This window comes from Hypomesus nipponensis, chromosome 9 (assembly GCF_054491055.1).
Source record: "Hypomesus nipponensis isolate SF chromosome 9, ASM5449105v1, whole genome shotgun sequence".
Classification (NCBI taxonomy): Eukaryota; Metazoa; Chordata; class Actinopteri; order Osmeriformes; family Osmeridae; genus Hypomesus; species Hypomesus nipponensis.
In genome coordinates this window covers 26676512-26748600 of record NC_140369.1, presented here as the reverse complement: position 1 = coordinate 26748600, position 72089 = coordinate 26676512, and the positions used below count along the sequence as shown (strand labels likewise).

The window sequence follows — 72089 nt, the reverse complement described above, 5'->3', positions numbered from 1 at the left end:
TCGAGGCTAGCCAAGCTGCCAGCCCAACTTATCCCCCCCCTGCCCACAAAATAAATTGCTAGGAAGTTGGGTCTGGAGTAGCTCGTTCGCCGAAAAACTATATCCGAACAGGAACTCTTCAGACCAATCAATCAAATATTTAAAACCACGGAAATCTGGGCACTTGAGCCACTCTCCCTGGTATTATTAGGAAACACAACACAACTATTACTGTAAAACTAAATATTAAGGATTTATAAATTAAATTAACACAATCAATTATTTTTGATAGAACACGCTTGTTCTTATCCACTAAGTTGTTTCTCCTCAGTTCAATCTGGTGACCTTCGTCCAATTGCATAGCGATTGTCTCTGCTTAGCATGGCTAGCTTGATTGTATTCTCCATGTTTGCCTTTGTGCACTTGTTTTGTTTTCTCAGATAAATGTTTAATGTCCTTAACTCCTGTAACAGTCCATGTTGTATCTGTTCCAAATGTTATAAAAAGCAAGCATGGGAAGCAAAATAAGGCATTTACCTGACTGCATCCAGCTATCCAGGCCTTTCTGTAGTAGCTTACCGATCGTGGGAGAAACCTCTGTGTATGATTTATCTCTACCCTTTTCTCGCCTGTTGTGTAATTTTGATGTCAGGTTGGGCCAAACTGACATCAAACTCTCAAAGGATTTTGGAGAGGATATCTGACAGAATTTGAGTAATTAGCACGTCTGAAGTCCGGTCCGGAGTCATTGGCTGTTTATCAATCCGAAGAACGCTGAGAACGCAAGTACATTCTTTTGAAGAATGTTCTTGCAAGCATCCTTGTGAGAACGGTCTTGCAAGGACGCAAGGATGGAGAATGAATTGAGATGGTTAGGGTTTTCCTGGACTCGCAGCATTATGATAATGCTGACTAACTACAAAAACTAGATAACAAAGCTAAAAAATAGTCCCTCTACCTGTAATTTTACATTTTCTGTCCCATGCTAACTTACAGTACCTAATGTTAACTAGTGTCTGCACTGAGATGCTAGCTAGGTTATCGAAAAGTCGGAGCAAATTTACAAATTAGCCGTTTGATCAATAAAATAAGAACATTTTCAGGGACTACACTGCCTATTTGTCGTCACATTTTAATTCAGATGCTGATTTACACGTACTGTTTAGCTGAAATATGAAAAGTAAAAAATTTAAGGTTTGTCCGCCTCGCTTGACATCTTGCAATGACTTTTGGGGAATCAGAAGCGTTCTCACTGGTCAAGTCACCATCCGATGCATCCTCGATAAAAGGGGCGGATCAAGAACATTTCCGGGTATTTTTGGCGTTCTTGGTGACTTGTGTTCTTTGGATTGGAACTGTACTTGGGCAATGAAAGATGACGTCAAACGAGTTCGCAAGAACATAAGAACGGAAAAAAACGTGGATTGATAAACAGCCATTCATTTTCAATAACGTTAAGTAGGCCCTACAGTCGCGAAATCACTTCTATACTCTAACTCTGCTTGGGGCGCTAATTCCAGCGCCCTTCAGGCATCATTTTTGAGGACTGCTGATTGGCTAAATATGTGTTTTCTTGTTAGCAACGGTCAGCAATTCACCTATCGCCAGCAGGTTGGTAGGCGTTTCGGCCGTCACAAAAGAGCGCTTAAGTTGAATTCGTTTTGAACAAACAACATATTACGTTGCTCTGATTGGTTGTAGGTCTATCCAATTGAGCGAAGAGGCATCAGCGAATAAAACCAAGTCTGATTCAGAGACATAGCGAACCAGGCGCAAGCTTTTACTTTGAAAAGTAGAAGGTCGGGGAGGGCATGAGACGGGAGGGCATGAGACGCATGACACGGGAGGCTCCAGGCTGCAGCCATACACTCTTGAGTTGGCTAGCCTTGGCCAAAAATGACAAGTTTTACTGCCCATCATACCATCGTCCATAAACGCTACCAAAACAAACGGGTATCTCTACATTCTGCTAAATATTTAATATCCTCATTTTGACACAACACCTGGGGCTGGGTGTGACCGTGCTACATAAAATAAGACATAGCTCTAATTAATATATAACATACAGAAAATCATAATCCACAGTAGATATTATAATCAAACCTGTTCGATGAAGCTTGATATCAGGTTGAGTAACATTGTCCAATAACCGTTGCAGTCGTGCGCTCTCCTCTTTCGAACGAGAAATCTCCCCTTCAAACTCGGCAAACGACTTTTCAGCTGCCCTAAATATCTCCAAAGTGGCCGTTGTTAATCGCTGAGTGATAAAATCCCTGAACAAATCTAGTTTAGACATGTTTGTGGTTAAAAACTCGGATACCTTACAAAAAGTTAGCACGAACAACGTATCTGTCCCCTTTAAGCTTCTACTCTCTAGCTGGATGTAAACAACAGAAGTTGTTCCGGTGATCAGTTCACTGGCTTCTTCGAACCTTAAAATCCTAGCGCCATCTGCTGTGGTGGAGTTACATCCTTCGTTGCTTGACTGCATAGATCTCCCAGCTAACACGCAACGTTGCCAGTAAGTGCTCATTTGGTCACTGCAACGTTATCCTACCTTCTGGCAACGTTGTGGCGACGCTATAGCAACGTTATAAAGCGAATGTTGCCAGTTGGTACGTTGGACAACGTTACCGCGCGATGTCGAAAAACGTAATTTCGTTTTTCATTCTTAAGCAAGCTGAAGCACTGAAGCAGCACAGTTGTCAGTAGGGGCTTCAGCCTCTCCAGCCTCTTGGCCCATGAACTTCTCCTGCTAGCCTTCATCTTTCAGCAGTTTTACAGTCTGGACCAGTGGGTTCTTTCCTGTCCATGCCATCTCTTTCAAGGAGCTTGGAGCTCTCCCCTTGATGTTTAGAGAGAAGACCAAGTAAAAGTATGAGAGACACAATGATAATTTGAAGCCAATTCTAGATATGATGTTCATTCTTTGTATTTTAATAAAATATCATTTTCCATAGCCTTACTTTCTACAACAATTACATATGGTCCCTGTTTCTACAACTTGACTGAAGGACAGAGTATATGATCAAGTGAGTGCGTTTGAAACTCAAGGTTAATTTAAATGGCTTCAGTTGGGAAATTGCTGCCCCCTCTTCATGCCGCCCCCTCTTGTTGCCTATAGGAAGGACCGGCACTGAATACGTATGTAATTGCACATAGTAGACTACAAGTACAAAGACAAATTGAGTAGCATTTGACCAAAATAGTATAGATGTTACACAGGTATGTGTAGCATTACACATATGGTGTGCATACCGATATACATAGGCTTTAAGTAAATACATAATTAAGTGTAGTGCATAATATTAAAATACTTTACATGTAAATATAAAGTGAGTAGGTATGTGGTGTGGGTGTTGAGGTGTTTTGCAGTTTCTGTGCCTGTTGGTGAAGGAGTGATGACAGGAGTCCTGTACCGTAAGGGTCTGGTTGGGGTCCCTGGTAATGCAGTCTCTCCTCAGGAAGTGGATGTGTTGAGGGACCAGGAGAGGTCCTCAGATATGTGGACACTGAGTAACTTGAAACTGGAGACATAAAGAAACATTTTATTAGGCTAATATTAATTACAATAGTATTTGATTTGATTTTGATTATTGAGTGGAAAGTTAGTAACAAATTCCTTGTGCAATTTATAAACAAAAAAGGTACAAGAGTACAGTTTTACAATGTAGATGCCTCATGTTAAATACACTGCAGTGCTATTATGTAAATAAAATCATCTTAACAGCAATGGGTACATTATAAGCAAATTTAAGTAATTCAACACACCACAAAAGACTGAGTGCACGGGACGGGCCGTCTCGTGAATGGTTAAGCAACACATTAAATTATGCAAACAAACGTATTCTGCGCAGTTGTTGGTGGTTTTCAGCGACACAAGTACAGAGACAGATTAGAGAGAGATTAGGGTTTACCATAGTTAGAATAGTTTTATTGTAGGTGTTTAATATTTTTTATATAGCTAGTAGTTTTTGATAGTTATTTTTTGTGCTATAATATAGTTTTTTAATTTATTTTAGCGTAGCTTTAGTGTGTCTGCGAAGACTCAGTAATCAAATCAAATGTATTTGTACAGCCCTTTTTACACGCAAGCATGTCACAGAGGGCTTCACATACGCCCATAGAATGCCCCTCAACCAACCTAAGCCCTCAAGGTAATTAATCACGCTGTGTAGCTTTGTTTCATTTCTTTATTCAAACTGCTGCACATCACAGTTTACGACACCTGCTGTACTCTGAAACTATTTAAGTAACAGTAACTAACACATTGTAACATCACCCGGCCCAACATGTTGTTTTATGGAGATAACATTTCCCCCCCTCCCTTCCCTGAAAACAGAAACATGACATTCAGCGAACACAGCTCAGTGTCACTATCACTGTGTCACAAAGTCCCCAAGCCAGGCAGGTGGCACCCTCACTCTCTGAGGGCACACTGACAACGCTATCTCGTTGTTATGATCAGTGACCTATGCACTTTTGTAAAACTTTCTCTTGGAAGTCGCTTTAGATAAAAGCTGAAGATGTGTTTCGCTCGTCGTTGTCTAGGGGGAATATTAAGGCTAAACCAGATGCTACATTAAACAGCGGCAGGCCACGACAGGTGGAAAGTGAAAAGGAGAAGACTGGAACACTCACCCCATTCAAGTAGACTCCCACCCCGGTCTCCAGGACAGCCCAAGCCGCCGTCCGGTTCGGCGGACAGCTCGCTCGCGGTTGGTCGGGTTGATCAGATTATGTAGATGTTCTGTACATTAAGCACGGCATGTGCCACAACAAGACGGATCAGCAGGAGTGGGGGACAGAAAACCCAGGGAGACAACTGGTCAGCATCGATAGTGACGTCCTCTCACAACATCTCTGAGGTTCCCCCCTTCGTTCCATCATCCGGGAGTTCAAAAACAATAAACTCCTCCCCTTAATTACCCGGGCCCCAATCAGGACACCGTTCCACTCCCCTTTCCAATTACCACCATGTTCAAGGCCGGCGCGCCACTAAAGTGTTATATTTAAAAGTTACCTTCTGAAAGGACAATAAACCTCCCTCTCACCCTGCCACTAGGCGTGCACGTAACAGTCTGCTAAATGCATAAATGTAAATGTATGAATACCATTCTCCAACCTGTAGGTGGCTGGTCTGGCCAGCATGACTGCAGCTTATTCTGGCGGTGAAGGTGTTTGATCCTAACCCAGCGCCCTGCCAAAAGTGAGGGGGTCCGGACTCTCTGTGTGGCATCGAACCTCCCTTTCATCCTAGCCTGTGAATCTGCAACCAGTGCTTTGGCTTTCTGGAGCTCTCGTGTAGAGGGGCCGGCTTCGCTCTCAAGCAATCCAGTGGTTACTTTAGTTAACGTCCAATCATGAGCAGCGCAGTCGATACCCCGGTAGCAGAGTGCCTGGATGCCTAGATGGTCAGAAGGGTTTGGTTTAGTGCATCATTGAAGGTTTTCCCTTCCTCCAGACAGGCTCGGAGTCCATTCTTGAGAATTGTATTAAATCTTTCCACCCCTCCATTACTCTCCGGGTGATACACTGCCGTCCTGATGTGCTTGATGGACCGCAATGTCATAAACTCTGTGAAGTCAGCCAATGTGAATTGGGCCCCAATAGGAGGCAGCACGCGCAGTTGCGTACCATCTCCTCTACATCAGAGTCTATGTGGGTCCACCACACTTTATCCCGGAAGCGTTGATTCACCTTGACCACACATGTGCCATGTGAAGAACTCGACCCTTAAAGTCTCAGGAAAAACAACTCAATGTCCACGAGCGAAGCACACTGCCCTCCAGCAGGAGAGCTTGTCCTGGAAGCGGTAGTAGGGAAGCAGGTTGTTATCCACCTTGGCTGGCCAGCCATCCTGGACGTAGGTATGGAGAATTGTGAGAGTGTCACCATCAGCTGAGCCTGCTGATGCTCAGCCAGGATGACTACTGTACTGAGGGGCCCGTGCAGGATGTGGTCCCAGTCTACTGTACTGAGAGGCCTCTGCAGGATGTGGTCCCAGTCTACTGTACTGAGAGGCCTCTGCAGGATGTGGTCCCAGTCTACTGTACTGAGAGGCCTCTGCAGGATGTGGACCCAGTCTACTGTACTGAGAGGCCTCTGCAGGATGTGGTCCCAGTCTACTGTACTGAGAGGCCTCTGCAGGATGTGGTCCCAGTCTACTGTACTGAGAGGCCTCTGCAGGATGTGGTCCCAGTCTACTGTACTGAGAGGCCTCTGCAGGATGTGGTCCCAGTCTACTGTACTGAGAGGCCTCTGCAGGATGTGGTCCCAGTCTACTGTACTGAGAGGCCTCTGCAGGATGTGGTCCCAGTCTACTGTACTGAGAGGCCTCTGCAGGATGTGGACCCAGTCTACTGTACTGAGAGGCCTCTGCAGGATGTGGTCCCAGTCTACTGTACTGAGAGGCCTCTGCAGGATGTGGTCCCAGTCTACTGTACTGAGAGGCCTCTGCAGGATGTGGTCCCAGTCTACTGTACTGAGAGGCCTCTGCAGGATGTGGTCCCAGTCTACTGTACTGAGAGGCCTCTGCAGGATGTGGTCCCAGTCTACTGTACTGAGAGGCCTCTGCAGGATGTGGTCCCAGTCTACTGTACTGAGAGGCCTCTGCAGGATGTGGTCCCAGTCTACTGTACTGAGAGGCCTCTGCAGGATGTGGACCCAGTCTACTGTACTGAGAGGCCTCTGCAGGATGTGGTCCCAGTCTACTGTACTGAGAGGCCTCTGCAGGATGTGGTCCCAGTCTACTGTACTGAGGGGCCTCTGCAGGATGTGGTCCCAGTCTACTGTACTGAGAGGCCTCTGCAGGATGTGGTCCCAGTCTACTGTACTGAGAGGCCTCTGCAGGATGTGGACCCAGTCTACTGTACTGAGAGGCCTCTGCAGGATGTGGACCCAGTCTACTGTACTGAGAGGCCTCTGCAGGATGTGGTCCCAGTCTACTGTACTGAGAGGCCTCTGCAGGATGTGGACCCAGTCTACTGTACTGAGAGGCCTCTGCAGGATGTGGACCCAGTCTTCATCACCCTCCATATCTGATCTCGACCCACCTGTCTCTTTTGTCACCGAGACAGCTCTTGACAGAAGGTCGGCCACCGTATTTGCACGCACAGGTAGACATGCCAGTGCTCACATGCCCACAGGCAGGCCAGGGCCTCCCTCTCCCCCACTGAGTACTTCTGCTCTGCTGGAGTAAGCGCCCGTGAGCCGAAAGCCACTGAGCGTTCCACCCCCTCATGAATCTGGGAGAGCACCGCACCAAGCGCCAGGATTGACACTTTTGCCCCAAAAGGAGCGGGACGTGAGCCAGACCCACACGACATGGGCAGAGCTTAAACAACGGCTGCGAGCCCAGAATTGAGTTGATGGGGACAGCAGCAGTGTCAGAGCCGGCCAAGGCAATGGCGAAGGAACGCGCACTTCCGTGGCTCTGCAAAGTCCACGTCCCCAAAAGCCAGCAAATAATCCTCCAACGACGACAGCCATCGGTCCCAAGGAACAGCCGGGTCACCGGGAACAGGTAAGAAAGGTGGCGGGGGTGGCAGGGTGAAAACAGACGTCCTCATTCGGCAACTATTGTGTCTGTAAAGACTCAGAAATCACACCGTGTAGTTTTGTTTAATTTCTTTATTCAAACTGCCACATATCACAGTTTACAACACCTGCTGTACTCTCATGCTGAAACTCTTAAAGGAACAGTAACTAACACAACATCACCCGGCCCAACCGGGCGCCTTATTGTGTTTTATGGACATAACAAGCTTATAATTGAGTAATATTACAGTAGTTTTGTTATTTAGTTAAATCAAAGAATGTCACTTTGTATGAAGTCACTCAAATGATTGAAACTGCAAAAATAAGAAGTTTGTATTTTCTATATTGGAGTTTGACGCTAGTGTTTGTACTCTCAGGGCCTCCTACTAACATTGCGACCGCAGCTTAATCTGCGCCTTTGCCCAACCTCAAATAGCGGACGGTGTATTTACGCATTTTGTGTGGTTTTTATCAAACCAGATCCTCGTCCGGCAATAAGCGCCCATTAGTGTTATTTAGCACGCCGTTAAAAGACAGGAAAAATCGCCTGCATGGTACTGCCACCATGGGTGATTTGAGGAAAATAAAAAAATGTATTCAGCAAACAGGAGCTAGAAATATACACACCCTTTTTCCCATACACCCTCCCAGCAGCGGTAATCTGTGTTTTTACTCAAGTGCGCTGCCTTTGTAAATACGGTGTTATGTCTTTACCCGCTATTTCACATCTGAAATGGGCGCAATCCTGTTAGTAAATGAGGCCCTCAGTGTGTTCTGAGTGACAGTGTGTATTATCTCAGTGAGGATTGTTCACAATGTATGACTGCACTGAGCCTCTTTTGAGACATCTTTCCCCAGTCTCCAACACAACAAAGTTGAGGACATAGTAGGGGATACACTGAAACATTTATACATTTTTTCATTAGTCATGTCAGGTCGCGTCTGGGCCAGAGCATGGCTGGTGTTATTGAGACATCCTCAAAGCTGGAGGTGTTAAGGTTCAACTGGTTTTCTCTGTTAACTGGTGACGATTGCTAATGTTTTGCCTGATATAAGAATGGCCTGCAAATTTGTCAGTCCCCTGTTATAATACTGGAGAAATTCATAGAACATGTCATCCTTAAAATAGCCGATGCGAACGCATAATGATAGCTTGTCAGACTTATTTCGCTGTTGGAACATTCAATTCATTAATTAATTCATTCTTCCACAAATGAAGACAACACTGATCAACCATAAAAACAATCTTAATGAAAAATATGAATTCTTATATATAAAACTGTACACAACAGAATAAGGAATAACAGAATAAGGACACTCGGTCCTCACTGTCAAGTGTCAGTTACCTTCTAGTTCCTGAGTTTCTTTTGTGTTAGCACAATTACAACAACAACATAAGTCTGTGCAACACGGTCCTGCAGAAAAACAGGAACATCTGCCTGTCTCACAGGCACACTGTCAGGGGCCGAATTTCTGGTCATCCAGGTGACGTGCAAGGTCCCATCATCTATTTGCCAACCATATCAAATCCATGTTGACAAAAAGGACCCACCTTATTGGTGTAGAATAATCACGTGTCGAACCGTGCCACCAAAATCCTATTACGCTCTGAAGAACCTAGTTTTGCATAAAACATAGACGCATCAACAATCGACTGGAATTTCAGCAACAAACTTTTTTTTCGGTTGCATAGCACAACTCGTTCTTTTTTATGAGCTAAAGATTGTGTAGATGCCAGACTCTGGAGCAGGAATCATTTTCTAAAATACTTTTTGTGGTTCACCTTGCGGCCTACTAGGCCAATCGCACTCGAACACATGCTAGTTAGCTAGCTAACATACAGATCATATCTATTTAAATCAACCGTCACATCAAAGTTCACATTCTACCACACATGACATGTTATTTTAACTTCGTACACACTTCTTATTACAACTGACACCAGCTCACCTGTAAAACATACAAAACACATTCGTTGTCCAACAGCACAAACAAATGTTTTTCCTGCTGCTGAGAACTGAATTAGTCTACATCCTGCATGAGCTAGCTTAAATACAGCGCGCTGCTGCCACTAGTGGTAGAACTGGTGTACTTATTCATACATTAAACCCTGAACACTCCTTAAAACTTGGTGCATTTCTCCCTTCAGGCAATAATATTGCGCTGAGGGCGCAACAGCTTCCCCCTCAAATTAAAATGTTCACAACATTTTGATACTTTCTAAATAATCCCTAATAACACATTTTCCCTTTTAAGTGGAGGTGAACTGATCACCTCCACTTGATCACCGAGGCTCTTATTCCACACTCAAGGGCAGTAAGCCCCAAATAATCATCATACACCTATCATCTATCATCTATCGTTCTCCAGTTTCTGATTCTTCAAAATGCTCGGCCTGTAGGCTGAGCATTTTTTTGTGTGTGTGTGCATGGGTGCATCTTCATTCGCCCTTGTACTTCTACGTCCACCACAGTCCAGGGGCGCCAAACGTTGTGAACTGACAAAAGACCATAGTTCATCTGCAAATTGTTTAAGCCTTGCTCCCACCACAGATGGATTACCCAGTTGCTCATATGTCAGCATCCTTGGCAGACGCCGCTCTCTCTGTGGGCGGGTATTCACAGGTTGCATGTCAGGTTCATCATCCGAGGCTTGGGCCGAGTGTGATTGGTCATCCCCCTCCGGAGTGGGGGCATCAGGGATGCATCATTAGTCTCCTGTGCGAGTAGATACGGCTCTGCCCATGTGACAGGAATGGGAGCCCTTCTTCCTGCACGTCCAGGTGTGCTGTTTCAGGGTCCCGTCTGGAACGTCTGGTAAATGTCCAGACATAGTCACATTCGTTCTCACTTTCACTGTCCGTTCGTTCAATGAATTTTGTGTGACTTCTGCGTTCTTTTCTCACAGGTGTCTTGCGGGTGTTGCTGGAGCCAGTCTGCTGCGGCCCCTGTTCGGCCTACCAGGCTCCAGTTCATCCAACGGCAAGCTGTCGCATGGAAGTAGCAGATTTCGGTGGAGAACTCTTATCTTCCCACCGCCTTCGGGCATGACTTCATAAACAGGGCTGTCATCACTTCTCCTTTGCACCACCACATGAAAATGTTCCCCGCAGTAGGACCTCAGCTTACCCGGGCCTCCTCTTTGAGCCAGGTTCCGCACTAAAACCCTTCCCCCTGGCTGCAGATCAGTTCCATGAACTTTTCTGTCAAAGAATAGCTTTCCTCTTGAAGATCCCTTAGCAGCTGTTCTTGAAGCGATCTCATATGCTTGATGCATTCTGGCCCGCCAGTTCTGCACATACTCTAAGTAACTCTCTTGTTTCTCAGGCGGTGTTAAATTGAACATTATGTCGATGGGCAGGCATGGAGAATGACCAAATAGCAGATAGTAGGGAGAAAACCCTGTTGCCTCAATTGTATGCATGCACCATTTTCTCCAAAGTATTCTTCCAGTCAGCTTTCTTTGTCCGTCAAGGTACGCAACATGAACAGGATGGTTTTATTAAAATGTTCCGTCTTCCCATATTCCAGCAGGATGGTAACATGTTGTATGAGAGCCTCGCACCCCAGCGCACTTCTTGAGCTGAGCCATTAAATGATTCTCAAATTCTCCCCCCAAGTCGTGGTGAATCTTCTCTGGGAACCCAAAGTGGAGGGCAAAGTCAATAAAGACCTTTTAGGCCACAGTCTTTGCAGACTTATCTTTAGTGGCATAAGCCTGTGCAAACCGCGTGAAATGGTCTATCAATATTAGGATGTTTTCCTAGCCCCCTTTGCATGTTTTCAGAGGCAGAAAGTCCATTGACACTAGTTCAAATGGATGTGTTGTAACAATGGAAACAAGCAGTGCTCTTGTTTGCTTTTGTGACATGCGTCTCTCCAGGCACTCACAGACATGTGCAATGACGTGGTCTACCTCCTCTTACATCCAAGGCCAATAAAACCTCTCCCGAATTAGGTCTAATGTCCTGTCCACACCTGGATGTCCCATTTCTGTGTGCAGCTCTTTAAAAACAGTCTCACAAAACTCTCGAGGGAGGACCTGCTGATGCCGATTTCCTGATGGTCTGCAAAGCACACCCTCTGGATTGAGATACAACTGAGTCCACTGACAGAGGAGCACCTTGACATCCGGATGCTCTGAGGTAAGCAGTCTGGATGACGGGGGCTCATTTGTTCTCTTCAGTCTCAAGGCTGGCCCTATGACAGGGTATTTTTCCTGAATTTGTTGTGATGTTAAAAAAGTACAATCGTTGAAAATTATTCTAAGTCCCAACAGATGAAAAATAAACTAAGTCCAAAACAGACGCACTGGAACTCAGAGTCTGATGCAAAGGTTTATTCTAACACAGGGTAAAACAGTGAGTGAGCTCCGAAGAGCAGACTGTCCGTTTCTCTCCGGACAGTCCCTTTTATACTGTTTTTCTGCCTATTAATTGTGTCAATTTTTGCTATTGGTACAATACTGTTGGTCACAGATACATTATGCATCCTCACATTATTGGTCCCTTGTCGTGGGGTTTCAGATTACAGGTGTTTTCCTAATACAACGACAATTCTCCCAATTTACAACTAGTGGCACTGGCCCTATGACAATTCTCCCAATTTACGGCCAATGGTACTGTCCCTGAACTCTGCAGTTACAGACATGAGTGTGTGGGCGCACTTTCTCAAGTGGAGGTCCTAGATGATCAGGATACTGTGTGTGCCTGCTCAGAGAGCATTTTGGGGGTACACTTTTGAGTTTTATTTACCACTTGCAACACAGATGGCGAGAGTGTCTGAACGTGTGACTGTGATTGAAGTGTCTGTAATGACTTACTAATGGTGGTGGTCTCAACATAAGACACAAGTCCTTAAAGTGCTCATTTCAAATATGACTCAATTGATTAAATTGCTATGGTGTCAAATTCAGCAGGAAGAGAAACTTCTTCCTCTCCCTGAGCCTAGCACCTCCACTCCAAGGCCAAGACAAAGACACAAGGTATAAGCAATGAACCTTAAAACACAGTAGTCAAATGGACACAGTAGTTACCTGATTCCTGCATACAGGCAGAAGCTTAAGCGCTGCAAGCCTACTGTGAGGACATCAAAACAGTGGACCAGTGAGGCTATGGAGGAACTGCGGGCGTGAGAACTCGGTGAGAGAGGCTAACTGACTGTACTCTGACCAGTGAGCGCTGTTTTCCAACTAACTGCAACATTCTGAGAGTATATTCCTTTGACAACTAGCCAATATTTGCGTGGGCATGTCAGCGTGCATAATTTTCTTTGATGTCAAAAACTGAAGAGCCAACTGTCCATACTGATAGGCCGACTGTTCGTTTGGTCAAATATTTTATATTTAAAATGGCTGGGTTTTGGACACAGGAACGAGAAGAACGTATTGAGTTGTGGGAAGACAAAACCCCAACTGTATAATATTAACTCACGAGCATTTTCCAACCGCGACAGCAAGATGAACGCTGTGAAATACATCGCAGAGAAACTGGGGACCTCTGGTGAGTAGCTAAAGTAATAACCTGTAACCTCTTGTCTTAGCTAGCGAGGGCTAACAACATTGTATTGTAAAAACAGTTATTGTAAAACAGTTACATTAACAGTTAGTTAATTAGCGTTACGAATGTCTCAATTAAAATGTCATTAGGGTTCCTCCGTCAGGAGGACCCTATTGTGTTTGTTGGTATTATTATTATTATTATTATAATTCTAGTAATTTATCTCATGAACACATTGGTAAAAAGTTTTGAAATTTGGTATATTGATACAACATGCCACAACTACGGCCCAAACACAGACTGGCCCACATCAGATCATAGGGGGCGCCACAGGCGCCCGATTTTCGTCCGATGATAGCATTTCCACCCCATTGCTCAAATTCTTCTTAAACTTGGTGTGCATGCCTTATTTCTCATGGCGAACAAAAAAGCCTCAAGGAGCCGTAAGGTCCGCCCGATCGATTTTCCTGTACAGTGATAATTTGGGAAAACCTTCAAAATTCCTCTTCTCTTGAACCAAAGGTCTAATTAACTTGAGATTTTGTACAGATATGTATCATTGACATATTTAAAAACGTTACTTATAGCAATTGAATAAAATACTAAATAGCTGAAAGGGGTGTATTTATGTAAATTTCCACATTGCCTCAATATGTTTGTGTCACTAAATCAAAGTTCATTTTGAATGATGGTTTTTCAAACCTAATAGGCTTTAAGGTGACACGCCCATGAAGTACCATAAACAATTTCACCTTGATATGTCAAAATATGACTGAATTACAGCTGTTTGAACTTGGACCAAATCTGACAATGCTTGCCATTGGAGAAACAGCTTTTTTTTGTTCAGTATCTGAACATGCCAATACTCAACACTGAGAATAGCTCAACGAGCTGGAACGGGGACCTGCAAAGTACCATGCGCAATTTCACCTTGATATGTCAAAAAATCATTGAATTACAGCTGTTTAAGCTTTGGACGAATCGAACAAGCCATGCTACAGGATATACATCTTTTTTTGGGGGGGGACAGAAACTGATCGGAAAATTCTCAGCCTTGCGGGTAGCTCAATGGGTTGAAGCGTTGTACTGCGAAGCGTAATGCCACAGGTTTGAATCCAGGCACAGTCTTTTGGCCTGTCATAATTTTGATTACTTGTTTAGTTAAACAGGCAGACATCATTCTGAAATACCATGCACAATTTCATGCAATTTAACCTTGAAATGTCAAACTTTTCTTAACCTTTGTCCCAAAGCTGACAAAAAACTAATACTCAAATCACACAGTCGGAGCACAGCCAGATAATCAGCGTCACCACCCTTGGGTACCCAGCATGCAGTGCGGCATGTCCAAAAATGCAAAGACTTGTGGAAAATAGTTTGGTTACAACAGCCTTGCGAGGGATTTCACTTGTTGTGTTTGTTCATTTAGATGTTTGTAATGTTTTTGTTGGTTAGTTAATGTAATCTTTTTGGTCACCCTGATTGTGTATGTTGTATAGTATAATAGGACTAGAGAGTCGGATACTGAACCATTACAGGCATTTTTTTTTGCAAGAAGCTGAACATGGACACTGTCTTGCCCAGTCGACCACCTGATTTCAGCTAGTTGTACATTGACTGAGAATCTGGAATCAATGGTGGCCAAACATGAAGTCATTTTGCTCTCTTGTTGTCAAAAGTCTCGATCTTCTGCAGTGTATATGTTCATAATATTTTACGATTTTGCAGAAGAACCCTGCTTGTTTTACAGAGACAATGGCAAAAGCAAAGATGGAGACCATGAAGACTCAATATATTTTCTGAACATTCTAAAGAATGCAACCAACTACTGCCAACTTAGAATGATGGGGCTAGTTGGGGATTGTCTGAGCAGTGTGCAAGTGGCTTAAGGCGTTAAGTTACTTTTGCGTTACATTAAGAAAAGTATTTTATTTCTAAGACAATTCACCTTGGTCACCCTTATGCCCAGAAGGTACATTTAATGGGTTGACCTCAGCAATAGCACATGTTGTACTGAATATTCAGTGTCACCCACATATAACATGATTAATCCTCATTGTACAGCAAGACGGATCAAAGGTAATAATCCACTATAATGAAAAGCAATATAAGCATTAAGTTCTTCAATCAAGAAACTATTTAATCAATAAATAATTTTGTAAAATGTCAGGCAGAAGTCTAGTAGTTAGCTAGCCCTACAAGTGCTAGGTTTGAATCTAGGAGCAAAACGAACCTACGCTATAGCTAGGTATATGGTTGCAAAATGGTGTTCACTTATGTACTGAACCAGACTATTTTACTTACTGGAATATAATCCTAAACCGAAACCACTGCACGATACATTAACACATCACACAAGCTTGAGTTCAATACATTATTTAATGTGACATTAAGGAGGCCTGTACATGCAAGTCTTAAATAACTATTTAGCTGGTCGGCTCCATGACGCCGGGTAAATTGGGCATCGTGAGACTGCGCACCAAAAGAACGAAGGGGAACCCACCTGTCTAGCAGATTAAGACGTTTTCGTGGGTACATAGCGAAAAGTAGCCTCAACTTTCCTAGACTTTTAGCTCTCGACCAAAAGACTAAATTAAGTAACGTGTTACTTGTTTGAACAAGGAACTAGTAACAGATTAATTCAATTAAATAAGTAACGCGTTAAGTTACTCGTTAACTAACAAAAGTAGTCTGACTACTGTAACGAGTGACGCCCAACACTGTTTAGCAGACGCTCTTATCCAGAACGAGACTTACAGTAAGTACAGGGACATTTTCCCCGAGGCAAGTAGGGTGAAGTGCCTTGCCCAAGGACACAACATCATTTGAGATGTGTTTGATTAGCAGTGTGATGATGCTCACCTTATATCCATCCTTGCCATGGAGTTGAGCACATCAGCATCATGGACAAAGACATCCATCAACCTCAAACTCACTCCCCATCTCCTTTCCAATGTAATAAAATACTTTTTAAACTAGTTTTATTAATGGGGTTTTGTTTATTCAAGAAAGTACACATTTTTGTTAATAATATGGTCAGAAAAAAAATGCATAGATTTTAATGTTGTAAGGTGACCTTTACTGTTCGCAGATGGATCATACTTACTGTCAGGCGCAGTCACTCTAAGGCCCATTCTGAGAAATGAAAAACCTTGTTTAGGCTTAGTGAAGCCAGGTAACTAAAAGATATCCCAGGTATATTTGTACTTGCTTCTTATAGGACTCTGCCTCCAAGAAAAATATGTTACATTGTAGACATAGATATAGTTTCTCTCCTGTGTGTCCTCATGTGTTTATACAGAGACCCACTTTGAGGAAAGGGTTTGCTACATTCCTGACATTGATAAGGTTTCTCTCCTGTGTGTGTCCTCATGTGCACAACCAGATTACCCTTCTTACTAAACCGTTTGTTACATTGTTGACACTGAAATGGTTTCTCTCCTGTGTGTGTCTTCATGTGTCCAACGAGAGTATCACTTCGAGCAAATAGTTTGTTACATTCCTGACATTGATAAGGTTTCTCTCCTGTGTGTGTCCTTATGTGTTTTAACAGAGAACCACTTTGAGAAAAACGTTTGTTACATTGTTGACATTGATAAGATTTCTTTACTGTGTGTGTCCGTATATGAAAAACTAAAGCACCTTTTCTACTGAAAGTTTTGTTACATTGTTGACACTGATGTATTGTTTTTCCTGTGTGACATCTCTGTGGCTTATTGTCCCTTGGCAAAGCTTCATTATTTTGTGTTCTGTTCAGAAAAAGCAGAACTCCTTCATGTTCTTCCTCCTCCACACTCTGAGCTGTAGGACAGTCTGGAACTACAAAAGAGAGGGTCTGAGAGTCACTGTCCAGTTCTGGTGCTGCATAGTCTTGTACATGAGGCTCTGCTTTGATTTGCTCCTCAGTTGTGTTGCTGGGTAGAGAGTCTCTTTCTCTGTTCTCTACTTTAACAGTTTGGTCAAGATGTGAACGTTCAGAAAAGCGCTCCTGATCCCAGTCATGTTTCACACTGGTAGAAGTGAACATGGAGTGTGTAGTTTCAGACTGCAGTCCCTGGAGCTGCTCTTCCTCCTGACTGGTCAACAGCTTGTGTTCCTTCATTATCTGTGGGGGCTTCGGGAGAGAAAACTGATGCACATCTGGGGGGTAGAAGAGGCAAGACAACAGTTAAATGTGGCCTGCTTCATTATTCGGCGCCCTATATTGACAGCTTAAGAGACCAACTAAAGTATGTAGAGACAGATCTCAGCATGGGGTCTTTGGGATGGTCACCCAAATAGGGAACACTCCAACACACCCTGATACAAAGACGTAAAGACTTCATAATCAATTATACAACTGGTAGTTCTGATCTTGTGACTTTATTAAGGTTGGAGATAACACATATCTGGACATTTTATGTAGCCTTTGGAGCAGTGCCGGTCCTAGTAATTAAATGCTCGTGCGCCCCCCATGTGACATGAAAAAATGCCGCCGGGCTGCCCGTGCCTAAAACCACCCCTGCTTTTGAGAAGCTCATGAGGGACATTTGTCATTATCCATAGATTCAACTAAGTACATCAATTCAATTTCAGATCCACTTCACGAGCCAGGACTGATGGCAGACCTCCTTTGGTTTCACCCCTGTATACAGTGAAACCACTGCATTCAATTAGTGTCTGAAGGCCACAAGCATCATGTACACTCATTTGCACTGTAATTGGAACCTTTGTATGCTTAGGAGAAGTCTCTTGTTTATCCTTTTAACTGAACTTAGGGGTGTTACTAAGTACGAACATGCAGGGTACACAAACTTAAACTGCATGCCCTTTTCCTTTTTTGTTATCTTAAACCTGTAAAATATTAAATAAATGTAATATTAAATCATGATCTTCAACTTTACGCCTTTTGGAAATCAGGTAATCTTTTACTCTCTTATTCACAGTAACAGAAATTCTGACCATCGGTCTACAAACTTTAGCATACCACTGCACTGTTATCATGGTTCACCATGCCTGAGTGCTGAGATGTAGTTACTTGGCCTTGTGACTAGTAAATAGGCTACAGACAATTCCTTGACTCAGACAACTGAAATACTGTTTCTACATTTATGATCCTCACATTGTGTGTGCACACTTCACATGTTGCTTGCATAAATGAATGTATTTAGGTTTAGTAGTATGTTGTGCTTGACTGCAGCCTATGCATGTGTTCTTATGAGGCCTACTAGTTTCATTATAACCTTAAAACACTTTTTATTACTAGGTTTTTAATATATCCCTGGTGTAATTATATCAAAGCCAATTCACCATTCAAGTCTTGCTTAAAACGGGGATTGAACCAGGGTAACCAGTTGTTTTAGATCAACCCAAAACAAAATGTTGCCTGAATGCCGAGGTAGTAAATAAATACGTGACTGAAAATAATTCTGACTTATGAACTTGATTAGCTTGCCTTGCAGTGCAGAATATTTAGGATATAACTTATGTTTTCTGCTCTAGTGGGATCGAAATTCCACTTTATGCGAGATTGCACATGTTTTATTTTATTAGTCTACATTTTGTGAATGGCTGTAATGTAGTGCTCACTTATACTTTCATGTTTGTCGCAGCAGATGGATGTGACTTGAAAATCTCCAGTAATACCGATTGGTGACAAATCTGGTGATAGAAGCAGACCGCAGCTAATGATGTAAGGTGAATGCACAGAATAATCAGAATCAGCTGGCGTGCTTACGGAACCCAGTCTGGAAAACAGTTAGGGGACAACACTGTATACTAGCACAGCAATTCCCAACATGGGGGTCACGACCCCTACTAGGGCTTGCTAAAGATTTCTGAGGGGTCGCCAAGCTCACTCTAGTTCAAGAGTGTAAAGAGGAAGAAATAATACACTTAACTGTTAAACTGCCTAATTTTTCATGAGGAACAAAAAAGCCTCAAGGACCCATAAGGTTCCCCATGATGGATTTGTGATAATTTGGGACAACCTTCAAAATAGATCTCCTCCCACAAAAAAGGTCAAATTGACTTGAAATTTTGTACAGATATAAATCATTGACATATTGAAAATTTTTACTTAAGACAGTTGAATCAAATACAAAATGTCTGAAAGGGGTGTATTTATGTAAATGTCCACATTGCCTCAATAAATTTGTGTCACTAAATCGAATGTAATTTTGAATGATGGTTTTTCAAACCCAATAAGCTTTAAGATGACACCACCCTGAAGAGTTTCACCTTGATATGTTAAAATATGACTGAATTGCAGCTGTTTGAGCTTGGACCAAATCTGACAATGCTTGCCATTGGAGAAACATCGTATTAGTGTGTTTGCTGCAAGCAAAAACACTATTGTTATTCTGCATACTTATTATTAATTTTCCTCCCACTTGTTTCCGTCGCCTACTCCTTTCACACCGTTTAAGCTAGAAACAGCGTTCAAACTTCACTTGATAAAGTCTGAACTGCTCTAGTGTGCTATTACTTTTCTCACAGATAAATTTTTTTAATACAAGTTTTTAAGTCATTAAAGTTTAAAGTGCTTAAAAAATGAATGGGTTTCAATGGTTCAGAATTTTAAAGTCAAATTCAATTGTGACGTCATGCACTGACAGAACTGTTTCTCACCGAGTCAATCTTTTACACAGTAAACACTTTCTTGCCTGAATATGCAGACTTTTTCAAATAATATACCTGAACTGTTTATACCATTTTGAAGACAAAATATAGGGCTTTCTAATTATGTAAATATTTATATGATTATGTTAGGCAAATCATCCTTTATCAAGACAATTTCACTGAGCCATTCTGACAAATCTTCTCTGTTGTCAATACTTTTTTAGAAAACGTCATTTTTAACCACTTTCAATACAAGATAGAGGTTAGAGTGTATGAAATGTGCGTAATATTGTCATGAATTCAGAACAGAAGACAGATTTAAGATAGACTATTTTTGTTTAAATGTTATGACCACTAAAAGTGATAAGTGGGATAACGCAATTCCAAGCAAGCGCGATGGCTCTCCACAACTAAAAACGGTTCAGTTTTTTTCCACAATAGAACCAATTTGGCCAAACAAGATATGTACATTGAGCTTAAATTGATCATTTTTCTTTAAACAAGTTTCACAGAATTCTGAAAAAAATCGAGGCTCAACACTGTTATAGCTGACCGTCACAAACAGCCAAACAGGGGTTCACGAAAGGCTTACTGCAGTAGGGATGGAGATTTGAACTGATTTCACTATTCGAATAGTATCCAAAATTATTTTCGAATATCCTGATAATCTATTTTATTAATGTGGTTCCGTTATGTAATTAGCCTGACGTGACGCAAAGCATACAGTAAACACATGAACCACCACACATTCTGGCAATAATTGGGACTGTTAAACTATTAGATTAAATAAGGGTTGAATAAAGAAAACAAATGAAAGATCAATTTATTAACATGACGAAAAGACAATGAACTTGAAAAAACGCTGCGTCTTCAGACGTAGGCTCTTAATTTGGCGGAAAAGCGATTAGCCTATTATTATGTGAAATAAAAAGTAGGCTACATTGGACTAAATTAAACACATTGGGTAGGCTATCCTCCATAAAAACGAAAGACACACAGAGAAATATTGCATATTAACTTGGATATTAACTTGGAACCGGAATCCTATAGGACACGGTGGGCCACCACACATTGCGAACATAAACAGCCGATTACGCTAGCTCTACATGGCTACTGGTAAGAAAATAAATAAGCCACAACTGCATTATCCATACGCATTTTTATTCAGGAGAATTAGCATATAAACATGCTCAGGGGAGAGGCTAGTACTGAGTCGATTTACGAGCAGGCCGGCGTAGAAAAGACTGCAGGAACTGAGGTTGTTGCGTGTTACTGCTTAGCCAGGACACTATGCTTCTTGTAGCGCCAAATTAAATCTAAGTAGACTCGCAGCAGAACGCAGGTGTAGCCTACCTTTTTTAATGGTTTTCACCATTTTTTAACGTCACAACTATTAGAATTCACAACATGACGCAACGGTTTTTCAATAAAACCTTCTTTTTTTTAAATCAAACTACGCTCTGCCTGGGACTAAATTCTGAACATTCCATATGCTGTTGAAATATGATGTTCATATTAATTTTCATATTTTATGAATTTTCATATTAAATCATACACCTTAACTGTTCATACCATATTGAAGAGGAGAACTAGGGGATTTTTATGATGTAAATAATTATATGATTACTTATGGCAAATCATATTTTATCAAGGTGGTTTTAGGCAGCCATTTTTTACAAAAAACGTTTCCATCCACCATACCTCATCAGACAACTTAATTTTTAACCACTTTAATTACGAGATAGAGAAAAACTTTGAGCAGGTGGAATATCCACAAATCTGTGGGCAATGTAGAACAGAAAACAGATTAGAAATATCATATTTTGATTAAAAGTTATGACCATTCTAGCGACTAGTGGAGACATAGGGGAAACCGGAATTATCCTCCCCCAAAAGTAGCTAGCGCTATGGCTGGATACTCCTCTCGATAACTAAAAAACGTCGTAGATTCTTCCACAGTAGACCGAATTGGCCAAGCAAGGCATGTACATTTAGCTTACAATGTACATAATCTAGCTAGTTAATGTTGTTTTTCCAAGTTTTTTAGAAATCTGCTCAAATCGAAGCTAAACAATGCTACTACCGTCATAGCTGCCTGTCACAAACAGCCAAGCCGGACACGTCATTCTTTCCTGAAAAAACTCGCGTCACTGCCACAAACAAATTCTTCGTAAGGAAAAAGTTTAGACTTTTAATTGACAATATTGACAACACATATTAAGAAACTTGTCTTTACTCAAAATATCGTCTCCGATTTCAATTCGAAGCTGTAAATCTAACACTGTAGGCAATCTCCCATTGTCTCCGCTCTGGCTCCGCCTCGGAAAACAATGGCTGCCGTTGCTGACGATGTATTTATTTCCCCCTCCCAGTAACCCCTTAACCAATGGTATGTACTTTGAGCTTAACTTGTCATGAGTATCTGGCAGTTTTCAGAAATAAAATCGGTGATTGGACGGCAAAGATATTAAGGCGGGAACCATGGGAATTTTATTTCCCATATTTGAATGGTCCGGCAGGAAAGGGTTAAGTATTCGAAAAAAGTATTCGAATACTAACTTACTTTAGGATATACGGATATTCGATTAACCACGCCCATCCCTATACTGCAGCTGGCCATACTACGAACAAATACTTCGTAACTGAAAAGTTGTTACTTTTAATTGACGTTATTGAACACAGATGTTAAGAAACTTGTCTTTACTCTAAATATCTTCTCCGTTTTCAATTTGAAGCAGTAAATCTAATACAGTAGGAATTCTCCCACGACATACAATCGACCCGCTTTAACTAATATGTTTTCTCAGTCACACATTAGACAAGCTAATTTTCTAGCACTTTCAATACAAGATACAGGCCATGTTAGAGTTGATAAATACATACATAATTGTGTGGGCAATGTAGAACAGCAGACAAATTTGAAATATGATCTTTTGTTTTGAAGTTATGGCCATTCTAGTGACGAGTGCTTAGAAGGCTAGCTACGACTGTCATCATAGCTGCCATAAAACTAGCTACGTCTATCTTTTGTTACCTACAAACAAATGCCTCGTAACAGCATTTACTTTTTATCGGCGATAATGACAACAGAGGTTAAGGAACTTGTCTTTAATCAAAAGATCATCTCCGTTTTCAATTTGAAGCAGCATCTACCTTACTGTAGGAAATCTCCCATTGCATCCTCTCTCGTGCTTCTTCGACTAAAGTCAGATGGACGACGATGACGATGCATGCGTTATTCACGCCTACGGTGTTAATACAGTCTGTACAAATACCACTTTGACACACTTGCAAGAAATGATCAGCTGGTTTGATGTAGCATGATCTTCTTTACCACCCACAATAGTTCAGCTTTTTGCAGCAGTATTCTGAGTTAAAGTAGCTTTTGCATTTGCGAAGCAAAGTCACGTAATGTGATGAGATTTAATTTAAAAGTATAAAAAACTCACCAGGGACAACAACAACATTGGCAACCCTGCACCATGTATTATTATTTTGATGTCATCTTTAAATTCAGTGTCAAAACAGGACTGGGTGTTCTAGGTTTGCTGACAATGACCAACCGTTGCTACGTTACAAGAAACAAGGAACCAATCCAACGCTCTTCATCACTATATTTAGGAGCTAGAAACACTGTTCAACTGTTCAAACTGTATTTCGGTTTTTACATCTTTCAGTTATTAAATTATATCTGATTTCAGAATCAGAATGGGTTTTATTTTACAAGAAACTTCAAACAGACGTGGAAGTAGAACTGCACCATCATTGTCTTTGGCAAGTTGAACTTCTTCAGCTGCCGTAGGAAGTACATCCTCTGTTGTGCTTTTTTGGTGAGGAAGCTGATGTTTAGTTCCTAAGTGTTTCAATGGGGTTGCACAGGGTAATGGGGTTGACTGTCTTAAGAGCATTGAGCTGTAACATAACGCTTTAAAATTTATGAAATTAAATAAGATACCTATTTCATTTCACTCTTTTTTCTCCTTTGTCAACCGTAAGAAAATATTGCAATGCATAACAATGACAGATATACCTTTAACACTGTCTCACCATTCTGGTTTCAAAGCAACACTTTTTTCACCTTCATACTTTTGTCTGCTATATTGATAACTGGTATGCAATATACTCTTCATTTACTATATTTGCTAATTTTTCTAACTTCAAACTTTTTTCTGTTTCTCAGTCTTTCATTCTTTGATACTTTTAACCCTTTTAATTGTATGAAAATAAATAAGATACTCTTTTCATCACAGTTTTTTCTCAATTTTCAACAGTAAGAAAATATCGCAATGCATAACAATGACAGATATACTTTTAACACTGTCTCACCATTTTGGTTTCAAAGCAACACTTTTTTTCACCTTCATACTGCTGACATACCTTTGTCTGCTATGATATTGATAACTGTTATGCAATATACTCTTCATCACTATATTTGCAAATTTTTCTAATTCTCAGTCTTTCATTCTTTAATACTTTAAACGCTTTAAAATGTATGGAAGTCAATAAGATACTCTTTTCATCAGTATTTTCTCAATTTTCAACAGTAAGAAAATATTGCAATGCATAACAATGACAGATATACTTTTAACACTTTTTCTCGCCATTTAGTTTTGAAAGCACATACGTCTTTTAAAACATTTTTAAAACCTTCACTATTCAAGCCATCAAAACAATCGTTTCAACTGCTTTCAGCAAACACACAAATTTTCTTCAGGAAATGTACCTTGCTAGTTTTATTATCAAGTTGATGACTGAACCTGACAAAAGTCCAAATCTGGGTTAGTCAGATCTGAATCAATTGGCGGATATGTTGTGCTGATAATCAAAGGGTTGTAGGTTCAAAACCAGTCAGAGGCAATTTTTTTGTTCGTTTTTTGGACAGAACGGTTTCTAGTGTTCCGGTCAATCCTCTGGTTGTTAAACATATCAATGAGTGTTTTTTTGAGCCCATAACAACACTCCGATCATCTGTTAAGCGAGACTGTGTAAACCACTGCAAAACAAGCCAGTTTTGTTTTGGACAGAATGGTTTGTAGTGTTCCGGTCAATCCTCTGGTTGTAAAACATAGCAATGAGTGTTTATTTGAGCCCATAACAACACTCCGATCATCTGTTAAGCGAGACTGTGTAAACCACTGCAAAACAAGCCAGGTTTACAACAGTTGCTAGCTACTTGGAGTCTACATATAGTAGTGTCAGATTTACAACCGAATTAGCTTGAATTAAGTAAATTGATCATCAAACATCTCTCTGAAGTACCATAAACAATTTCACCTTGGTATGTAAAAATATGACTGAATTAGAGCTGTTTCAACATTGGTTGAATCTAACAACGCTTACCACAGTAGAAACAGCTTACTTTTTTGTACAGTAACTGAACATGACAATATTTAACACTGAGAATAGCTCAGAGCTGGAATGGTGACCTGCAAAGTATAAGGTTGTAGGTTTGAATCCAGCCACACTGTTTGAGTCTGTCTTAAATTTGAATATATGTTTAGTTAAACAGGATGACATCGTTCTGAAGTACCATGCGCAATTTCACCTTGATATGTCAAAAGATCATTGAATTACTGCTGTTTAAACTTGGGCCGAATCGAACAATCCGTGCTACAGGAATACAGCTTTCTTTTTGTATACAAAAACTATTCTCATCCTTGCGGGTAGCTCAAAGGGTTGAAACAAAGGTCACAGGTTCGAATCCAGGCACAGTCTTTTGGCCTGTCAATTTTGATTACTTGTTTAGTTAAACAGGCAGACATCCTTCTGAAATACCATGCGCAATTTCACCTTGAAATGTCAACCGTTTCTTAACCGTTGTCCCAAAGCTGACCAAAAATGAATACTCATATCACGCAGTCGGAGCACAGCTAGATAATCAGCGTCAGCACCCTTGGTGCTGATTTGTGGAAAATAGTTTGGTTACAAAAGCCGTGCCAGGGATTTCAGTTGTTGTGTTGGTTCAGTTAGATGTTTGTAATATTACTGTTGGTTAGTTAATATAATCTTGTTGGTCACCCTGATTGTGCATGTTGTGTAGTTTAATGTGACCAGAGAGTCGGCTGCTGTCCTGTAACAGGCTATTCTCGTAAGAAGTTGAATATGAGCTCTGCCCTAGCCCAGTTGCCCACATGACTGTTGTTAGTAGTGCATTGACTGAGAGTCCGGAAAGAGATAAACTCAAGACGAGATGCAATATCCTATGGAAAGTTAATAATCAGCCCTTACTAATCATAAACTCTCAGTGGTTGGTGTGTAGCAGAGAGGCTAGAGACACTAACTTGAAACCTTATGCTCATGAGTTCAAATCCCCGTTCAGCCTATTGTTGTTGGCCAAACATGAAGTAGTTTTGCTCTCTTGTTGTCCAAGTCTCAATCTTCTACAGTGTACATGTTTATAATATTTTGCCATTTTGCGGAGGAACCCGCATCACTGCTTGCAGCTACAGTCACGTCCATAAATATTTGGACATTGACAAAATTTTCATCATTTTGGCTCTGTATACCATCACAATGGATTTGAAATGAAACAATCAAGATGTGCTTTAAGTGCAGACTTTCAGCTTTAATTTCAGGGTATTTACATCCAAATCAGGTGACAATGTAGGAATTACAACACATTTGACATGTGGCCCCCCCTTTTTAAGGGACCAAAAGTAATTGGACAATTGGCTGCTCAGCTGTTCCATGGCCAGGTGTATGTTATTACCTCATAAAGGGAGTTTGTTATTTCATTGACAAGGAGCAGATAAAAGGTCTAGAGTTTATTTCAGATATGGTATTTGTGTTTGGAATCTGTTGCTGTCAACTCTCAATATGAAGTCCAAAGAGCTGTCACCATCAGTGAAGCAAGCCATCGTTAGGCTGAAAAATCAAAACAAACCCATCAGAGAGATAGCAAAAACATTAAGTGTGGCCAAATCAACTGTTTGGTACATTCTTAAAAAGAAAGGACTTGTACCAGAATGATGGGAAGAGAAGAGTATGGAGAAGGGAAGGAACTGCTCATGATCCAAAGCATACCACCTCATCGGTGAAGCATGCTGGAGGTAGTGTTATGGCGTGGGCATGTATGGCTGCCAATGGAACTGGTTCCCTTGTATTTATCGATGATGTGACTGCTGACAAAAGCAGTAGGATGAATTCTGAAGTTTCGGGCAATATTATCTGCTCATATTCAGCCAAATGCTTCATGACTCATAGGACGGCGCTTCACAGTGCAGATGGACAATGACACGAAGCATACTGCGAAAGCAACCAAAGAGTTTAAGGCAAAGAAGTGAAATGTTCTGCAATGGCCAAGTCAATCACCTGACCTAAATCTAATCTAATGCATTTCACTTGCTAAAGACAAAACTGAAGGGAAAATGCCCCAAGAACAAGCAGGAACTGAAGACAGTTGCAGTAGAGGCCTGGCAGAGCATCACCAGGGACGAAACCCAGCGTCTGGTGATGTCTAAGGGTTCCAGACTTCAGGCTGTCATTGACTGCAAAGGATTTGCAACCAAGTATTAAAAGTGACAATTAGATTTATGATTGTTAGTTTGTCCAATTATTTTTGGTCTCTTAAAAAAGGGGGAGGGTCACATATAAAATGTGTTGTAATTCCTACACTGTTCACCTGATTTGGATGTAAATACCCTGAAATTAAAGCTGAAAGTCTGCACTTAAAGCACATCTTGATTGTTTCATTTCAAATCCATTGTGGTGGTATACAGAGCCAAAATGATAAATTGTGTCAATGTCCAAATATTTATGGGCCTGACTGTATATTCTTGAATTTGGTTTTATTGAAGCCATGGACAAAGTGAAAATCGAGTGTGTCATATTTGGTGACAAGCTAGCTAATGAAAGCATGAAGCCCTGCAAACTGAAGAGGCACCAGAGCACTAAACACCCACAGACAATCGGTAAACCCGGGAAATTTTCCTTAGAAAAAAATAACTGGTTACATCAAACAAGCCCCAGAACATCGGATTTTTTTTTTTACTAAAGCTGGAAATGAAAACAAACAGGCAACTGTTGCGTCTTTTACGTGCGCTCTCCTGATTGCCAAAACCAAAAAGCCACACACCATTGGGGAAACTCTGATTAAACCCACTTGTGTTAGGATGGTAGAAATGATGTGCGGCGCACAGGTGGCTTCCAAACTTAAAACTGTACCTTTATCAAATAATACAGTAAAAGACAGAATCAACAGAATGGCAGATGATGTTGAGAAGACATTAGTTGAAAAGTCAAAGACTGTTGCGAAGGACGACCTAGTCTGGCAGCTAAAACTGACTAATTAAGAAACAGCCAATCAGGAGCGGCACTCCACTCACTGGCTCATTGAGGACTGTTCTAAGTTGGTGTCGGCAAAGTTTGAGGAGCGTGTTAGAACCGAAGGATTAGCCTACTCAATTGATATATATATCCAAGTGTTGCTGTACTGTTCGAATAACGGAAATTGTGTGCGTGCAACTACGAGTAAGTTAGGCTGTTTGTTGTTGGTTGTACCACATCATAATGTTACTGTGTTTCTTGTGAGGCAAGACCGTTGTAACACGTTATTGCTAGCTATCGTATAATGGCGGAGTCTCGCATTAGCCCTGTGTTCTATTGTTTAGAACGCCGAATATAGGCGGAGATGGCTTTGCAAGCCTTATGTTGTTTTTGTATATTGTGCAATATTGTTTAGCATTTAGTATAACACTGCATTGAAGTTTGATATTACTAATTCATGCCTATATGTGTTTCAGAACCACACACACATCGATATGTACATCGTTAGTCAATAAAACTCATAAAAGGAACATCTTGTTGCATTCTGATCGATGCCCCCTGGTGACCACAACCCTTTGAAGATCAACGCATAATACAGTCCTTTTTAAAGCCACCAAAACAAAGACGTACCCATTTTCTATCCAACTTGATGAAACCTCTTCTGTGGCAGATGAAGCAGTAGGGTGATTTCAGGTAATGTGGGACACTTTTTGGTAGAGGCTCCAGTAGACTTACAAAATAACTGGTAACTCGCCCCAGTGGTGTTTCTGTAAATCGTTTTAGGGCTTGGGAACATTTTCATGTTGGAATGAAATCGGAATACACAATATTTTAGAAGCTACACACTTTCAAACATATCATGACCCCCCTCTCTCACTCAGGCACCATTTTCAGGTAATGTGGGACAGCTTGTCTGGTAAAGTGGGACAGTCATCGTCTGTCAGCCTAGTCTGCTAATATAATAATAATTAGTTTATATACAACAATGCTAGGTGCAAGGGTGTGGCAAGATTCATTTAGTTGTGGGGTTTGACTTATACAATAGGCATAAAGTGTAACTGATGTAAACCTTAGTGATCTGCAGTCTATGTGCTACCTAGATAGTCCTGCTGGGTTAGCATTTCGTTGGACTAGCGTTAGCGGTCATGCTTACAAGTCTGAAAGCGCTGGTTCAATGACATTGTAAGTTGTTATTTAGTTGGGAACTTAAGTGCAGTATGTTGCATTGGTATTAAACATTTGAGAACTGTCAAATTAAATTACTTTTATAGCATAAACACAGCATTACTAGATGTCCCTCTTTACCTGAAAAATGCTGTCCCACATTACCTGACATGATCAGGTAATGTGGGACAGTCACATAAAACGTTTTTTTTTCTTTCTAACAAAGCATTATTTTACACATTTTTGTGTGTGTTTCAATCAGTGGTTAAACCCCTTCAATATGCTGCAATAGTTTTCATTGTAACTTAATTTAAATTCCTTTCCCAGCCTTATCATTGAGAAATATAATGTCATATGCCGCAGAACTTTCGATGCGTTTTTTCTGTATAGACCTCTTGTCAAGCCAGATCACGCCTACTCTGATGATGTCAGACAAATAAAAACCACTGCATAGTGACTAGAAGTTTTGTATTTACGAGTCAAGATCAGCTCTGGTGATTGGATGTCAGTTTTGCACATATTAAATCATCAAAATGCATAACTGTCCCACTTTACCTGATGTCCCACATTACCTGAACTCACCCTACTCATTGCATATGTACAGTATATATTGAAGATGTAGAAATAAAGCACAAATAAAGCATTTTTCTGTGTACTAATTTGTCAACGACACGGGAGAAGATATTTTCAATGCGTTTGATACGTACTTTACCAAGCAAAACATTCCCTATAATAATTTATATAATATAATAATTTTTGCACAGATGGAGCTGCTTCAATGATAGGTAAACATAAGGGCTTTAATGCACGAGTAAAAGAAAAGGCTCCTCACTGTCTTTGTGTTTCACTGTATGATACACCGTCAAGCCCTGGCCAGAAAACACCTCTCTGATGAGCTGAATGAAACACTCGATACCGTTGTTAAAATAGTCAACTTTATTAAAGCCCGTCCACTGAACAAACGAATCTTTGCAGAACTGTGTGAAGATGAGGCGCATCAGACACTCCTCCTTCATACTGAAGTGCGCTGGCTATCAAGGGGCCCAAGTGTTGGTTTGTTTTATTGAACTGAAAGAAGAAATTAAGGAATTCCTGAAACTGAACAACCAGAAACTGTATGACCAAATGACCTGTGAATTTCTTACTAGAACGTCATACCTGGCAGACATATTCAGCCTGTACAATGAAACAAACAAGCGCCTGCAGGCCGCAGATGCAAACATCCTGGAATGCAGGGAAATCCTTGACGCGTTTGTGCAAAAAGTGGAATTCAGAAAGAATAAACTGCTGAAACATGACCTACAACACTTTCCATCTCTTCTCAAACATACTGATGGAAAGTTGCCGGAATCCTTGAGCAAAGAGTTCACACGTCACATGGAACTACTACAAGAGGAAATGAAGGCACAATTCTCGGATGTCAATGAACATGTCGCCAAGTGCGCATGGGTAATCTAGAAGCGGAGGATTAGCTTGTGGATGTCAAGACAAATTCTCTTCTGAAGAGATTCTTTACCGTACACAGGTACACACGGTTCTGGCTCGTGAAAGGACTTGACTTTGCGCCAAAGCTTGCACACCATGCCACCACCAGACTTCTCCTGCCATTTGCCACAACGTATCTGTCGGACACTGCTTTTAGCTCTTTGGTAACCATCAAAACAAAGGCACGCAACAAGTTAGAAGTGCACAAGGACTTTCATTTGGCTGTAACGAAAATCGCACCTGACATCCAATCTGAAGCTCAAGAAATGCAGGCCCAGAGCTCACATTAAATAGCCTTATTACACTTTTAAAGTAATTAAAGGAAAGGATCGGCTACAAGGAATTAAAGGAATACAAGACAAAATACGTTTTTCTGTATATAGGTCTATGGATGAAAATTCAATTGCTACATTTGTTTCATACGTGATTTCTCTGATGAGTAAATTATGATTTGCCATTATTATTTTATTATTATACTTAATATGAGTGGAGTGGAGCCTGATGCTGCAAGAATAAAATATCCTTCTGAATCGTTTTGTGTTTATTATTCTGCTTTTGTTGCATTTATTAAAAACTTGAGAACAGATGATGTAATCCCTGTTTGATTAACTAATAGTAAAGGCGCGCAGGGGGGGGGGGGGGGTCGTTCAGGATTTTGAATGTTAAATTAAGGGTCACCGGGGAAAAAGGTTGGGAACCCCTGTACTAGCAGATACTGAATCACTCCGTTCGTCCATTCACGATATAAAAACGGGTCTCACTACATTCTACTTTGATCTACAACCCTAATGTTGTAACGACATCTGGGTCTGACCGTGCTACATCAAAGAAGATGAATGGATGAATGAATATAAACACAGCAGATTATAATCAACTGTAGTTATTATATCAAACCTGTTCGGTGAAGATTGGTTTCGGGTTGAGTAACAATGTCCAACAACCGTTGCAGTCGCGCACTCTCCTCCTTTGAACGAGTAATCTCCCCTTCGAAATCAGCAAACGATTTTTCAGCTGCCCTAAATATCTCCATAGCTGCCGTTGTTAAACGCTCAGTGATAAAATCCCTGAACAGCTCTAGTTGAGACATTTTGGTGGTGAAAAACTCGGATAGTTTACGAAACTCTGGCTCAAGAAAGATTGCTTTCTCCTTTCAGCTCGTTCGTTGTAGCCGGATGTAAACAACTCAAGTTGTTCCGGTGTTTTATCACCCGATGCATGACTCTCTGGATTGGCACCCCCTCGCGGGAGCGCGCGCGATTCAAAGAGTGAAGGATTTCGTCTTGATATTGATTTTTGTTTTTGATATTTTGATTTTGGGAAACAGTACAAATTAGCTGACAAGACAACCACTGTCCTGTTGTAGTTATATGCATAACCAATACAATCTAGTGTATGATAAATACGTGACTCCTTTTTCGTGTTATTTTCTTTGTTACTAATGTTTATTGAGGTACATCTTCACAAAGTACTTCTTTATGTCAAGGCAGTTCTGTATATCCCAGCATCAAATGATTCTTACTGTACACTGAGGGCACTAGTATGAGTAAGCACAGTAAGTTTCAGGCATGTGACACTTTCCTAGTCAGGGTTAGCAGGGGGTGCATTAAGCCTGTCGTGAGATGCACCCCCCCTCTATTGTCTGTTCTGTATATCCCAGCATCAAATGATTCTTACTGTACACTGAGGGCACTAGTATGAGTAAGCACAGTAAGTTTCAGGCATGTGCCACTTTCCTAGACAGGGTTAGCTGGGGTGCATTTCGTGACAAGAAGGAATACAACAAGCCTGTCGTGAGATGCACCCCCCCCTCTATTGTCTGTTCTGTATATCCAAGCATCAAATGATTCTTACTGTACACTGAGGGCACTAGTATGAGTAAACACAGCAAGTTTCAGGCATGTGACACTTTCCTGGTCAGTGTTAGCAGGGGGTGCATTGCACTTACATGTAATGGAAAACCTGCCATGAAATGCTCTCCCCCCGCAAACGTTTCTCATGAAATGCTCTCCCCCCGCAAACGTTACTCAGACAGGTCGAAAACAACAGCCTTCTGATCCAGAATAGGCTATCAGCTGTCCTGAAATGGGACCAAAGTTTCACATGCCTATAGCCTACAAAAGACAAGTACTAAAAACAATGTATCAACCATGTATCAACATCAAAAGAACCATCAAATCTTTTTTTATGATAGGAAATATTATTATTGTTTAAGTCAATGAAATAAATGAAAAAATAAAACAATCATCCCTCACCTACCATGGACTATTCTGTTTTCAGACCTGTCCACCCTATACATACACATGTATTGGTATTCAATTTTTTGCTATTAAATGTACATAATGCTGGCGTAGAAGGATATAAAATTATGCGGGGAGAGCATTTCATGGCAGGTTTTCTATTAGATTTCTATTAGTCTAGTAAGTGCAATGCACCCCCTGCTAACACTGACCAGGAAAGTGTCACATGCCTGAAACTTACTTTGCTTACTCATACTAGTGCCCTCAGTGTACAGTAAGAATCATTTGATTCTGGGATATACAGAACAGACAATAGAGGGGGGGTGCATCTCACAGGTCATGATTCAAACTTGTTTAAATAAATACATACATTTATGTATGACTGGGGGAACTAGGGGTGCTGAGGGTGCGGCAGCACCCCCTGACAGCACGAGAATCAAAAATTATAGGCCTATGACTTTAAAATCCACCATCGCGGAATAGCCACGCAGTAGCGTACTGGCCATCGGGAACACCTTGAAGAATAACGATGGAAAACGGGGATAAGAAACTTAAGGGTGGGGCTGAAAAATAAAGAGCAAAAAAGACATCACTTTCACTAGACAAGGTTTTACCAATTAAAAAACAGCCATTTTATTTGACAAAAGACTTAAAAAACTAGCCTATTTTGCCATCAAATAAAGGCAAAAAAAAGTTGGCCTTAAAGTATCAAACTCCCGAACCACCATCACATCAAACACAGACTATGCATGCATTAGCAGGCAGCTGTGGTGGCGTAGCGGGGACGGTTCTGGTGGGCTGGTCTGGATAAAAGTCCAGGGCCTATTACTCCCAGTCCGTCCCTGCCGCCCCGCAACATTAAGCCACCCCCCTGATGAAATATGTTCTGTATATTAAATATATCCATATCTAAATGATCAAATTCCCCAGTTTTCCTTGTTTCTTGCCTCTTCCAAACCATTCAAATAGCCTATCTTGTTGCGATCTAGTGATAGGCCTACGTACTCTAGTGACACGTCATAACGAGGGTCCTAGGACTGCGGTCCTGAAACTGCAGCTCTCCGGGTCTCCGGCTGTGCAGATTCATATATTGCCGGAGAGCTGCAGTTTCAGGACCGCAGTTATTGCCCAAGTTAGTTGCCGACCCCTGGTTTACGGTATATGCAGTTAAGCCACGAAAATACAACTCCACCACAGCAGATGGCGCTAGGATCTGTAGGTTCGACGAAGCCAGTGAACTGATCACCGGAACCGCTTGATTTGTTTACATCCGGCCTGGAAGAACGAGCCTCAATAACCATAGATATTACACTATGTCAATAACTGCCTCGAGTTACAGTTTCCTAAACTTTGCGGGGTTTTCAGCACCAGAATGTCTAAACTAGATGTGTTCAGGGATTTTATCACTCAGCGATTAACAACGGCAGCTTTGGAGATATTTGCGGCCGCTGAAAAATCGTTTGCCGAGTTCGAAGAGGAGATTTCTCGTTCTAAGGATGAGAGCGCACGACTGCAACGGTTGTTGGACATTATTACTCATCCTGAAATCAAACTTCACCGAACAGGTTCGATATTAGTGACAATTTATTATAATCTGTGATAATCTGTGTTTATATTCAGTAGGCTTGATGTACCACGTTAAGAAAATTAGGATATAACCTAAACACCTTAGTGTATGGCAGGGGTGGGGAAAATGTTTCTGCAAAGGGCCATTTGGATATTTATTAAATCATTCGGGGGCCTTACAGAATTATCAACTTAAAAATGTGCCTGCTATATTTGGTCAAGCAATTAATTAACTCACCCCTAATGTGATGGCTGGAACTGCTTCTCTTTGGTGAGGTTTGTGATGTTAGCTGGCACGGATGCAGCCTGCTTTGACTGGGGGTGCAGTGAACATTTCTGGGGGGGTATCATGATTACGGAAAGGGATCGTATTATTTTTTATATTGCTACCATTTATGAAACTGCTTATCGTTCCGACTGTTAATCAGGCGCAGAACTATGGAAGCAAATCAGTGCCATAATGCTTTGAATTTTAAAAGGCATCGAAAACTTAATATTGAAATTTAGACAACACTGAATTCTCATCTGAATATATTTCAGTGTAAAATAAAATTCAGGTTGCTGAAATTCGAGCCAAAAAACTCGATCTTAAAAATTCAACCATAAAAACTCGACCCTATCAAATTCGATCCGAAAATTTTCGAGCTGAAAAAATTCGAGCCCACAAAATTCGAGCCTGTCAAATTCGACCCGAAAATGTTCGAGCTTAAAAAAATCTGATTTTTAAAATCCGGGATATCGACGACAGGTAGAGCAATCGCGCCTCAATGCAATCGAACCAACTTCTGACCCATCAGAGCACAGATGTTCAGTCAAGCACTTTTCCAACGCATTGTATCGGATGAAATAAACTGTTGACATGAACAGCTCCGTCGTTGTTCTCGCCAGGCAAAGAAAGCTTAGCCTAATAGTTATTTTGGTAACCTAAATCTTCCATAATGCAGACTTACCATAGCTTACTGTCAACTTTAAATTTAAACGAAATGCCACGAAATTCACACTGCCTTCAATTAATCATCAGTGTAGAAATGTGGCCTGTGTTTTATATGTTCATCCTACAAAACCAAACGCTTATTAATGGATATAACGTGATCTAACAAGACTTGGTAATAATGTAATAAATAAAAGCTTGAGAACTGTGTCTAAAATATACTTTATTGAACATTTGTCTTTGAAAGGGGCATATTCACAGAACCATATAGGCTACAAGACGTTTCCATCAGATGTAAGTGGGGGTGAAACATAGTCATTGAGGACCTTCATTGTCCCACAAAAGCAGTCTGGCTTGATGACACGATCAAAAAAAGAATAATGGGTGTGTTTAACAAAAGCTTGTGAAGGCAAGACTAATATTATTTAAATATATATAATTTCCTATTGTGGTTAACAGTTAAGTATTCATCTTCGTCTTTGCTCTAGATAGACATGTCTACAATCTATGCTCGTGCTTAACATAATGTTTGCCATCATGTCATGAACGTTTATACGAAAAATCAAATCTGTTTTAAAATAACGGGAATAAACTATATTAACAACATTTCATGTATGTGTGACAACGATTTTCTAAACTTGCTACAACAAGGCAGGCAACTCAAGCCATTTCTCCCTGTGCTCATTCAGTATAAGTCTATGGCTCATTCAGCTCAATGTACATCGGCTAACGGCCAATGTGAACTTTAGTGCTCGTGCCCTGTTAGTATCCGCGAGCACATTTGCAGGCAACTTTTATTGACGTAGGCAAATAAATGGGGTGCTGGTTTACCCATTTTGGATTGGTTTCAAACTTAGCAAATAGAAAAATTATTCTATGAAAAGGCTAGCAGTATGAGCCAAGTTCGAGAATCAAACAAAAATTATTGGGGGAGATAGTTTTGTAAATGTTGACTGGAGTTAAAAGAATAAAAACGACCGGAAGAGTCGGGAACCTAACCGTAAATGCAATACCACCTACATCCACCGGAGCCGTTGCTTTAAGCCGAGGGGTGGGGGTCTGGTCACGGGTAGTTCTTTTCCTCTTCTTCTTGAGCTTTAAGGTTTCCCGCTTCCTCAGAGTGCTTGACTGAAGGTATGTGCTCTGATAGGTCAGAAGTTGGTTCGATTGCATTGAGGCTCGATTGCTCTACCTGTCCTCGATATCCCGGATGTTATAAATCTGAATTTTTTAAGCAAAAAAATGTTCGGGTCGAATTCCCAACCCACACCTCGCCCTCATCTATTTTTTAATTGATTAATCAGAATGCTTTGAACGATTATTCAGCTTTTGAAATTTGTTAAAACATTGAGTTATACTTATTCTAACTAATAAATAAAACCAAGAAATAATTTCAGCTATTGAAAAAAGTATTTGTATTGCACTTTGAGCCAACTGAACAGGCTATCACATCTCTTTTTGTCCAATTGTGTCCAACCTAAATAAAAAATGCTCTTTAAGCATTGATTCAATCATGTTGCTTTAAAGTATATAAAAGATAAATAAACATAAATAAGTCAGTTGTATTACAGACAAAAAAAAGGAGGAATGTAAACATATCTCTTGTAAGACAACAGGGTTCTGTTCAATGAAAAACAGTGAGGAACAGTGTCATTTCTGGACTGGCTTTTTGTTTGTCTCAGTACAATGGTCGTATACACTGATCTGTCTAACTGCTGTCTGTGGACATGTTGCTACGGGGTTAGTATCCGTGAAATACTGCGTAATTTGTTATTAACAACTGGTGTAGCTAACTAGCCATCCAGCTTGAGCACACTCACCTCCTGCCGTTTCCATCTCCTCTCGTGCGGGGATGCTTTCGTTTTAAATGTTAATGCATGCACGCTGTGCTACCATGGAAAACAAGTTCCGCCTTGCACACATTACATATTACAGTATTTTTAGTTGGATCTTTGGTGAAACTTTCCCACACAATACTTTTTCAGGCCCGTTTGCACCCTAAAATGTTTACCGCTGTTTTCTTCTATTGGATAGCATATGGGAGGGCTGCATTAGTCTAGCACTACAGCGCCGCACTGGTCAAATCACTTTATTGCAGGCACTTAAAATAGGTCCTATGAGATCAAAAGATTTGTCGACAACAGAAATATTTGTCGACTATTTTTTGTTGTCGACGTTGTCGAAAACGTCCACTAATCGTTGCAGCCCTAGCTCTGGTTGAGATTTTCTCAACTTTATACAAATGAGGAGCGATTTTCACTAGAGATGGCCAATCGGATTGTTTTCTCGTAACTTAGCAACCATGGTAAACATTTCTAGCTTTCAGTTTCAAGATGGAGGAAAAACTAATCATTTGTGTGGCTGCGTACCCAGTCCTGTACGATACGTCTATGTTTTCGGACAGAGGCATCAACAAAAATAATGATGCATGGCGCAGGGTTGCCGACCTTGTCGGTGCTCCTGGTGGGTTTTTTGTACTTTCAAATTCAGTCTTGTCACATTAGCTATGTAACTTCGTTCTGTGGTAACTAGCAAGCCCGGCTGGGACTCCCTACAGTAGTCGTATCGACAGATTAGCAGAGACTTTGAGTAATATAATAGAATGTTTTTACACATGTCAACGTGTATGTCTATTAAAAAGTTTTGTATTTTTCATACAAGGTGTATTTTGATCGATGTTGCGAGTACGTTAACCCAAGTCTGCACATTTTGCAATGACAACTACAACAGTGACTTTAGAGAACTACTGTCTACATTAATCTGTCTGATACACCCCCGAGCGTGGTGAACTGTGGGAAGCCTGGACCTTGCCTACAGTTTTATTTGGGGGTGGCCTCTCTACACACAAAGCTAAACACAGTATAATTTTATACAGAATAAAAGGTTACATCTTCAACTTTTCTGACAGTGATAAATACTGTGTTTTAATTAAACCGATTAAATAACCATTCTCAGATTTTTTTTGTGTGGTGTTTAATCAAGGCTGGCGTCTATTGCACAATGTTCATTTTTGGTGCAGCGTTTATTTGAGGGCAGCATTTAATCGAAGAAATACGGTACTTATTGAAATTACCAAAATATTACTTGTACTTGTAAGTTAAAAAAACACCCATCTGCAACGGATGCAAGAACACCTCACAATTTCCCCAGAAATTATACCCAGTAGTTTTTGAATGGGTTTCTTTGGCTGTCAATATAGGTTGACAAACCATAAAGCAGGCCACATCTAACTGTTGTCTTGCCTCTTCTTCCCCACAGATGTGCAGCAGTTCTCTCTCCCAGAGCCCCCACAGATTAAAGAGGAACAGGAGCTGTGGACCAGTCAGGAGGAGGAGCAGCTCCAAGGACTGCAGTCTGAAACTACACACTCAGTGTTTACTTCTACCAGTGTGAAACATGACTGGGATCAGGAGGACTTTTCTGAATGTTCACATCTTGACCAAACTGTTAAAGTGGAGAACAGAGAAGGAGACTTTCTACCCACCAACACAACTGAGGAGCAAATCAAAGCAGACCCTGCTGAACAAGACTATGCAGCACCAGAACCAGGTAGTGACTCTCAGCCCCTCTCTGTTGGAGCTCCAGACTGTCCTACAGTTAAAAGTTTGGAGGAGGAGGAACATGGAGGAGCGCTGCTTTTCCAGAACAGAACACAAAACAATGAGGCTCCGCCAAGGGAACATATGCCACAGAAACATCACACAGGAAAAACAGTACATCAGTGTCAACAATGTAACACAACTTTTAGTAGACAAAGTGCTTTGGTTTTTCATATGAAGACACACACAGTAAATACATCTTATCAATGTCTACAATGTAACAAACAATTTGCTGAAAGTGGTTCTCTGTTGAAACACATGATGACACACACAGGAGAGAAACCCTTTCAATGTCAGGAATGTAACAAACTATTTGCTAGAAGATATACTCTGGTTGAACACATGAGGACACACACAGGAGAGAAATCTTATCAATGTCAACAATGTAACAAACGGTTTAGTAAGAGTTGTAATATGGTTAAGCACATGAGAACACACACAGGAGAAAAACCATATAAATGTCAGGAGTGTGGCAAATGCTTTGTTAAAAATGATTCTCTGTTAAAACACACAAGGATACACACAGGAGAGAAACCTTTCCAATGTCAGGAATGTAACAAACTGTTTGCTAGAAGATATACTCTGGTTGAACACATGAAAACACACACAGGAGAGAAACCATATAAATGTCATGAGTGTAGCCAACTCTTTGCTCATAGAAGTTCTCTGTTAATACACATAAGAACACATACAGGAGACAAACCATATCCATGTCAGGAATGTAACAAAGTGTTTGCTCTGAGGAGCAATCTGGTTCTGCACATGAGGACACACACAGGAGAGAAACCTTATCAATGTAAGGAGTGCAGCAAATTCTTTGCTCGACGTAGTTCTCTGTATAATCACACGAGGACACACAGGAAAGAAACCGCATCAGCAACAACAATGTAACAGATCTTTTCCTGGGAGGCTGAGGCTGAGTTTTTTCCTAGCTCAGAATGGGCCTTTGATGGATGACTATGCAAGTCAGTAACCATGATCGGTCTGTGTTCAATAAAACAAACTAGAGAGGGTAAACTAGAGAGAGTACAATTTCTGAAGAAAATTGTGAGGTGTGCTTGCATCGGTTGCAGTTCGGTCCATTTGTACTTACATATTACAACTGATATTTGTGTATATTTAAAGTATCCATAGTTATTATGAATGAAGATTGCATAGATTTTTAAAGCATTTCGTGCTGCTCACACTACTAAATACTAAGAGTGTGTAGAATGTGGAAAGTGAAGTGAAGAATAAAACAGATTTCTCTTCTCATTTCCCTTAGCCTACTCCCTCTTGCACTATGTGGCAGCCTCACATAGTTGAAACAGTTGCATCAAACAAAGACATTGGGCAGTTGTGTGTAACGATTGTCCTAACATATATTATGACTTAAACTTCTCATCCTTCTCGTGATATTTTTAAGCATTTACTCACATTGCATGTCATTACAGTTTTTTCACAATACCTTTAACAAGTTTCCGAAACTCTTACACAGATAGCACAACATCCGTCTGTGTAGGCTGTACAATTAACACATTTCTTGTTACTTTGACACAAAATGCATAAAGTAAACAAAAATTTTAAATGCTTGAACTTCTTTAACACACGAGCTCAACCAAGACCAAAACAATCGATTTGTACTGCCCAATTTACCAATGCTTTCACACTGTCAGCAAAACAGATAACATCATGTTCAAAACCTAAATTATTGGCTAAAGGCAAAGTGAACAGCTGTTTATATTGTGAATTGAAACACAAATATATCCCCTGTATTTTATGCAAATACTGTAAATCATTCTGCTGGACCTCTCTGCAGCGATTGATACGGTTAACCACCAGATCCCGCTCTCCAGACTTTCTGAGATGGGCATCACTGGCACTCCACTCCAGTCGATCTCATCCTACCTGTCGGGAAGATCCTACCAGGTCTCCTGGGGAGGCAAACTGTCAGACCCTCGCCAGCTCTCCACTGGTGTCCCACAGGGCTCCGTCCTTGGACCACTCCTCTTCTCCCTGTACACCACCTCACTTGGACCGATCATTACCTCCCATGGCTTCTCCTACCACTGCTACGCTGACGACACGCAGCTGTACCTGTCGTTCCTCCCGACCGATCCGGGGATCTCAGCTAGGTCATCCAGACTCTGCGCCTGGATGACCAAGCACCACCTCCAGCTGAACCTCGCCAAAACAGAACTTCTCATCAAAACTTCTATCTCCCACGATCTCTCAATCACCCTGGGATCTGCGACGGTGACCCCTTCATCCTCTGCCAGGAACCTTGGCGTTACCATGGATGACGAGCTCTCCCTCACGGCCCACATTTCTGCAGTCTCCCAGTTGTGTAGATTCACCCTCTACAACATCCGGAAGATCAGGAGATACCTGTCTGAGCACTCCACCCAGCTGCTAGTCCAAGCACTGGTCCTCTCCAAGTTGGACTACTGCAACTCGCTGCTCGCCGGTCTCCCAGCATGCGCAACCCACCCTCTCCAGAGGATTCAGAACGCGGCAGCCCGTCTGGTCTTCAATCTACCCAGACGCTCCCATGTTAACCCTCTCCTTATCTCCCTCCACTGGTTACCCATCACGGCCCGCATCAGATTCAAGATCCTGGTACTGACCTTCCGAGCAGTGAACGGGACTGCACCCGACTACATCAAGTCTATCCTCCAGCCTTACACCCCCACCCGCCACCTACGGTCTTCTTTTGACAACCGCCTGGTGGTCCCATCGCTCAAGAGCTCCCAACACAAGCTCTTCTCCAGTCTGGCCCCCCAATGGTGGAACCAGCTCCCCACCTCCATCAGGGACACTGACTGTCTCCCCACCTTCAAGAAAAGGCTCAAGACGCACTTGTTCCGGGAGTACAACGGCAATAAGGAATGCTTAGCTGGACCTGATGTTAGTTTCCTCCAGGTTCACAATTAACTTTATTGAGAGACTTGTTGCTCTTGTTGGTTAGTTATAACGGATTTAAACTTTTGTACTAATATTTTACTGTGGATTGTTCTTCTACAGGTACACTCTTTTGAGTTTCATGTTGTTTAATTGTAACTTGTTTAAACTGCATGCTCTTATGGTTGTTCACTTTGGCACTTATTTGTTTTTTCACAATGTATGCTTCATGTTTTGGCTGCCTGCAATGTTTGGGGCTACCTCGTTGTTATGATCAGTGACCTATGCTCTTTTGTAAAGCTCTCTCTTTGTAAAGCACTCTTTGGATAAAAGCGTCTGCTAAATGCATAAATATAAATGTACTTTGTGCAGGTGCATCAGCATATATAGACAGTCAAATGACACACACACCTGAAATGCATAAGCAATAATTGGGAGCACAATCAGTTGTCAATGAACACCGCCCTCCATTCCACTCATGAGCCTCACCTGGGCAGCTGGTGGTCTCCTGTGGGACATACCTGCCTCTGATCACCTGACCCAGGTCTTGCTGGTGCTGCTGTCCATGGTGCTGACTGGAGTGCTGTCTGTGGTGCCTACTGGGACGCTGTCCATGGTGCTGCACCCCTGGGCTGCCACAAGGTGGAAACAAACAAACGCAAAGCTCTATACAGGGTATAGACATTAAAAACAAAAAGAAACTATGGACATTTTCCTGCCAAGTACAAACAAAGTCAACACAAAACACAGTCCTCATACAAACAGCTGTTTACACATCATGGATCAGTTCTCTCTCCTGGGGCTGAAGAAAGGAGCAGCTTTTATGGGAGGCAGGTTGTGCTGATTGTTGGGATAGTGGAGACTGGCAGTTGATTGGACCAGGGAGGCGACCGGAATGGACCAATCAGACGGGGAATTGGGACCTGAGAGATTGACTGAGAGGAAGGGAGTGAACAAACAACACAGACATCATCCAGACCAGAACTAGAGACATGATGTCTGCTGATGGAACAGTGTACTGTATGTGTGTGTGTGAGGGTGTGTGAGTGTGTGAGTGTGTGAGTGTGTGTGTGTTTGTGTGCAGATGTCTCAGCAGGCTCTGGTCCAGGAGCTGCTGTGTCCAGAGGGGGTCCATGGCCAGGCTGCAGTTGCTGAGGGCAGAATACAGCAGTGCCCAGCTCAGCCTGCAGGAGGCGCTCAACCACAGCTTCCAGGAGCATCAAACAACCTACAGACCAGGAGCAGCTACTGACACATCATGATGGGCTCTTTGTTTTAGAAATGAATAATAATCATTTGTAGTGAACCTAGACTCAGCAGAGATTGTAGGGAGATGTCCATTCAGTACCTGCAAGCACACCACACATGTGTTAACCAGATCAGTCAGATGTTGATGTGTAATCTCTCTCCTGATGGTTCCCCTCTCTGCAGGACCCAGACGTGTGGCTCTGGGTGGTCACCTGCACGACCAGACTGGGGAGCACAGGAAGGCTCAGGAGGGCTATGAGAGGACCCTGGACTTAGTGGTGGACGCCTCAGACACACATCCCATCTACCTGCACCTGGGCTCCATCTACCTGGAGGAGGCCAGGGGGAGATGGGCAGGGTCACACACACACAGGAACCAGTCACATGGTTTAGGAACTTCACTAGGAGGTCGTTCAGGGACAATCATTGTTTTGCTGTAAGTACCACTGAGCACATTATATAGTTACGGGACACCATCTCTAAACCGCTTAGATACTGTGCCTATAGAAAAATAGAGTATTTTTTCAGTTTGTGCCGATCTATATGCAATCAAGCCACGACTGATCCAACTCCACCACAGCAGATGGCGCCAGGATAGGTTCGAAGAGGCCAGTGAACTGATCACTGGAACAGCAAGAGTTATTTACATCCGGCTAGAAAGAACGAGCCTTGTAGCTTCCTTGAGTTACAGTTTCGTAAACGTTCCGATTTTTCAGCACCAGAATGTCCAAACTAGATGTGTTCAGGGATTTGATCACTCAACGATTAACAACGGCAGCTTTGGAGATATTTGCGGCCGCTGAAAAATCGTTTGCCGAGTTCGAAGAGGAGATACAAAATTCAAAGGAGGAGAGCGCGCGACTGCAACGGTTGTTGGACATTGTTACTCAACCTGAAATCAAGCTTCACCGAACAGGTTCGAAATTAATAACTATTGTTGATTATAATCTAGTGTCTTTGTATTCATTATATCTTATTTGATGTAGCACGGTCAGAAAATGAGTACATACACCTTAACGTAACGGTGTTATGCGACCCGATGCATGACTCTCTGGATAGGCACCTTGTTACGCTTGATACCGTGCTCACGAAGCTGTATCGACCTTTCAAAACAATTTGTACCGACACAAACGTGTTGAGCGTAGCTTCAAATGGAAAAACCATGTGATAACCTGTCGAAGTGCGTTTTATTTAAACGCTTAAAAAGACATAAGAAATCACTAATTTTGGAGTGGAGACAAAGGCCCTAGGCCTATTTACGGACACTATAGAATACATTCATTGACAGAGCCAGAGATACAGATAGATTTCCAGAGCTAGATATAGGGGGGACAGACAAAAATCAGTTTTACTCCGTTTTTCTTTCCATTCCGTATGTGACCTAATGTCAGGGCTCTACAGTGCGACCATTTCACTCGCATTTGCGCCTAAAAATATGTAGGGTATGTGCTAATTTGAAAAATAATTTACGAGCACAGTGCGCGAGTGACGGGCTGTTGTCAATACACGGAACAACAGGGCGATGAAGTGAGGCATACCATTGATTTCACATGGAAAGCAAGTGACGGAGTCGCGACTGCAATATGTAAACATAGCATAATGACGCGCGAGCGACGATTCGCAACCAATGTGCCAGAGCCAAATAAAGAGTTACGAGTGTGATCTCGCCGACACTTGATCACTTGGTTCAAGTAGCTGCAAAAAAACAATGCTGGCAGTGGCAACCTGTTTGAATGGTTTTCATCGGGACAGACAGTAGCAGCATCTCGATTTACTGACATTTTTGGTATAGCCTACACATAGTATCAATTGGTTACTGGGGTGCTGTACTATGTATATGTCTGATACTTTATTAACATTTATGTATTACATTAAGTTATAACGCTAGGCAGCAATACACCAATTATCACCCTACGTCACACAACTGTCAAGCAGGCTCAACTGCGCATGTCGGTTGCAAAAGACGAACTTCTCCCCGGTCTATTACACTTGGAGTGTCGATCAGGTCATCATATATCTCTGGCCACTGGATTGCAGGGATTGATATGAACTTTTTGAGGCTCTTGGCCTTTGGACAAATACGTTTACGTTTCAGTTGTCTATGCACAAAAGTCACTTGACCCCGATACCCTTAAATAGCCTGACCAAGTGATCGGGCAAAACTAGCCTGGCTAACGGAGGTCAGCCTGGCTTTCTCAGGCAAATGACGAATGAAACAGGCTTGGTTAAAGAAATCCGAGATGCTGGCTGTCTTCATCAGGCTTGTATCTATATTAGGCAGTCCTCCCTGACGTTTCTGGTTTAGTATGGAGTGAAATACAACATTGTGCACACTGCCAGTGAGCGAGTCTGACTGAGGCTAATGTAAAACAGTGTAAGGGGGATGCAGTCTCACTCAGATTGCCAGTTTTAACAAATCAGAAAAATAATCGGACCAGCTGGCTAAAAACAGAATTCCCATATCTCTTGAAAGCTGCCCTGCTCGACTTTTTAGATGTAGAATTGACTGTAAAACTATAAAATCATGAACTTTGTGACATATGTCACATGACGTGAATACATGGTTGCCGCTCGACTATGCGGTCTGTACCGGGCGACATTCTCAATCAAATTTCAAGACTTTTGTAACCCGAATCAAAATTCTGATGCGACAGATCAATGGGTAATTGCTTTCTCTCTTAAAGGCTGTCCTCCTCTACCTTTTTGGTCTTTTTTAAATTTAACTGTGTATTATCCGTGTTGTGCTTTTGCCATTTAAAGTGCTATCCTTTCCCGGTTTTCTGCAGCCACATTGCGCGGGTATCCTGAATGTTTACAAACAAATAATTGGTCTATATTGTCAAGCAGAGCTAGAAATGGCTATGCTAGCTACCATAGCTCACACCAGCTCAATTTAAGACAAGAAAGGAGTTTGGTAAATAGAACAGAATATACAAGGCAACTAATTGCATTCAATTAAACATTTTATTATGGAATATGTCCAGTGAGAGGGTCGTTTGTTTTTAGTGAGTGGACCTGAAATTCCTGCCGAGCGTCGACAGTTAGCTGGTCGATAGGGGACACCTTAATCTGCAATTCATTGTTGCTAGCTCTAATCAGATGTGCATTTAGAATATAACAAGCTATATCTTACAATAAACTTGAAGTAAAGCTGGCTATATAAAATTTGGGTGACCAGGGGTCCTCTTTTCGAGACCTAAAAAATATGTCCAGCAGGGATTCCAAAATTGTCCTCAATTTTGCCTCGTCAGAAATTTGTGTTTTCTGGGTCTTTCACAAAGTATTACGCCATTCATGTTCAGTGTTACGAAGCAAGTTAGCTGGTAAATTGATCAAATTACTGCAGTATTTTAAAACTATTTTCAAAATCAACTAACTTGATTTGTAACACTGAACATGAATGGGGTTGAACGTTGCAAAATACAATGTTTGGGACTGTAGGTCGCAAATGACACGCTTAATTCTGCCTTCTTCAATTACAATGGGAGTCTATGGAAATGTCCCAACTCTCTTTTTATATGGCTCTAGGTCTACCTAGCTTTGACAACCAAGTCTTTTAATCCTTGGCGTGCATACATAGTATATACTGTCCCAGTATTTTAAGAAAATATGAACTAACTATATCATGTTTCTTAAACTATTTGTTCTAGTTCTATCAGAGTGAAAGTTGCTAGTTGTCTAGCATTAACTGTTAAGTCAGTGGCGTTGTTAGACATAAAACTGTACTGGGGCACAGGCCTCTATATTCATATCCCTTCTTCCAAGCTTGTTGCGCACAATGCACTATTAGGCTATAGAAACTCCCCTCGCTTAACCCACTATATAACAGTTCAGGGACGCAAGTTTGATATCAGCTTTGGCAGGGACATCTATAATTAATGCAAGCTTTGTGTTTTCGGTTTGTTAAAACTCAAACTTTAGATTTGACTGGGGCACAGCAGATTTATACTGGGCACGTGCCCCTGTAAAAAAGGTCTAACAACGCCCCTGTGTTAAGTTATGTTTAATAAAAGAATACAATAAAAAAAAAACACTGTGCTCCTATTTTTTTCATTTCGGAGCATATGTAGTCCTTGGTGAAAACATTAGCGTAGAGCACTGCAGGCCACGAGGCTGGAGATTCCTTTCCATTGTGCTTCCAATGTTGTGCTTTTCGTTTTCTATATTTTGACAAGAAATGCGTTTACTTGAAAGTTATCTTGGTGTGGAACCAGTTGCTATTGCAACAAGGTAGTTATGGGCTTGTTCCCTTTTTGCTGTCCCATATCCAATCTTGATCACAGACCTACTTTGAGTGTTAGCCTTTTGGCTACGTTTCCCCCCTTCTCTCGCTTTCCCTTTTGTATCACTGTCTTGTCTGTTCATGTTCTGTGTCTTTCATGTTTTATGTATTGAGGGACTTAACTTTGGATGCACTATTGCTTGGAGTGAAAGGTAGTAGCAATATGCTTTCCCACATATGCTTTCATTTAGAACGCAGCTTTTTTGATGATGGTTGATCTTTCATTTTTTGTTTGGAATTGTGGTGGACTGAATGCCCCTCATAAATGAGCTAGCACTCTGGGTTTACTAAAAAAGAGAAACGTTGACATTGCTTTATTGCAGAAGACGCATTTGCTACAGGCTGATACCGGGCGTTTGGCCAATAGATTCTATCATACAATTGCATCCTCCTCAGCAAGTTGCCATTGTAGTCAAACGGAATCTCCCACTAAAAGTTTTGTCTCCCTGGTCGGATAATGCAGGCAGGATTGCGATCTCCACATTAGAATTTAGTGCTAGGAAAATTGCACGTGTCAGCTGACGCGCCGAATGTTTTTGATGGCAATTTCTATAATACCAGCCAGATGCTGGAGTTAACGGACCTTTCTTCTATTGTTGGTGAGGACTTCAATGCTGTGTGGGACCGTAATGTTGATCGGTTGAACGCAAAGGCCACTGGGAAGCAGGCTCAGGCCACAAAGGCTCTAACATTATGGGCCATCAGCTTGGGGCTTATAGATATTTGGCAGTTAATCCCACCTGTAAGGATTACTCCTTTTTCTCAGGTAGACATAAATCTTTTTCCAGAATACATTTTCATTTTTTTATCAGCTCAACTATTTCATTCAATTGATAAAGCAGTGTTACTTCCAATGGCATTGTTTGACCATAAAGGGGTATTTTGCATCACCACCCTAGGCCAACTGTCTCAACGTGCTGCATGATTTGTTTCAATTCTTTTTTTCTTGAAATAAAAAAAGTTTATTGGAGAATTCCAGATATTTGCAGAAATTAATGTTGGATCTGTAGAGGACCCCAGGATATTGTGGGACGCAATAAAAGGTTTTATCAGGAGCAATACCATATTATTCTGCTCTAATGCTCGCAAAGATAGGTCACTTCACCTACAAAACCTTGAAGCTGAATATACCAGATTAGACTCATTGTTGCAATCTAATTTTACTGATCAAATAGCTTTGGAGTAGCCTGATGTTGTCATACTCATAATTCTAGTCAGAATATTAGTCTGAAAACTCCATTGGGCTGTGACTATGGGGCGTGTTTCAACCGAACTCGTAAAACAAATGCCTTTTCGCTCAATTGGATAGACCTACAACCAATCAGAGCAACGTAATATGTTGTTTGATGAAAATGAATTCAACCCAAGCGCTCTTTCGTGACGTTGTTGATCATCTGTCCATAATCGTATAAAGCCCGCCCTGGCAATTTCATTGGTCTGCCCAGCTCCTGGTTTTATATAGTTTGTCCCCAATACGAGCCCCTCCAGACCCAACTTCCCAACCAAATGGTTTTGTGGGTGGGGCGAAGTTCAAATCTTCAGATGGCAATATTAGAACTGACCCAGCTGAAATAAATATCCTTTCAGACATTTTATTCTAATTTGTATGAATCAGAGTTTACTCTGGATAGGCTTCACTGCTGAAGGTGGTTAAATCAGCTTGCCTTGCCTCACTTATCATTAGAGGAATCGGCTGACTTCGACAAATTGATTCCTATAGAAGAATTAAGAGTGGCAGTACAGAGTATGCAAAAAGGAAAATCACTGGGCTTTGATGGGATAACCCCTGAATTTCATGCAACTTTTTGGGAACAGTTGGGTCCTTTCCTTCTTGACATGGTTAACTTCTCTATTGAGAAGGGTGAATTCTCAAGGGATGTTAACACAGCCTTGATTTCCTTGCTCTTGAAAAAGGATAATGATCCTACAAAGTGCTCTAGCTATTGACCTCTGAGCCTGATAAACTCTGATTTAAAAATCTTTGCAAAGCTCTTAGCCCATCATTTAGAGTCTCAAATGTCAAAATTAGTCAATTTTGACCTAACAGGATTCATACAAAGAGGATGGCTGCAGATAACGTTAGACACCTTCTCCACATTGTTGATGCTGCAGAAGACAGAAACACGCTAATGTCACTTCTCTCTATTGACACAATGAAATCCTATGATAGACTTGAATGGTCATTCTTATGGTCAGTTTTGGAGGTGATGGGCTTTGGTAACACTTTCATTGGTATGATTAAAGTTATGTACTCTAACCCTTCAGCCCGGGTCTTAACCGGACGCACCTCCTCTTCTTTATTTCCAGTGTGTAGATCTGCACGCCAAGGTTGCCCCTTGAGTCCTGCATTATTTGTACTCTCCCGTCTAAACCTGTCTGTTTGCTGGCGCACTTTAGAGAGTGCTATGACAGAGCCATGGTCACTCCATGACGTTCTTTTTGCTAATATCTCTATATATATAATATAATATATCTAGCATGTACCTGGCATACACTTTGTTATTCAACAATACAGCACTCCTGATTGGTGGGAGGCCTATAACAGCTCCACAGTGGGAACAGAGGGGGGTTCATTATCTTAAGGACATTTTTAGCGAGGCTGGCTTGTTACCTTTTTTCGACTTACAAAACGCATTCAGTCTACCACCTTCCTCATTTTTCTTTTACCTTCAGCTAAGATCAGCACTCAAGGCATACGGTGTCCCCTGGCAGAGATCTCTGCCCATCCATCCTATCCGGAAATTGTTTTACCACAAGCCAAAAACTTGTGGCATGTGGCAACATTGTTGCATCCAAAATGTCTCCCTTGATTATTGATACTGTACCTGTTACTATCAGTGTTTTGATTCTGAATGATTTGTCAGCCCTTCAGCTCTCTCAACCTCAAAATCGTGCTGTATTCGCTGGACTTGCAGCTGCCAAGAGCATGATTGCAAGCGCTTGGAAACCACCTGATGACTTGTCTATTCGCACATGGACTCTTTCGTTTTTGGATTTCATATATATGGAACTCTACAGCTCGCATAAATGGAGCATCAGAAAAGACTTTGGACACATGGCTCAACACTTCTGAATCCTTGAAATCCATGCTGTTGACTTGTGCGAAAACCTTCTTATGTTTATTTGTGCATTTGTGATCCCTTATGTCTTATGTCTGTCTTTTTGTCAATGTCTTTTGTTTGTTTATGTCTCTTTCTGTATGTCTTATTTGTAAGCTGCAGACATTATTCTTACTGTTGTGGTTTTTAATGTCTCCCTACCTCCTCCCCCTCTTTCCTCAGTTTTTTGGTCCTGGGACACATTCTCATGTCTGAGCATTTTGTTTGTAATTTGAAATAACACCATGTTAGTGTTCTGCCACCCTGTGTGACTATACTGAATAAAAACATTTGATCACCAATGTTTAAAAAAAAAAAAAAAAAAAATTAAAAGCTGGAAGACACCCAATGCAACTGCCACAAGACACTTGCGTACCACTATCAACGGAATAGTAACTGTCATGTGCCAGTAGAGGCACTGTCATGTACCACTGGCAACAGTACAGTACAGGTTCGGTTCTAACCGCATCTCCATTGTACATTGTTCATACTTGAAACCAAGGGATACCCAGAATACACTGCGCAATCGGCAACAATGGTGGCCAGATCACCCAGAATCCGAATCCAAATTACAACAGTCTTGTTTTGTGTTCCAACCATGTTTTTAATTTAAACGTAAAAAAAAAATCTCTAGTTTTCTATGCTAACGTTACATTGCTGATTTGCACAACAGTCCTGCATTTCTTGAAAGGACTTCTACAGCAGTGGCGCTTCCATATTAATTTTACTGGGGGGGGGGGGCAATGTTTAATCAGAGGGGCTGACTACTAGGAGAAGAAAAATGTTTAAAAAAAATAAGTGACCTCAGGGGGGGCCAGGGACATTTTTACAGGGGCATTGGCCACTGTAGGCCCCTGTGTAGAAACGCCCCTGGTCTACAGTTTTAACTAAACTCCATTAGCAGCGAATTTCATTTGATATCAGTGCATAACACTACTTGCTTTTGAGACATCGATAAGATGCAGTGTTTCCCACTCACAGAATCATTTGTGGCGGTGCCCCACAGAATCAACACCGGCCACCACATATTGCGTTTCATAAAAAAAAAAAATGGTAATACTGTTTAGGCAAAAACACGCAGCGTATTCGTTCAGCTGCATTCCCTTTCTCTGCTCTCCCTCCATCTCTCTGTCACTCAAGCGTCTCTCACATACACACTGTCACAACGTTACAACGTCAGCACACGTTAGCAACGACGCTATGCAATATCAGCGAGCCTTCAGCATTAATACTGAAAAACCAAGTATTAATAAAAGAGGCTAAAAAGGTTGCAGTACTTTCAAACTCTCTTGAGGACAGAAGATCTTACTATATTTTAAGGAATCAGGTGACCAAGGAGAAAAGGGCGAAAAAGAAAAAATATTTTCATAAACGAGTTGATGATAGTGGTACAGATAGTAAGAGAATGTGGAATGTACTCAATGGAATTATCGGGAAAAAATCCACTTGCGCTTCTTTTGTTGAATTGAATGGGGTCTATTTGATTGAGCCAATACAGATTGCAAACTATTTTAATAATTATTTTGTTAATAAGGTTTTTAACCTTAGACAATGAAAGAGACAATGAAATGCACTGTTGGTTCCAACTCAAATGAGCTAATTGAAAGGTGTATTATGAAGGATAAATGTGTAGTTTCGAATTTTATCAGGTTGATGTTGAGCAGGTGGAAATGTTGTTGAGATCTTTAACTGTGGGTAGGTCTGTTGGTACAGACAACTTGGATAGTCGGCTGTTGAAGTTATCAGCGGGACATATTTCTAAACCAATCTGTCACATTTTTTACAGATGTCTGATGGGTGGGGTGTGTCCAAAACTTTGGAAAGAGGGCAAGATAATCCCTTTACCCAAAGATAAAAAATCAACCTTCTGTGGTCAAAACAGTAGGCCTATAGCATTCTGCCTATTTTAAGTAAATTACTGGAAAAGATTGTATTTGAGCAAGTGCAAGATTACCTTTCTAACAACAATTTGACTACGAAGTTTCAGCATGCTTACAGGCATGGTCATTCCACCTGCACTGCAATGACGCAAATGTCGGATAGCTGGCTAACAGGAATTGATAACTCAATGCTTGTGTACAATTTTACTGGACTTCAGTGCAGCCTTTGATGTAATTGACCATTACATTTAGATTTCCAAACTAGTTATGGTTTTACTTCATCAGCAATCAGATGGTTTAAGAGCTATTTGTCGGAGAGATCGCAAAGAGTTTATTTTAATGGGGCATTATCGTTTAGTAAGTCCCTGGATTGTGGTGTTCCTCAAGGGAGTTGCCTCGGACCTTTGCTATTTTCGATTTTTACAAATGATATGCCGTATATACTCAGTAAGGCTACATTGACTATGTTTGCTGATGATTCCACTCTTTATTTTGCAGCTCCTACATGTTCAGAGTTTAATCAGGTTCTGTCGTTTGAGATTAGGAAATTATATAATTGGATCAAAACAAATAAACTTGCTCTAAATATTTCAAAAACTAGGAGTATAATATTTGCTTCTAAATATAGATTATCTGATAATCCAAACAAATTAAGTAAATGGTCAAAATATACAGCAAGTAAAACATGTGAAGCTTCTTGGACTTTGGCTGGATTCAACGTTGTCATGGTCTGATCACATCAACAAAGTTGTTGCTAAAATGGGTAGAGCTGTTGCATTAACGCGTAAATGTGCACAATTTCTAAATTCACGGTTGATCAGTCATGTTGTTTGTACATTGGCTTGTGTCATTTGGATTACTGTTCTGTCGTATGGTCTGCTGCATCAAGTAGTCACTTAAAAAAATTACAAGTGGCCCAAAATAAGGCTGCAAGGCTGGTTCTTGGTTGTTCTTTGCGGACTAGTGTTGCAGAAATGCATGACTTGCTTGGCTGGAGGTCAAGCATAGACTATCTGCTAACATGTTAGTATATTTTCATAAAATTATTAACACCCGCACTCCTAAATTTCTTTATGACAATATAATTTACTATTCAGATATGCATTCACATTACACAAGAGGGGTGAATAGTCATCAGATTTCTTTACCCCTACCAAAATCCGACTCTTTGAAAAAGACAGTGTTTTATAGGTCAATTGTGCTTTGGAACAATCTTCCAGGTGGGGTTTGTGAAATCAAGGGAAAAACTGGTTTAAAAAAAAAGATAAAGACTGTATTTGCTTTCATTATAAAATCATCTGGAATGGTTGAGCATGATTGTATTATGTGACAGGTTGTCTTACATTCATTTGATTACTTTTATCAGTACTTCTTACTTTTTCTTGTTCTTTGGTGTGTATATATATATATACGATATTTGTGAGTAATTGTGATTGTGATTACGTTTTATGTACTTTTTGGACCCAGGAAGACTAGCTGTCGTTTCAGCGTCAGCTAATGGGGATCCTTTCAAATAAACAAATACTGTAGCTAAGTCTAGTTACTTTTCGGTAGGTACCTACAAACATTTCTTGATCTGCTAGACAAGTGGGTTCCCTGTTGTTCTTTTGCTGAGCAGTCTCAGGAGCTAGCTACTTAACCTGCGTCATGGACCCGACCATTTAAAATAGTTATTTAGCACTAGTGTTGTTTGTTTGTTGTTGTTGATTTTGTAAAGGTGTCAATTTTGTATTAATATTGAATAGCGCTGTCAGTTATTATGCGTTAACGTCGTTAACGCAAAACCCTTTTAACGGCGTACATTTTTCTATCGCAAGATTAACATTCTTTTTGACCTAATAAACTTTTTCACATGCCGTTTCAACAACTACTGACCTGAGCCGGCTAAAAAGTAGCAGGCTAACGTTACGTTTTGAGTGGATGGCAAGCGCGAGACGCCAAAATGGATGCCAATAAGAATGGAACGTTTACTTCAAAAAAGTTGCCATATGGCTCCATTGACAAGACCAAAGTGATCTGTGTGTTTTGTTGTTGTAAACCGACCTATCATCGCAGCACATCACAGTCTGAAATACCACTTGATGGCCAAGCATACAGCTGATGCGAATTCTCCGACCCCTTGTCAAAGCTAGGCAATTGCATTGTTGTTTCAAATAAAAATTAAACTTTTGCATTAAGCAATGCGATCCACTTTTCCATGTTGATAAGAGCATTAAAATTAGAAAAAATAATGGGACAAAAAGTAATCAAGTGACATTTAGAATAGATAAAAATGTGCGATTAATTGTGATTAAATATTGTGATCGTTTGACAGCACTAACTAATGCTAAGATCACAAAATATTGGTCTGGTTTTAGCTGTCAGACATGTTGGGTTGCATAATGACTAAGTTGATCACAAACCTACTGTTGTTTCCCCCAGATGTGCAGCTGCGCTCTCTCCCGGAACCCCCACAGATAAAAGAGGAGCAGGAGCTGTGGACCAATCAGGAGGAAGAGCAGCTCCAAGGACTGCAGTCTGAAACTACAGAATACACGTTCACTTCAACCAGTGTGAAACATGACTGGGATCATGAGGACTTTTCTGAATATTCACATCTTGACCAAACTGTTGAAGTGGAGAACAGAGAAGGAGACTGTCTACCCAGCAACACAACTGAGGAGCAAATCAAAGCAGACCATGATGAACAAGACTATACAGCATCAGAACCAGACGGTGACTCTCAGCCCCTCTCTGTTGGAGCTCCAGACTGTCTTACAGCTCAGAGTTGGGAGGAGGAGGAACATGGAGGAGAGTTGCTTATTCGAAACAGAACACAAAACAATGAGGCTCTGCCAAGGTATATGCTGCGTTACGGAAGACAAACACTACATCAGTGTCTAAAATGTTACAAAACCTTTAGTGTAAAGAGGGATTTAGTTTATCATGCAAGGAGACACACAGGAAAGAAACCATATCAGTGTCAACAATGTAACAAACAGTTTAGTCAGAGTTCTAGTCTGGTTCTGCACATGAGAACACACACAGGAGAGAAACCTTATCAATGTCAGGAGTGCAGCAAACGCTTTGCTCAAAGGCAACATCTGATACAACACACAAGTACACACACAAGAGAGAAACCTTTTCAATGTAAGGAATGTAACAAACAATTTGCTCGAAAACATTCTCTAAACGAACACATGCAGAGACATCTATTAACACCGTATAAATGTCAAGAATGTAATAAAAAGTTCAAATTGAATTCACAATTGGTTGTGCACATGAGGAAACACACAGGAGAGAAATCATATCAATGTCAGGAATGTAACAAAATGTTCAGATTGAAGTCACAATTGGTTCTGCACATTCGGACTCACACAGGAGAGAAACCTTATCAATGTCAGGAGTGCAGCAAACGGTTTAGTAAGAAGGGTAATCTGGTTGTGCACATGAAGTCCCACACAGGGGAGAAACCTTATCAATGTCAAGAATGTAACAAAATGTTCAAATTGAAGTCATCTTTGGTTATGCACATTAGGTCACACACAGGAGAGAAACCTTATCAATGTCAGGAGTGCAGCAAAGTCTTTGCTCGAAGTCGTACTCTGCTTAAACACAAGACAACACACAGGAGAGAAACTGCATCAGTAGTGGCTGAGTAGGGGTAGGCCATATACCAGTATGAATGCTATCCTGATATCCGTTCTCGCGACAGCCCTCACTGACACAAGAAAGTAGTCCACATTACTATTTGTATAGCGTGAATTAATGTGAACCCTATTATAAAATACTAAGCACTGTTATAATAAACAATAAAACAATACGGTCTTGTTTTGTTTGTTCTGGTTCTTGATATTCTTCAACTGAATATTTCCTTACGTGGCACAGCATGTGGTCGGTATGTTTGTATTCTTGAGTATACCTGACAGTGTCAGAACATTTGAGCGGAAGGGAGCAGTGAGAATCTCCGCTCCCCCGCTCAAAACCGCACCAGGGCTGAGTTTCCCGATAACGATGGATCATAGCTGTTACGAGGGTTCTCTACTATCAAAATAACCATCCATCGTTATTTCTTATGTGCGTTTCCCGAACATGCTCGTAAGGACAACCATCGTACGTGTCTCTGAAGTTGCACTTAACAAGACGCTGTCCATTGTACTGAAATGTGATTTTTCTGACGCAACTTTAAGACTTTAAAAGTAAAACGTTAGATTAACCAAAATATTTGATGAATTACGGTACACCGAAAAATATTCTGTTGCTACAGAAAACTTTACATTTATTATAGGCTACTTATTTGAGTAATTTTCAATGTACATTGTATGATGCTACATGAAGGCAAAAACAATAAGGGGGACCTGCAAACTATGCTGCATCTGAGTTTAACACCGGTGTTGAGACCCTTTAATCAGCAACACAGGATGCTAAATAGGAGGTCTAGTAAATTAAGTTGGCTTGTCTCCAAATTGAGGTGAGGAAGCTCTTGTTTGAAGAAATGAAGTTCACAAGGCCCTCCATTTCTGTGCCTATTCTTCTGCCCAATCAACAAGGTAGTGTCAAATTTAGGTGACCTTATAGCCTAAGCATACAATGTTTATTTAAATTAAGTAAAGGCTGAATTGTGTATAGTGTCATATATTCAGTGTTGCCTGTCCAATCTTCACATGTTTTATCACCTAGATCCATGTGAGGAGCAGGGAGAACAAACTCCCATAAAACAACTATTTCTCAAATGACTTGTGCCTTGGTTTTAACTTTTCTTGGTACTACACTTTCCATAGGCAAATATATGAGTCCTATATTTAATTCTTGATTGAACTACAACGTTAAAAACCATGCATATAAATGGTATCACACATGGCATGTCCCAGCTAGCAGCCTAAATAATTCAATGTACAAATACAAGCATCTCAATCCAACATATTTACTGTCTTATTTTCTAGTGCTGACTATATATACAATCTGGCATAGGCCAACAGCTTTCCAAGACCATGTTTGCAATCTTATAAATCTCAAATATTGGCCACAAATGACAAACACATAAGTAATGAATACCCTATATCTTCAACATGGAATCATTGGTTCTGACATGAATAATCAACTCTAATTGATGGTTGATCAATTATACTCATTATGAGTGTAAGATGTCAGATGACATCATGATGCTCCTGATCCATAGAAGCAGACATGCAGAGGTTTAACAAGGATGTCCTTTGCACTGACCCCTGCAACTCAACTAGTGGCAATGTTAAGGTTCTATGCCGCTGGCAGTTTTCTGGAGGTTATTGGAGATGGACATGGGCTCTCCAAGGTCTCAGTTTCAAGATCTGTGCAGGCTGTCACAACTGCATTACTTTGCCACATCCCAGACCACATCCAATTCCCCACAACCAGAGGGGACAAGTCTGCGGTGCAGGACTTAGGCTATCTTCAATGGCTCTTATGATTTTAGTATTAGTAGTAGTTTTCACTCCCTCCTGGCCCCTTCACCCTGTGTGACTTCTCAGTCAACCCTGTGGAGTCTTTCCATTTCCTGGGCGCCACCATCTCCCAACATCAGACTCGGCTCTGCCACCGGCCTCTTCATCCACCGGGCTTGGCGTGCTACTAGCCCTATAATTCTAATAAACATCTTCAATGTTCAATTGTTGTTGTGTTATTGTACTCATAAAAGCGTTACGTTAATGCATTTCTTGTTACTATTGCACATTACAACAGCCATATTTAAATTTTATAGTACTTTGAATAAGACTGATTAAAAAAATATTTGAAAAAAATACCTTCATTGCATGTGCCAAACCCACCAAATTAAATTATTTTGTGTAACCTAAATGTACTATGTAAATAAACCTGATTCTATGTTTTTGTGGGATATTTCTTAGTGAACTTGTATGGTTCACTAAGAAATATCCCAGTTCCAGCGTAACTGGTGTAAAAAGAGGACCAAAATAATCTTATTTTCTATCTGAATTAACTTTCAGCATCAGTCTAATGTAGTTTTCATGGTCGGCCAACCTGTGTCTCCACTGAGTCTCTGTGCTACGATGCACTTAGCGACTGGTCTGGAGCGCTCGTTATTCTACGAGGATTTTCAAGTGCCTCTTTAGCTACGATGGTTTCGGGAAACGGCCCGTACAACAAAGATCCATCATACGATCAACTTAGGCTTACGATCCTTTCGGGAAACGCTGCCCAGGCCGCTCCGCTCATTATCGCTCAACGCAGATAGCATCCCGCTCCACTCGAATCACCCTGCCGCTCGCTTCAAAAAAGGACAAAAATGTGCATGTATTTAACTTTTTGATTAAACAGCAACCCAAAGAACTAAATAGCACAAATACATTTGTTTGCTACATTTACATTTAGCAGACGCTTTTATCCAGAATGACTTACAGTAAGTAAGTCAAGTGTAGGGTGAAGTTTATTGCCCAAGGACACAATGCCATTTTGCACGGCCGGGTATCGAGCCAGCAAACTTTCAGGGGCGGATCTAGAAAAATATGAATGGGGTGGCAAGAGGGTGGCAGGAGATTTTGAGGAGTGGCACCCCCGCGGCAGAAGTATATTTGCTGATTTAATCGCAGTCATATTAATCAATGTTTATTTGGAATGCCCCCAAATTACATTACAGACATTTTAACTCAAAAACATAAGGCTACATTATTATGGCACATTATTAAAGCCTTAATAAATCAAAGATATTGAGGAAACACTGAACAAAAATGTCAAAAGTGTTTTCATAGATTTATTGGCTAATCCATGATAAACTGTATCATCAAACCAAAGTTTGGACAACTTGGCTGGCTAGTAGTAGAAGAATGTGCCACAAGTTTGAAGTTTGTGTGGTCCATTTTGACAAAAATGTAGAAGAAACACTGAAAATGGTGTGTATTCAAATGGTTGCTAGATTTTTTTGGCATTCAGGCTGTCTACTCTTTTACCCCGGTCCCTAAATATGACACAGAGCCTGAACAGAGGTACAAATATGAATGTCTGTTGAATCTCGAATATAAAACTGATTTCACCTCGGTCTCAGTCGGTGCAGTGGGGAGGGTGGTTGGAGTCGTCTAGTGCTGTATTCACTTCCAGTGGGATATTAGCAGGCCCAAAATTCGCGAGCGAATTATGTTAAACGAAAACCCACGGAATTTCAAATAGAATGCATTGGTCTGAGACCAAATTTAAATAAGCTTGTCAACTCATGTCTGTATTCTTTTCGAAATGTTTAACCTGTAAACAGAGACCATTTCCAACAGTGTAGGAAGTAGCAGTAGTAGTAGTAGTTTGTAAAAAGAAATCAGCAGATTTTGGGAGGCTTGTAGGCTAGAGACACTCTTTACAGTTCTGTTGAGTGAATTCCAGTACTTTTGTTGTGTCCGTGTTCGGAAACATAAGGGAAGACTTTTTTCTTTCACAATATGACCAAAAGTGAATTAATTCACGTTTACTTTATCTCCAAAGAACGTATTAATTTAAAGGAACAGGTTATGAAATCATGTCACTGTTTTCACAACCCATTGGTAGATTGTAAAAAAAATCCTAAAATATATAAAATAAGGCCTAAATTAAGCAGTGCATCTAGACAAGTTACAACAACTTATGGCATATCTCTTCTTTGACAACCCTGTGGTTGAAGGTGCTCCGATTATACAAAGAGTGTTTATCCCACCAGTGCTAAGGGTCTTCAGAGACAGAAGTAATGCTTTCCTGACAAGCATCTGTCAGGAAACAGTTATACTTTCAGCAGGCCCATTATAGTTTATCCATAGACAGACGCCTACATCATACAAACATGCAGTCTACACACACACACACAAGGTATACACATGCATACACCGTATACAGTATGCACACACCCTCCCACAGTATGCACACACCTTCCCACAGTATGCACACACCCACAGTATGAACACACACACACGGTAAATCACACATGTACGTTGTGACAATCCCACTGAGACTGTCAAGCAGCACAGTCAAATCAGAGAAGTCAGACATGGCGAGTTAGGTTTGCACGGCTGTGCGTTTAATGAACAACAAATAAACAAAATAGAAAACTCAAGTCACCTTTGGTTGTGCATTGGCCGAGGATGTTCTTTGTCTCAGGAAGCTGCTTCTCTGCAGGGAAGAGCTGCTTCTATAGTGGACACCAAGAAAAACACGAGGTAACCATCTCAGTTTGATCAAGGTTTCTTTATTAGCATTTTTTCAAATTAAACATACAACATCAACAGAATATATAGAACAAATTCCCCACCCCCCAAACCCGTGCCAGACAAATAACATATAGTACATATAAGCCAGAATGCTTGTTCGACTCTGAATCTCTCCAATCCTGTTTGCAAAAAATGTCTGATAGACGTAGCTTTCTCTCTCTATTGCATTAAGGAATGTTTGGCTATCCACAAGGTGATACCACTTCTCCACTTGGATTCGACTGTGCAACTCGAAATAATTTCAAGCGTGAAGCAAACACTGCTCCACACATCTCCGCTTTAACAGCATCCCCTTTGTGGTCCAATGGAGTTAACTTGGCTTTAGACTCTACAAGTCAAGGTTTAGTTGTTGAGCCATGGGGGGGGGGGGGGGGTCAGTGCCCTTCTAAACTTGACTTTGCCCAGTTGTTCATACTCTTTGAAGAGCTTAATTCCATCTTCCGTAAGTCCATCTGAGAGCGCTGTGTCCCACGTATCTCTGGCTGGACAGCTTCCCACTTTTGCTTCTTGAAACGTTCTGCGTACCAGAATCGCTTCCTTTTGCTTTACAGGAGTATGATGGGATTATACAGTCGTGACACTTGGCTGAGAAGCTCCCTTCTTGTTAGGGGATTCGGCGTCCGGGTTCTGATTTGCCCTTAAAGAAGGTCTTGAACAAGCCGCATCTTTTTCCTCCTTTTGGAGAAATTGATCCCCACTATGACGTGGAGCTTGTCTTCTTCCATAATGTAGCCCAGACCAAGCGCGTTGTTCTCATGACACAGTTAATTTGGTATGATCAATGTCTTTCCCCAAATATCCTGTACTTCACCACTGTCCTCTTTCCTCCCACTTTGGCCTGACCGGACCCAAGGCTTGAGCTCAAACTGTCGTAAATGATTTTTGCAAGTTCCCGTGTATAGTGAAAATAAATCAGAGTGTCGAAGTGAAGAAAATCCTAAGTCCGTACAAGTCAAAAATAAACTAAGTCCAAAGGTTGAAAATGATTCTAAGTGTTGACAAGTGGAAAATAAACTAAGTCCAAACGATGAAAATTATTCTAAGTGTTGACCCGTCAAAAATCAGGCCAAGTCCCAACGTTGAAAATTATTCTAAGTCCAAACCAGTCAAAAATCAGGCTAAGTCCCAACGTTGAAAATTATTCTAAGTCCAAACCAGTCAAAAATCAGGCTAAGTCCAAACAGATGCACTGAAACTCAGAGTATTGATGCAAAAGTTTATTCCAACACAGGGTAAAAAAGGTATCCTAGTGAGTAAGCTCCGAAGAGCAGACTGGCAAGTTCTCTCCAAACATCCTCTTATATACTGTATTTTCTGCCTATTATTTGTGTCATTTTTTGCTATTGGTACAATACTGTTGGTCACAGATACATTATGCATCCTCACATTATTGGTACCTTTCTGTTGATGACCATTTCTACGCTTTGTCACCCAATTGGCCCCTATACTAGGGTTTCTGATTACAGAAGCTGGGTCACGTTGGCATCTCTGTCCTTACATAAATCTGACCATGTCCAGGCTCGTGTTGGGTGCACACACATCTTAGGCTGTTTTCTAGTTGGTATGGGATGCTCGTGCTTTATAAACATAGGAAACCCCTAGACACAGACCTAGGCCTGACCTGGGTGACAGCTTCAGACTTGGTTGGTAGTTTTCCTGCAGCTTGGCCATATGTGTACGTTCTAATTTACGGCTAGGCCTCTGCATTCCATGGAGTGGTACTTCCCTACCCTCCTTTGCTAAAACCAACGTTTCACACTTCTATTTGGTTTTACTCAGTCACAGCTTAGCATCAAATTTCCCATAATACAACTTAGAGTATAATATAAGGAATAACTGAGACATTCACTTTTCAATCGGATAGTTCCATAAATGTAACCCATCTCCATCATTTTCAGCAGGGTGACGTAATTTTCTTCATCAATTCCCCCCTTTGGGACTTGCAAAGTCCCATCTTTACTAATGATGGAATGAGATTACAACTATCCAATAAAACAGTAGTAGTTACATAATGATAATATGGAAAGGTAAATGTAAGAATGCTGTCAGCTTGTAAAACACAGTTGAGGTAATAAACAGTAATACCGACCTATGCATTGTCAATTTTCATCTTGTACATAAATGTCATCATGTGCGAAGCTTTACCTTGGTGGCCTGGTGGTCTTCCTATCGCCCAATACTCGCATAAGCTATCAGCTTATTGCAACACATAGCAGGGGAGTGAAGTAAAAGGGGTATGGGTGATGGAAACTCCCCGTAGCCCCAATGATGCACATGGCGCAGGTCATCAGGGCAACTATGCTCATAATACGACATGAGTATCTGTTCCAGCCTCTACCTAAGTATATGAGACAAACTGAGTCATCGCTAGTTGTCATACTGTACTTTCCCGCTCATCCACCCTCCACACTTCGTAAGCTTGGCACTGAGGTCCTGATTACTTATACAAATTGGTCCGTCTCGTACGTGTAAGATAAAAATGGTGAGAAAGGAAGATTATAAAATACATAGTGTATGAATGTATGTTGATTATACATATCACCCCAGCCAGTGGTCGTGACATATGCGATATAGGTGTTCGTTGCCACATGAAGATTTGCTACTATTTCCGACCCAAGGAATAGTGGTTATATGATGGGCTAGTGAGCAACGTGGTCATGCTACATTTAAAATGTCCCCATGCAGTATGCTAGGCTAACAACCAAAACAATGACATCAACACAACATTACTGCAGGGTCAGCAAAACAAAACACACAATACTTTGAACAAAACAATGAAACAAAAATCTGTTTGAAGACATGCAGTGAGGTTGACTGTGAGGTAATGTTGTATGGTATCCATAACACTGAGGTAGATTGTGAGGTAAGGTTGTATGGTGTCCATAACACTGAGGTAGATCGTGAGGTAAGGTTGTATGGTGTCCATAAAACTGAATCAATTGTGACTTGTTCTTCGTGGTGATGTAGAACGAGTCCAATTACCCTTTGTCGGTACTATCCACGTGGTGGCGGGTTTGGCGGATAACCGCGTTGAGAGGTTCCCCACACCCGCTGCAATCTGTCCAACGTCTCTCTGAGCTCCTCATTCTCGCGAATCAGCACCCGATTCTGGTGCTGAACTGCCAGACACTCGTCGCTCCGACGAGTGTCTTCCTGGCGGCGAAGTCTCCACCGCTGAAGTGATTGCCCTCGCTTTCTAGCAGTAGCGAGACGTTGTCTAATCCTTCGGGACACACGTTGCTGGAGGCTCCTATACTTGGCCAGTGACATGTCTCCGATCCGTTGTATGGCCTCAGTGGTCCAGGAACCGGTGATCATCATTTCGTCGTCTGCATCGTCATCCGTCTCGTCATCAGGGCCCTCATCCGCGTCGTCCGTGGATTCTCTCGCCGTTGGGCCCTCTGCTCCACCTGGTCTGGTCTGGTCTCCTGGAGGTGGTGGTTGGACTCTGGATGATGGTCCTGATAGACTGAAATCGATTGGCCACCCCACGCCTTGGCCCAGTGCGATCAGAGGACCAAGGTCAACGAGTGGAAGATCCTGCAGCAGCTCTAACTCGTCTACCTGAGAGGGGGGCAGGTCTATGGGCTGGATCTGCCACTTCTTTTGTCGGGGGTCGCTGGGAACCTGACTTTCTTCTCCTACCGCGATAATTCTACACACTGGTATAGGGATTGGGGGACGCATGTCTACATCTCTAGGGGTCAATGGGGGTGGACTCTCTGGGGTGTCTGGTACAGATGAAACCGGGGATGTTAACTGACGTAAATCTAGACCTGGAGTTGGGGGTTTCTGACTTGTTGGGGATGGCATGGATGAAGTTGGCGTCTGCCGGGGGGGTTGGGTTGCCTTGGTCATTCTTCTGGTTGGGGTCGTCTGCCGTGTTCATCTAGTGACATAACACAAGATTAGAGTTTGCCAAGCTCCTCATGGTTTAGCTCATACAGGTTAGATTTATACTTGAATTTTGGTGACTCCCCTAAGTCCTTCATTTCTGTGTAAATCTCTAAATCGAGTTGGTTGTTAGGGGGAACCATATACAGTGATTCATCACTTTCCTCTCCTTTAGGATATACTTGTACGGGAAACTGTCCTGTTATTACTCCTGCCATCTTTTTTATCAGTCGCGCTACCAATGGCAATATACAGCAGGCAGCTACTACCACTATTATCACAACCGTTGCCAATGCCATCGCTATCCCCCTCAGTAATTTAGGCCAAGTCAAACTAGTTAACCAGCTCCATAACGCATTTGTTCCCGTTTTCCAATTGGAATGTATTACATGCTCCTGTCTTAGTTATTTTAGATTTATTAAAGCTTTAGTAAGATTCCCCCCTTCCCCGGTGTGCATGGGAATGACGGCACAACATTCTTCGCCAATGAGATCGCAAACTCCCTGATTTTCTGCTAGTATGGTTTCAATGATAAACCTATTTTGAAGAGCCATCAGCGAGGTGGCGTGTAGTTGTTCTTTTATTCCTTCTAGGGCAGTTATTGTGTAGTTTATGAATCGTTGTTGGTTGTACCATAAGTAATTTATCCATCTGCTGTTACGTGCTATGTATTGAGCATTTATTATCTGACCGTACAAGGGCAATGAGCCTGCTATACGTCCTGAGATTATCCAGTCATTACTTATGGCCAAATGTTCAGTGGGCGTTCCGACCGGAATTTGGTCATAAGAGATGTATACCCTGTCACCTGTCTTCCACTGAGTTTGTGTGTCTCTTTTTTGTTTGTTTTGTAGGCCTACTTGGCTTTGCGGCACTAACACTGTTACTTTTCCAGTTAGCATAACTGGAGTGCAGATACCCTCCCATTTCGGTTCTAACTTTATTTTAAGACTTTCATCTCCTTCGCATAACCAAAATATATCTCCCAATGGTACTGTTCCTTCTGCAAAACTAGGTATGCGATATTGTTCAGCATTTGTGGATTCTATTTTGTGGGTAAGGTATTCACCGTCTAATACCAGCTGTTCGCACTTTATTGTGGCCGTGTTTACCGTCGTGCACCATCTGCCAAATACTTCCTGTCTACAACTCACTAATCCTTTGGAGTCAGTTACAGCGTAGCGTTTAATCACATCCTCTATTTCTGTCCCCCTTACTATACAAAATGGAAAAATGAGAGTCGGCGGGATCTGAACCAGGGGTGGCGCACTATAATCGCCCTCGTTTTGCGTTACATCTAGTTTGCGCGGACAAACCGTCTCATCCATACTCATACTTTGGTAATTACCATTCGCCATGTACAGAGTACAATAAGCAAAGCACTGGTCTGGGTCCGTACAGGACCCTAGTGCGCTGCCTGGGATGGGCCTGACCTGTGGAATCTTTTTTGCATTGTAACATGCTACACAGGTTTCCTGACTCACTTGCCGAGCTGAGTACTTCAGCCATTTGTAGAACATGTTAGATTGGAGTTGCCCCGTTCTTATTGACTTAATGTCCTGGCTACGTCTGACTCGACGGGTGAAGGCGTATATTTTGATCATATTAATGGCTCTTTGGTTATTCATTGTTCGTTTGGTGTTTACATCAATACATTGAGTTTTCAAGCATTTTATTGTTATTTTTGTCATTCCTTGTTTGTTTGTTCGAGGAATACATTTACATTTACATTTACATTTATTCATTTAGCAGACGCTTTTATCCAAAGCGACTTCCAAGAGAGAGCTTTACAAAAGAGCATAGGTCACTGAACATAACAACGAGATAGTCCCAAACATTGCAAGCAGCCAAAACATGAAGCATACATTGTGAAAAAGCTAAACAAGTGCCAAAAGGGAAGACCCATAAGAGCATGTAGTTATACAAGTTACAAATAAAACAACATGAACCACAAAAGTGCAGGACTGTACCTGTAAAAGAACAATCAACAATAAAATATTACACAGCAAGTACAAGACTTAACTTCGTAAGTTACACCACACATGTGTTAACCAGATCAGTCAGATGTTGATGTGTAATCTCTCTCCTGATGGTTCCCCTCTCTGCAGGACCTAGACGTGTGGCTCTGGACGGTCACCTGCACAACCAGACTGGGGAGCACAGGAAGGCTCAGGAGGGCTATGAGAGGACCCTGGACTTAGTGGTGGACGCCTCAGACACACATCCCATCTACCTGCACCTGGGCTCCATCTACCTGGAGGAGGCCAGGGGGAGATGGGCAGGGTCACACACACACAGGAACCAGTCACATGGTTTAGGAACTTCACTAGGAGGTCGTTCAGGGACAATCATTGTTTTGCTGTAAGTACCACTGAGCACATTATATAGTTACGGGACACCATCTCTAAACCGCTTAGATACTGTGCCTATAGAAAAATAGAGTATTTTTTCAGTTTGTGCCGATCTATATGCAATCAAGCCACGACTGATCCAACTCCACCACAGCAGATGGCGCCAGGATAGGTTCGAAGAGGCCAGTGAACTGATCACTGGAACAGCAAGAGTTATTTACATCCGGCTAGAAAGAACGAGCCTTGTAGCTTCCTTGAGTTACAGTTTCGTAAACGTTCCGATTTTTCAGCACCAGAATGTCCAAATTAGATGTGTTCAGGGATTTGATCACTCAACGATTAACAACGGCAGCTTTGGAGATATTTGCGGCCGCTGAAAAATCGTTTGCCGAGTTCGAAGAGGAGATACAAAATTCAAAGGAGGAGAGCGCGCGACTGCAACGGTTGTTGGACATTGTTACTCAACCTGAAATCAAGCTTCACCGAACAGGTTCGAAATTAATAACTATTGTTGATTATAATCTAGTGTCTTTGTATTCATTATATCTTATTTGATGTAGCACGGTCAGAAAATGAGTACATACACCTTAACGTAACGGTGTTATGCGACCCGATGCATGACTCTCTGGATAGGCACCTTGTTACGCTTGATACCGTGCTCACGAAGCTGTATCGACCTTTCAAAACAATTTGTACCGACACAAACGTGTTGAGCGTAGCTTCAAATGGAAAAACCATGTGATAACCTGTCGAAGTGCGTTTTATTTAAACGCTTAAAAAGACATAAGAAATCACTAATTTTGGAGTGGAGACAAAGGCCCTAGGCCTATTTACGGACACTATAGAATACATTCATTGACAGAGCCAGAGATACAGATAGATTTCCAGAGCTAGATATAGGGGGGACAGACAAATCAGTTTTACTCCGTTTTTCTTTCCATTCCGTATGTGACCTAATGTCAGGGCTCTACAGTGCGACCATTTCACTCGCATTTGCGCCTAAAAATATGTATGTGCTAATTTGAAAAATAATTTACGAGCACAGTGCGCGAGTGACGGGCTGTTGTCAATACACGGAACAACAGGGCGATGAAGTGAGGCATACCATTGATTTCACATGGAAAGCAAGTGACGGAGTCGCGACTGCAATATGTAAACATAGCATAATGACGCGCGAGCGACGATTTGCAACCAATGTGCCAGAGCCAAATAAAGAGTTACGAGTGTGATCTCGCCGACACTTGATCACTTGGTTCAAGTAGCTGCAAAAAAACAATGCTGGCAGTGGCAACCTGTTTGAATGGTTTTCATCGGGACAGACAGTAGCAGCATCTCGATTTACTGACATTTTTGGTATAGCCTACACATAGTATCAATTGGTTACTGGGGTGCTGTACTATGTATATGTCTGATACTTTATTAACATTTATGTATTACATTAAGTTATAACGCTAGGCAGCAATACACCAATTATCACCCTACGTCACACAACTGTCAAGCAGGCTCAACTGCGCATGTCGGTTGCAAAAGACGAACTTCTCCCCGGTCTATTACACTTGGAGTGTCGATCAGGTCATCATATATCTCTGGCCACTGGATTGCAGGGATTGATATGAACTTTTTGAGGCTCTTGGCCTTTGGACAAATACGTTTACGTTTCAGTTGTCTATGCACAAAAGTCACTTGACCCCGATACCCTTAAATAGCCTGACCAAGTGATCGGGCAAAACTAGCCTGGCTAACGGAGGTCAGCCTGGCTTTCTCAGGCAAATGACGAATGAAACAGGCTTGGTTAAAGAAATCCGAGATGCTGGCTGTCTTCATCAGGCTTGTATCTATATTAGGCAGTCCTCCCTGACGTTTCTGGTTTAGTATGGAGTGAAATACAACATTGTGCACACTGCCAGTGAGCGAGTCTGACTGAGGCTAATGTAAAACAGTGTAAGGGGGATGCAGTCTCACTCAGATTGCCAGTTTTAACAAATCAGAAAAATAATCGGACCAGCTGGCTAAAAACAGAATTCCCATATCTCTTGAAAGCTGCCCTGCTCGACTTTTTAGATGTAGAATTGACTGTAAAACTATAAAATCATGAACTTTGTGACATATGTCACATGACGTGAATACATGGTTGCCGCTCGACTATGCGGTCTGTACCGGGCGACATTCTCAATCAAATTTCAAGACTTTTGTAACCCGAATCAAAATTCTGATGCGACAGATCAATGGGTAATTGCTTTCTCTCTTAAAGGCTGTCCTCCTCTACCTTTTTGGTCTTTTTTAAATTTAACTGTGTATTATCCGTGTTGTGCTTTTGCCATTTAAAGTGCTATCCTTTCCCGGTTTTCTGCAGCCACATTGCGCGGGTATCCTGAATGTTTACAAACAAATAATTGGTCTATATTGTCAAGCAGAGCTAGAAATGGCTATGCTAGCTACCATAGCTCACACCAGCTCAATTTAAGACAAGAAAGGAGTTTGGTAAATAGAACAGAATATACAAGGCAACTAATTGCATTCAATTAAACATTTTATTATGGAATATGTCCAGTGAGAGGGTCGTTTGTTTTTAGAGAGTGGACCTGAAATTCCTGCCGAGCGTCGACAGTTAGCTGGTCGATAGGGGACACCTTAATCTGCAATTCATTGTTGCTAGCTCTAATCAGATGTGCATTTAGAATATAACAAGCTATATCTTACAATAAACTTGAAGTAAAGCTGGCTATATAAAATTTGGGTGACCAGGGGTCCTCTTTTCGAGACCTAAAAAATATGTCCAGCAGGGATTCCAAAATTGTCCTCAATTTTGCCTCGTCAGAAATTTGTGTTTTCTGGGTCTTTCACAAAGTATTACGCCATTCATGTTCAGTGTTACGAAGCAAGTTAGCTGGTAAATTGATCAAATTACTGCAGTATTTTAAAACTATTTTCAAAATCAACTAACTTGATTTGTAACACTGAACATGAATGGGGTTGAACGTTGCAAAATACAATGTTTGGGACTGTAGGTCGCAAATGACACGCTTAATTCTGCCTTCTTCAATTACAATGGGAGTCTATGGAAATGTCCCAACTCTCTTTTTATATGGCTCTAGGTCTACCTAGCTTTGACAACCAAGTCTTTTAATCCTTGGCGTGCATACATAGTATATACTGTCCCAGTATTTTAAGAAAATATGAACTAACTATATCATGTTTCTTAAACTATTTGTTCTAGTTCTATCAGAGTGAAAGTTGCTAGTTGTCTAGCATTAACTGTTAAGTCAGTGGCGTTGTTAGACATAAAACTGTACTGGGGCACAGGCCTCTATATTCATATCCCTTCTTCCAAGCTTGTTGCGCACAATGCACTATTAGGCTATAGAAACTCCCCTCGCTTAACCCACTATATAACAGTTCAGGGACGCAAGTTTGATATCAGCTTTGGCAGGGACATCTATAATTAATGCAAGCTTTGTGTTTTCGGTTTGTTAAAACTCAAACTTTAGATTTGACTGGGGCACAGCAGATTTATACTGGGCACGTGCCCCTGTAAAAAAGGTCTAACAACGCCCCTGTGTTAAGTTATGTTTAATAAAAGAATACAATAAAAAAAAAACACTGTGCTCCTATTTTTTTTCATTTCGGAGCATATGTAGTCCTTGGTGAAAACATTAGCGTAGAGCACTGCAGGCCACGAGGCTGGAGATTCCTTTCCATTGTGCTTCCAATGTTGTGCTTTTCGTTTTCTATATTTTGACAAGAAATGCGTTTACTTGAAAGTTATCTTGGTGTGGAACCAGTTGCTATTGCAACAAGGTAGTTATGGGCTTGTTCCCTTTTTGCTGTCCCATATCCAATCTTGATCACAGACCTACTTTGAGTGTTAGCCTTTTGGCTACGTTTCCCCCCTTCTCTCGCTTTCCCTTTTGTATCACTGTCTTGTCTGTTCATGTTCTGTGTCTTTCATGTTTTATGTATTGAGGGACTTAACTTTGGATGCACTATTGCTTGGAGTGAAAGGTAGTAGCAATATGCTTTCCCACATATGCTTTCATTTAGAACGCAGCTTTTTTGATGATGGTTGATCTTTCATTTTTTGTTTGGAATTGTGGTGGACTGAATGCCCCTCATAAATGAGCTAGCACTCTGGGTTTACTAAAAAAGAGAAACGTTGACATTGCTTTATTGCAGAAGACGCATTTGCTACAGGCTGATACCGGGCGTTTGGCCAATAGATTCTATCATACAATTGCATCCTCCTCAGCAAGTTGCCATTGTAGTCAAACGGAATCTCCCACTAAAAGTTTTGTCTCCCTGGTCGGATAATGCAGGCAGGATTGCGATCTCCACATTAGAATTTAGTGCTAGGAAAATTGCACGTGTCAGCTGACGCGCCGAATGTTTTTGATGGCAATTTCTATAATACCAGCCAGATGCTGGAGTTAACGGACCTTTCTTCTATTGTTGGTGAGGACTTCAATGCTGTGTGGGACCGTAATGTTGATCGGTTGAACGCAAAGGCCACTGGGAAGCAGGCTCAGGCCACAAAGGCTCTAACATTATGGGCCATCAGCTTGGGGCTTATAGATATTTGGCAGTTAATCCCACCTGTAAGGATTACTCCTTTTTCTCAGGTAGACATAAATCTTTTTCCAGAATACATTTTCATTTTTTTATCAGCTCAACTATTTCATTCAATTGATAAAGCAGTGTTACTTCCAATGGCATTGTTTGACCATAAAGGGGTATTTTGCATCACCACCCTAGGCCAACTGTCTCAACGTGCTGCATGATTTGTTTCAATTCTTTTTTTCTTGAAATAAAAAAAGTTTATTGGAGAATTCCAGATATTTGCAGAAATTAATGTTGGATCTGTAGAGGACCCCAGGATATTGTGGGACGCAATAAAAGGTTTTATCAGGAGCAATACCATATTATTCTGCTCTAATGCTCGCAAAGATAGGTCACTTCACCTACAAAACCTTGAAGCTGAATATACCAGATTAGACTCATTGTTGCAATCTAATTTTACTGATCAAATAGCTTTGGAGTAGCCTGATGTTGTCATACTCATAATTCTAGTCAGAATATTAGTCTGAAAACTCCATTGGGCTGTGACTATGGGGCGTGTTTCAACCGAACTCGTAAAACAAATGCCTTTTCGCTCAATTGGATAGACCTACAACCAATCAGAGCAACGTAATATGTTGTTTGATGAAAATGAATTCAACCCAAGCGCTCTTTCGTGACGTTGTTGATCATCTGTCCATAATCGTATAAAGCCCGCCCTGGCAATTTCATTGGTCTGCCCAGCTCCTGGTTTTATATAGTTTGTCCCCAATACGAGCCCCTCCAGACCCAACTTCCCAACCAAATGGTTTTGTGGGTGGGGCGAAGTTCAAATCTTCAGATGGCAA

At 41.3% G+C, this 72089-nt stretch overlaps 5 protein-coding genes across 6 annotated transcripts in view; 3 read left to right on the top strand and 2 right to left on the bottom strand.

The window, feature by feature from the left end:
- The window catches only part of LOC146274045 (uncharacterized), an 11848-nt gene extending 9272 nt beyond the window's left edge, over nucleotides 1-2576 (bottom strand). The window contains exon 1 of the mRNA XM_084706322.1: nucleotides 2083-2576. Within this exon, the coding sequence (XP_084562448.1) occupies nucleotides 2083-2512 (430 nt within the window). The 5' untranslated portion in view covers nucleotides 2513-2576. The remainder of the gene's footprint in view (nucleotides 1-2082) is intronic.
- A 13418-nt stretch (nucleotides 2577-15994) lies between these two features.
- On the bottom strand, nucleotides 15995-37229 carry LOC146274044 (uncharacterized). 2 transcript variants are annotated; one of them, XM_084706329.1, is made up of 2 exons: nucleotides 37084-37229; nucleotides 15995-17155 (listed from the first exon to the last, which is right to left on the bottom strand). In XM_084706329.1, the coding sequence occupies exons 1-2, from the start codon at nucleotides 37097-37099 to the stop codon at nucleotides 16260-16262; spliced, it is 912 nt and encodes a 303-aa protein (XP_084562455.1). In that variant the 5' UTR covers nucleotides 37100-37229; the 3' UTR covers nucleotides 15995-16259. The 2 variants fall into 2 exon arrangements, with proteins under 2 accessions (XP_084562455.1, XP_084562454.1); XM_084706328.1 differs by lacking the exon at nucleotides 37084-37229 and adding an exon at nucleotides 31424-31696.
- On the top strand, nucleotides 34050-40116 carry LOC146274043 (uncharacterized). The gene is made up of 2 exons (XM_084706323.1): nucleotides 34050-34331; nucleotides 38522-40116. The coding sequence occupies exons 1-2, from the start codon at nucleotides 34139-34141 to the stop codon at nucleotides 39751-39753; spliced, it is 1425 nt and encodes a 474-aa protein (XP_084562449.1). The 5' UTR covers nucleotides 34050-34138; the 3' UTR covers nucleotides 39754-40116.
- Nucleotides 40117-43629: 3513 nt separating this feature from the next.
- LOC146274042 (uncharacterized) lies at nucleotides 43630-56052 on the top strand. Its single transcript, XM_084706326.1, has 2 exons — nucleotides 43630-43906; nucleotides 54672-56052. Exons 1-2 carry the CDS (start codon nucleotides 43714-43716, stop codon nucleotides 55889-55891), a joined length of 1413 nt encoding a protein of 470 aa, XP_084562452.1. The 5' UTR covers nucleotides 43630-43713; the 3' UTR covers nucleotides 55892-56052.
- A 10842-nt stretch (nucleotides 56053-66894) lies between these two features.
- Nucleotides 66895-72089, top strand: part of LOC146274041 (uncharacterized) — a 12425-nt gene continuing 7230 nt past the window's right edge. The window contains exon 1 of the mRNA XM_084706324.1: nucleotides 66895-67180. Within this exon, the coding sequence (XP_084562450.1) occupies nucleotides 66988-67180 (193 nt within the window). The 5' untranslated portion in view covers nucleotides 66895-66987. The remainder of the gene's footprint in view (nucleotides 67181-72089) is intronic.

What these genes read in the sequence shown, in the direction of transcription:
- LOC146274044 (XM_084706328.1), bottom strand. Translation starts at nt 31,616, where the DNA reads ATGTCTCAACTAGAGCTGTTCAGGGATTTTATCACTGAGCGTTTAACA. An exon ending in AACCAATCTTCACCGAACAG is followed by an intron (nt 17,156 to 31,423) that starts GTTTGATATAAT and finishes TCTACCCCCCAG; the next exon opens with ATGTGCATCAGTTTTCTCTC.
- LOC146274042 (XM_084706326.1), top strand. Translation starts at nt 43,714, where the DNA reads ATGTCCAAACTAGATGTGTTCAGGGATTTGATCACTCAACGATTAACA. An exon ending in AATCAAGCTTCACCGAACAG is followed by an intron (nt 43,907 to 54,671) that starts GTTCGAAATTAA and finishes TGTTTCCCCCAG; the next exon opens with ATGTGCAGCTGCGCTCTCTC.
- LOC146274043 (XM_084706323.1), top strand. Translation starts at nt 34,139, where the DNA reads ATGTCTAAACTAGATGTGTTCAGGGATTTTATCACTCAGCGATTAACA. An exon ending in AATCAAACTTCACCGAACAG is followed by an intron (nt 34,332 to 38,521) that starts GTTCGATATTAG and finishes TCTTCCCCACAG; the next exon opens with ATGTGCAGCAGTTCTCTCTC.